Source organism: Chenopodium album, chromosome 12 (genome assembly GCF_948465745.1).
Source record: "Chenopodium album chromosome 12, dcCheAlbu1.1, whole genome shotgun sequence".
NCBI classification, from domain to species: Eukaryota; Viridiplantae; Streptophyta; class Magnoliopsida; order Caryophyllales; family Amaranthaceae; genus Chenopodium; species Chenopodium album.
This window is the reverse complement of record NC_137845.1, coordinates 53810795-53882883: the sequence shown is the minus strand read 5'-3', so window position 1 is coordinate 53882883 and position 72089 is coordinate 53810795. Positions and strand designations below refer to the sequence as shown.

The following is a 72089-nucleotide window of genomic DNA, read 5'->3' as shown; positions in this document are numbered from 1 at the left end:
GAAGACCTCTTCACTAAAGCCCCACAAATCTTCATCATTTTCATCATGTTCCACATTAATTAGTGGATTTTCTACTGTTTTGATTCTCATAGATGAAGCATCAATGGTAATTGGAATGCCTCCAACTATGGCCTTTACTTGTTGATGAAGAGATGAAGGGACGGCCTTTAAATCATGAAGCCAAGGGCGTCCCAATAGTAAGTTAAAAGATGCCTTGATATCTACTACTTGAAATGTAGTGGCATGCTCAATTGCACCCGCCGTTATATTCATGGTAATTGTCCCTAGTGCTTGACGACGTGAGTTATCATAAGCTCTTATGCCCTGGGTTGATGGGGATAAATCCTCATCTCTTATTCCCAACATTCTTGCGGTTCTAAGTGGGCACACATTAATTGCTGAACCGTTATCCACAAGAGTCATGGGGACATTCATTCTTTTGCATATGACTGTGAGGTTTAGAGCTTTATTGTGTTTGTCACCTTCCGGTGGTAGATCTTTATCCGAAAAAATGACTAAATTGATTGGACTTGGAAGGTCACTCGTGAGGAAGTTAGCAAGTCCCTCAGGAGTAGTGTCCGAATCTATGCCTACTTTAGCCAACGCATCCATGACTGCAACTCTATGTTCTCGAGATGTGGCTAAAAGTTTCCATATATTCATTTCCACTTTAGTCTTTTTTAACTGTTTGACAACATCGTTGTCTTCTATAATAGGCACGAGAATTTGCTGAATAGAAGGTATAGGTTGTGTTGAAATGGGAGGTTGTATTCTCCCGGACCTAGTGAGGACATCTATGGGCGAATCCTCCTCGTCCCAAATGTCACTTATTGGGTATATTGTTGATAGAGGAGTTTCTTCAATGTCTTTAAGGTAAACATCCTCATCGTCACTGTCCCATACTCCATTAATCATGGCATCTTGTGGAAGTTGAACTAATTTCTTCTCATCAATCAAACGTTGAACCAAATCCTTAAACTTGAAGCATTGCTCTATTGTATGTCCCCCTGATTGATGATATGAACAATAGTACTTGTCTATTCTTTTCAGTGATTCAAATGGTCTTGGTTCGAGAGGTTGAATTTTTCCATTCTCGAAGAGCATTTTGAACATGTTTGTGTATGACGTCCCAATTGGAGTATATTTTCTATTATCCTTTTTGGGAGTGTCAATTACTTGGAGAGAAAAGGGTTTCTTTTGTTTAGGTGGGGGTCTACTTCTAAGTAACTCATTTTTCTCTTTTATAGCCTCAAAGGTTTGTGAGATCAACTTTTTCAATTCTGTCAATATTGATGTCAATGCCAATACTTCTTGCTTAGTTGCAGGTTCCTGACCAAGGAATTCGAGAGCATCTTCGAAGATTTCTTCTTCAATGGTCTCGATAGGCTCTATGAGGCTAGATGGATCCTCTTGGTTTTCTTCGTCAGAAATGGCCAAAGAACCTGATAGCGGTGCGGTATTGATACTTGGCTTCTTACTTGCAGGAGGCAATGGGAGCTTGTTACTATCGATCAAGTCTTGAATGGTTTCCTTTAGTCTCCAACAATTTTCTGTAGAATGACCCCTACCTTGGTGATATTTGCAATGTGCATTTGGGTTCCAGCTAGCCGTTCTCCTTTCGACAGGTGGGTCCCTAAATGGTCCAATAGGAGTTATAAGACCTTTTGCATGTAAGCGATCAAATGCGGTGTCATAACTCATACCAATAGGAGTATAATTCTTCCTAAATGATTTCTTTTGTCCTTGATTATTATTCATTGCCAAAACTTCGTTTAGAGGAAAAGTGCTAACATTATTTGAGTGGGTAGATTTGGATGAAGAAGGATTGTCGTTCTTCTTATTTTTCCAGCCACTGCTTGAGTTGTTATTAGCAGCTTTTTGTTTAGCAAGGTCATCTTCAATATTAATTCCAATATCATATACAGCTTTGAAAGTGTTTAAGTTGCTTTGGTACTTAAGGTGCTTAGAGTATTTTTCTTGGAGGTTCTTAATGAACATCCTAACGGATTCTTTTTCACTAGGCACTTCAACCATTTTTGCAGTAGTTTCCCTCCATTTATTAAAGAAGGAGGTGAAACCTTCATTTTCTTTTTGTTTTAGCATTTCTAATTCTCTATGATCGGTTTCAACTTGTATATTGCATTTATACCTTTCAATGAAAGCGCTCACAATGGATTCCCAACTAGAGGTCTTTTCTTTATCAAGTGAAAAGTACCACTATTGACATACAACTTCTAAGAATAATGAAAATACAGAATGAAATGTTTTTCTATCTATCCCCTTAATACTCATTAAAGTTTCAAAAGCTCTTAAATGAAAATAAGGATTGTCCATAGCCTTGAACTTAGGGATGTCATTGAGATTGAACTTTTGTGGGAGAAGGTCCTTATCCACCGAGACCCCTTGGGAGCTAATCTCTTGAAATCTAAAGTCGTTGGACAGTTTGCCCAAGCTTTCCTGGATTAGGTCCATTTGTTTTTGTTTTACAGGATTACTTATTTGCAGCGATAGGTTTTGCAACATTTCGGCCAAGTTGGCTACCTGTCTCTTGACTTCATTAAGTTCTTCTTGACTAGCCATTGCCTTCTTAGCTTTCCTTTTTCTACCGATTGGTTTGTCAAAAAGTAAGACTTGAACAAAAGTGTTGTCATTGATTAAACGCCCTTCCTTTCTTGACCACGCGCTGTAATTTAAACCATATTTGTTTTAATACTCGACTCTAATTGACTTGACTTTATGTTCTAAAGATTAAAAGAAAAAATGGGGTATATATTTTAAGGGAATTTAAAAAATTGGAGGATTAATATCCGACTTACCCCCCTAAAAAAAATGACGGAAAACACGCATTAAAGACTCTCTAAACATGGTCATAATGTGACAAACATGTTATGTGTGTGCTTTATGTGTATGTGAGTGACATGCTTTAACTGCTAGTGTATGACCAGGGGACTTTAAGTGCCTAAACTCAATTTAAGACTTAAACATGGTTTGTACCATTAACAAACTGATTAATCTGATTAGTAGACTGTTAATTAGACTCGTCGTGGTGACTCGAGCAAGAAAACTGGACTGCTAAAACGACAGAACTGTCGCCACCGTTTAGAGCCTGTCGCCAGACGACAAAATTGTCGCCGGGCGACAGACACTAGACTGCAGCGCCACAGTCTAAATTCATGTGCCATTGCTGGAACATTAATCTGGACTGTTTCCAGTAATTTCACTCTAAATGGACATGCCTAAAGTCATACTAAGTCAAATTGATTAATTTATTAGCCTTTAATTAATTCAAAATTAATTAATTAATTAGACAAAGTCCTTTTAGTCATTAGTCAATTTATTTAGTCTTAATCACAAGTCAAACAAATGGTTAACACACATATAATAAATACAAGCAAGGGTGCACAAGTAGTTCACATAGTCACAAGATGAGTTTGCAACCTAACCATGGCTCTAGTTCTCTAAAGTTCGAGGATATGGGTTAAGTCAAAAAGGTCCATGGTTAAGAATCCATATGCATTGCACACAAGCCTACCAGGAGGGTTGGAGCGAATGGACAGGATTTCGCGAGTTCGTGATGAAATCGAACTCGACTCCATGGTTTGGTGGATTCACAAACATTACACGTACCCAAATCTGAACTTTGCACATGATAGTGGGATATTCCATTGGGCAGGTGAAGCAGGAACCCCCAGAGGGTTATATCCATATGTAGAACACATATGGGTTCAGAAAAGTGAGAAAATGACTCAATCAATAAGCAAAATCGAGCCAACAACACTAGAAATGGTCAAACCAAGAAGGCAGACCCCTGGCTCGGTATTGGAAGAACTTGGCGCCAGACTACAGGGACTGTCGCCGTAAAAAAGCTTCTGTCGCCAAGCAACAGAAACTTTTTACGGGCGACAAGCCCTGTTTTCTAGACGCTAGTTCCTACATGCCTTGGCAAGTTTCTGTGTTCTTCGAATTTTCCAGATTTCGCATCATCTTTTCGATTCTAGTCATGAAAGATATTTCTCAAATTTCCTACGTGTAAAATTCCTATGGATTGACTCATGGGGTGCTCCCATGAGGACCTTTTAATGCATATGACAATAATGTTAATCAAATCACGCACATGAAATACTTAGAATTTTTCGAGTCTCATCCGCTCATTCTAAATAATTGCCAAAATTAAATAAATTTCAGGAATATAAATAGAAATCCTCCCCAGTGGAGTCGCCAAAAACTGTAGGGAATATTTCAAGCATTACGATAACCCCAAACTTGAACCCCACTGTGATCATACACTAAAGTACGGTGGCGTTCCGAAGGGAAAGACAAAGAGCAAAAAGAGTCGCCAACAAGTTTTAAGAACTTGTAAGCCCAAAAGACAATCCAAAAGGACCATCAACTACTCCATAAGGTCTTGAACCAAACAGGGTCCGGGGATGAGGGTGATGAGGGTACGAATCCAATCTACAAAAGAAAGGACCCGCCCTATAAAATAGGCCTCTACTTTGTTCTGCTCGTATTCATGTGCGCTTTTTGAATAACATGCAAACATTATATTAATCCTACCATGTTTATCTATGTTGGTTGAATATTAATGCACAAATAATACTATTATTGGCGATCACTTGACTTAAAATCACATTAGCCTAAACCAAATTAATAATTATCTTATTAAGCGTGATTTCAAGTACAAATTCCCTTTAACAATCATAAAAGGTGTGATCAAGCAATAACAATAAAATATAAAAATAAATATCAAGCAACATAATAATAAACAATAAATAATAATGATAATAGCATGATAAGGCATAATAAAGCTTAAATATAATAGCAAGATCCTAGGCATGATACTAACAAGATTAATAACAAATCCTAGCATGTCACTAAACAATAAAGATCAAAGCTTCAAACCTAACATGGTACTAACATGATATTAGAAATAATAAGAGGCAACCTAAACATGATACTAGAAAGCATAAAAAACATCCTAACATGATACTAGGAATCATAAAACAATAATAAGCATGCAATCTACATTGTGAAAGAAATAGGGAGAGAAAGAATAAGCTATATCGCTTAGAGGGAGAATAGAGAGAATTAAGGAAGAATTGAATGTGAATTGATGATTCTGAAATAGGGATTCGGACGCTATTCGGACGCTGTCGCCAGGAATCAACTCTGTCGCGACGCGACAACGTCTGTCGCGAGGCGACAGGGTCTGTCGCGCGGCGACAGATTTGTCGTTTGGCGACAACCTGTATTAGCTCGTTTTTCTTCACGCGGAATCCGATCTTTAATCAACTTGATCTACGGAATCCGTACAGAAGATAAAATATATATTTTTAAGATAACAAAACGACATTTTATTCCAAATAAAAATCTATTAAAGATAATTAATTATTAAATCTAATAATATTATAATTAAAAGGAACTTTCTAGAAACTTCTAGAAAACTATAATTAATCCTAATAATTTTAGGAATAATAATTAATATTGGGCCCTCCTCTAGATCATTGGGCCGTATTTAAATAATTAACCAGGCCCAGTTTAGTATTTTGGCCATAACTTCCTCAATATTCATCGGAATTGATCTTATAATATATCATTGGAAAGGTCTCTTCGAGCCCCATCCATCTACACTATTATTGGACCTTAATTATGGACCAAACTAAACTGGTTCGGCTATTTTCAAATAAATAAAGTCATTTTAAAAAACAGAGAGAAAAGAATTTAATTAAAACTAAACCGCAACACTTGACTTTCAAACCACTTTCACCTAATTCGATAATAACACAACGTGAAAGGCGTTCATCACTGGGTTTGGTTTTGGGGAGACACAAATGGGTGTCTACACCCTCCAATAGGTACTTATCGCACAAGAGGAAAGTGAAACCATCTTACCACAAACAATTGCTATCAAAAGGATTTACGCTACTTATCGAATTACTCAAGCTAATGCCAATCAATTCATGAAAAGAAAATAGAATTTTTTTTTTTTTTTTTTTTTTAGAAAATCACTTGTTTCACATTCTTGAATAAAAGTTCAAGATGACACTAAGACAACAAAGCCTAAAATGTCCAAAGCATAATAAAACTCTCCCCCACACTTAAAATTTGCAGTGTCCACAATGCAATAATAGTAGAGCATGATTAAATAAAGAGGGAAGCTAAGATACTCACAGAGTCTCAACAGAGTATGGAAGGGAGGGTGTAAAGGGTGTAACAACCCTTATGATTGCAGCCAAGCACCAATACCGACGTGTCACCATTCACCAGCCTTCAGAACAAAGTGCTTACTCAAAAGGGTCTTCAAGAATCAATGGAACACGGGAACAATGTCACATAAAAGTATCTCAATTAAGCCCAAAATCCATATAATCATATCCAGGCCATGCTTCTCGAAAATAATGTGATCTTCTTACGAGCTGTCATAATCGAGCTATTTCCAAGTGACGAGGAGTTCTTGAGTCGTCTGTAAGTTTATCTGTGCTTTGGTTCTCCCCTTTTTTATTACTTTACGAACCTTATGCCGCAATGTGGCTGCGGTGTAGCATCGTTGGCCGCGACCAGGTTGCGGACTAAACTGATTTTGATGCTCAAGAAGAATGTTGCCGCAACTAGGCTGCGTAGAAGATGAATTTGCCACAACCTGCTCGCGGACCATTCTGTCTATGTTGCTTGTGATGCTTTCTTGGTGAGTAGATGATCGTGGATGGCAACTTCAACCACCTGCAATCACATAGAAACACATACAAAAGCAAATAGATAGAGGGGGAAAGTTAAGGAAAAGCTAAAAAAAAAACAAAGAAAGAAACAAAACAAAACTACCTAACTCACTAATAAAACAAGAAATAAACAAAACTACTCTACTAATCTATTAAATTATATACCAATGCGGAACAAGTTAGAGCTCTGGGAAGCTTATCATATGTTCCTGCAAACATCTCAGAAAATAATAGATAGAAAAACATTACAGAAAGAATATATAGAATATTAAAGACTCTGTTAAAAATACAAAATGAAGAACAAGACTCAAAAGGCAAAGGAAAATTATTTACTACCTTAGACTCACTTGGAAAAACAAAAGAAATATTTCCATTAATTACATCCAAATGAGAATCCTTGTTCACAAAATTATCACGGATTGATGGAGGTGAAAAGACGAAAGAAGGGAGATGTAAAGGGGGAGAACAAGGGTAAAGACCAAGCTTTCTAGAGAAAGGAATATGAGGCTCAACAGACACCGTCTTGGATAAAGGCGCACTAATCTCTACTCTCTCAACCTTATAATCCTCGTTATCAAATTCACAAATTTCATCCCTAACTTCCTTCAAATTCTCACAATTTTCATCAAACCTCTCCTCTACATGGATTTCATTCTCATCATACCTTAAGCCATCATCATCATCATACATCAATTGACAATCAAGATATTGTTGAATAGAATTCAATTGGGCTTGTAAATTCTTTGATTGGTCAGTTAGTTGCTCCAAACTAGAGTTAACCTCGTCAATGAAATCTGCAAAAATAAACTTTAATCTTGACTCGGTTGTTTGAATTTCAATGTCCTTGTATATTTTAGCACTTTCTTCAACAAGAAGCTCTAATCTAGATTTAGATGCTTGAGGCTCATAAGAAAATTGAGAATCAAATGGAGAATATGAGTTATCACATTGATACTCGTATTGAGGAGAAGGGTCATAATAATTCTCATAAGCTTGATTATCATGGGCAAAATCATATGGGTTCCTACAAAAGTTTTAGGAATTTTGATAAGAAGCATCAAAATCAGAAACATGATAATCCCAAGCATTATAGCCATTATAATCTTGATAATAATTATTAGAATACTCACCATTGTATTGATTCCAATCCATGATCAAATGACAGAACGAACAAGGGACAAACAAACAAAAAGAAATTAAAAAAAAAAAAATTACAAACTCAAACTAATTAATTCTAAGCAAACCAAATCAATCCGTCACCTTCCCCGGCAACGGCGCCAAAAATTGGTAGGCGGTCGTACACCTACCAAAAATAATACCTAACTAAACCTCCTAATTATGTAGTAGGGTAAGTCAGGGTCGATCCCACAGAGAAGGTAGTATCAATATTGGTTCCTATGAATTAAAACTAGTCGAGTCAATCAAAATAGGGTTAAAAATATTATACTACTAAAGCAAGAAAATCAAATAATAAAAACATCTAGAATTAAGTATCACCACTAGCATAATCAATACAAGACAAATTCTTACCCCAATCAATTAATTATACGTTCACAAGGAAAGGTACGCCCTATAAAATACCAAAGATCTCTCCCGAGTTGTCAATGACTTCCCTAATCACAATCAAACCTACTTCCGTGGAATCATGTAAATTAAAGACATTAAGTTCGGCACCCTAACTTCCTAATAATCCGTTCTACCTACTTCCGTGGAGAATTTCATACCCTTAATTGATTTATTCAAATCCGTCAAAACCCAACTCCCGTTGCAATCAAAACAATGGAATAATAACAATACCAATTATCCCTAATCTAGTATTGGTATAAGCACAATCAATTAAGCATGAACAATATAAACAATTAATTGAGAATTTAAAAGAAAAAATCAAGTATCAATCATGGCTAGGGTTCAACCTAACCCTAGAAAATAAGACTAGAAATACATAATAAAAGTACAGTGAAAATAAGCAAAGAAGAAAATCATTAAAGAACAACTAACTAGTTGCTGCTCCTCGTTTTGCATCATGCGGCTACTCCCTTATTATCCCTAATAACAAGCTATATATAAGCAATGAGCCAAAGATAATATTAGAGTAGTTGAATACAATTAAAACTCCCGAGAAATCAAGCCCATACAAGCCCAATTTCGTGTACAAAGTACCAATCACGAGCAGGCCACAACCTGGTTGTGGCGCACCTCTTCTGGCCACAGGCGGGCTGTGGAATAGGCTGCCACACCACTCTTCTTCTTCTTTTTTATAATGTGCTTCCGCGGGTAGGCTGTGGAGAAAGGCATATGCCACACCTCGGTTGTGGAGTAGTTTATCCTTGTGTAATTTCCTTTTCTTTGTCATATTAAAACATCTCCAATACATAGCTCAACTCACACAATAGCTTATTCCTACAAAATAAAGAAAAAGATCCCGAGGAGAGCAATAACGAAATATATATAAATTAACGCTTAAATAATTAAATGTAGAAAGAATTCACGACAAATATCATATAAAAATGGCCTATAAAAGGTGTATTTTATCGTGTTATCACAATAATTAAGTATCACCACTAGCATAATATGAAAGTACTATATTTGATATGATAATTAACAACAAATAAGGACTGAAAAGACACTAACAAAGTATTGGTCTAGTTTTAACTATGCAACCTTTCAACCTTGAAATTAAGAGTTTAATTTCCACAAGTAGCACTTTGTCTGCAGCCTAAATCAGATTATTTTTGGTCCATCCATAGCTTCTCACCTATTAAGATTTAAAATATTCAATTGTTTCTCTTCTATCATTCATCTTTATTATTATTGTCATGTTTACTCATTCTTTGTAAAAAGATGTAACAATATTATTAGAAGTCAGTTGCTTATGTACTTATGTTAATATTCTGTTGTGTTGTCATATATCTTTGGTAAATATATGTTTAGGTTACCTTAGTTTGTACTATATAGAGGTTTTCAAATATTAATACAAAATAAGCAGCTTTAATTCTTCTTGAGTTTAACATGGTATCAGAGCTTCTTTGAAGTTTAGAAAGTTTATTTTACAATCCTTGTTTTATTTTACAAATTCATTCTATTTTCCCGCAAGTGTGAGATTGGGGATTCATCGATCCAATTCAGTTTTTTTTTAATTATAATTTTTTAACAAGATAAAATTAATGTCATACGAAGGTTTGTTATTAGTCTAGATGATCGATACCAATAAAAAAGTATAGATCAAAATTTGATCAAATTAAAAAATTCATGAACAGTAATTTAAACATGAAATTTATATCCAAAAAACAAAATTACAATTCAAAGCTCATTTCAATTCGTTGCACCAATGGCTCTCCTACAATTAGTCCTAATTTCTCCATGTGTACCCGTAAGAACTTCCATTTTACTAATTTTTACAACAGCTTTGGCATAATCATCGAAGAATGCTTGTTGATTCGAGCTATAATTTGCGACAATGGCATCGGTTGGTCCTCCTTTTCCGGTGTATAGTTGTTGATCGGAGTTAAGGAGACCTTTTTGCTTCATTAGGTTGACAAAGTATGCGTTATCAAACACAAATGGAGTTGTAGAGTCAATTGGTGCTGTGTTGTTATCCCCTCCTTGTTTAGGGCAATTTGCTTGTAGCGATGCCGCATAGGTTGGATCTATGTTTTTAGCTTCATAGACACGTTTTCTATAAAATTGGCATCTTGCTAAGCCCACCGTGTGACTACCTATATATGTTTGAGAGAAACAAAAAAAAATGACTTTAGGTTATCTGCCTAAAAAATATTTCATACAATACAAGTAAAAGTTGTTACAAACAAATGTTTAGATCAGCTGGTAAAGGGAGTTGTACGTTTCAGCTAAACTAAGGTCCCTGTTTTGAGACATGGAAATCTAACATAACTTGTTAAGAGAGTTTTTCCAGTTATTCCCAAAGTCGATCTTTATTTTGATGTGGAGCATTGTGCCAATTAGCAATGAAAAAGTGGTAATTAAGTAAGGAAAATGATTGCTACCTGCTAAAGCCACAAATTCATTCTTATTGAAGCCTTTCATTGCGAAGGCTCCAATTTGTGTACTAACATCTCCAAGAAAGACAGGAACTAAGGTGTCAGCCAAATCTTTATGTGCTTCAGTTGAATCTCTTCTTCCTAATGGCGTTGTCCAACTTGGTCCACCAAGCTAGGAAAAAAACCCAAAATAAAATCATAACAATTCAAGTACATGGAAAATAATCTTAGTCTACATACAATTCTACATTACATATATTGGTGATAATTAATATTGGTCTAATTTGCATTTTATATCTATCTTTTTCCTCAACGTGTGACAAGGGGCTTATACAGTTATACCCAATATTAGGTTATGTATTCAAATACCAAAATAAATTGTTCAAATGCAATTGTAGAATTTTTTTGAAGGGACTTATATGATGATATTATTAATCATACCATGACAACAGAGTCTCGAGCAGCCACTGCTAGGATATCTGCGCAAGACACCACTCCTGGACATGCTTTTTCTAGCTGAGCTTTGATCGCATCAATGACTTCAAATCCTATTGTTGAATTGCCATTTACGAAAGCAGTTCTTTCCCCGATTGCACTTTGAGTGTCGTCAAGCAAAATAGAACCATCACATCCCTAATTTTTTATCAAAGATATAGAACATATTACACAAAGTGCAAGCTTAAATTAAAATTAAAGTAATAATGAACTCTTTTAAAATTTGATGATCACATGCATTATCCCCCTTCCCCATATGCCCTGAAAACAATGTGGAATAACATATGGATGTGCATAGACACTTGACCTACATTTTTCTTCAATTTTAAAGATAATTCTTTACCTCATAAATTTTAGCTAGTAGAAGTAATTTGTTTTTCCAATATTTTTTCTAGGATCAATAATTAGGAGCCACCAAAAAGTTCATGATACAAACAAGTTCATTATTATTATTATCATGCAACTCCTAAGATCCAAAATCTTACACCAATAAGGCAATCAATGAAATGAAGTCTCAACAATGCTGCACCCATACGAGCCTCCTTCGCAATCGCCGATTTAACTTGGGATTGTATTATGGTGTTTGCCTGAGGACATGATGTTACATAGAAGTTCTCAGACAATTGAGCGAACGCAGACCCGAAAAGGATAGAGATCAAGAAACATTGAAGAGACAAGGAGGAAGCCATGGTCAAGATCAAAGCAAGCTAAAGAAAAAACATAGAAAATAATTCAAGTAAATCACGTAAGATATTTTAAGTTCATATTAATATACAGCTATACTTTAGTAATAGGCATGGTTCCAAATCTAAAGTCTAAAATCTATTTTAAGGTGCTGTGTCATTGCCTATGGTAATGCATGCAAAGTGCAAGGCAAATCCCCTTATTTAGACAAAGAGTAAATAACAATAAAATATAAAAATAAATATCAAGCAACATAATAATAAACAATAAATAATAATGATAATAGCATGATAAGGCATAATAAAGCTTAAATATAATAGCAAGATCCTAGGCATGATACTAACAAGATTAATAACAAATCCTAGCATGTCACTAAACAATAAAGATCAAAGCTTCAAACCTAACATGGTACTAACATGATATTAGAAATAATAAGAGGCAACCTAAACATGATACTAGAAAGCATAAAAAACATCCTAACATGATACTAGGAATCATAAAACAATAATAAGCATGCAATCTACATTGTGAAAGAAATAGGGAGAGAAAGAATAAGCTATATCGCTTAGAGGGAGAATAGAGAGAATTAAGGAAGAATTGAATGTGAATTGATGATTCTGAAATAGGGATTCGGACGCTATTCGGACGCTGTCGCCAGGAATCAACTCTGTCGCGACGCGACAACGTCTGTCGCGAGGCGACAGGGTCTGTCGCGCGGCGACAGATTTGTCGTTTGGCGACAACCTGTATTAGCTCGTTTTTCTTCACGCGGAATCCGATCTTTAATCAACTTGATCTACGGAATCCGTACAGAAGATAAAATATATATTTTTAAGATAACAAAACGACATTTTATTCCAAATAAAAATCTATTAAAGATAATTAATTATTAAATCTAATAATATTATAATTAAAAGGAACTTTCTAGAAACTTCTAGAAAACTATAATTAATCCTAATAATTTTAGGAATAATAATTAATATTGGGCCCTCCTCTAGATCATTGGGCCGTATTTAAATAATTAACCAGGCCCAGTTTAGTATTTTGGCCATAACTTCCTCAATATTCATCGGAATTGATCTTATAATATATCATTGGAAAGGTCTCTTCGAGCCCCATCCATCTACACTATTATTGGACCTTAATTATGGACCAAACTAAACTGGTTCGGCTATTTTCAAATAAATAAAGTCATTTTAAAAAACAGAGAGAAAAGAATTTAATTAAAACTAAACCGCAACACTTGACTTTCAAACCACTTTCACCTAATTCGATAATAACACAACGTGAAAGGCGTTCATCACTGGGTTTGGTTTTGGGGAGACACAAATGGGTGTCTACACCCTCCAATAGGTACTTATCGCACAAGAGGAAAGTGAAACCATCTTACCACAAACAATTGCTATCAAAAGGATTTACGCTACTTATCGAATTACTCAAGCTAATGCCAATCAATTCATGAAAAGAAAATAGAATTTTTTTTTTTTTTTTTTTTTAGAAAATCACTTGTTTCACATTCTTGAATAAAAGTTCAAGATGACACTAAGACAACAAAGCCTAAAATGTCCAAAGCATAATAAAACTCTCCCCCACACTTAAAATTTGCAGTGTCCACAATGCAATAATAGTAGAGCATGATTAAATAAAGAGGGAAGCTAAGATACTCACAGAGTCTCAACAGAGTATGGAAGGGAGGGTGTAAAGGGTGTAACAACCCTTATGATTGCAGCCAAGCACCAATACCGACGTGTCACCATTCACCAGCCTTCAGAACAAAGTGCTTACTCAAAAGGGTCTTCAAGAATCAATGGAACACGGGAACAATGTCACATAAAAGTATCTCAATTAAGCCCAAAATCCATATAATCATATCCAGGCCATGCTTCTCGAAAATAATGTGATCTTCTTACGAGCTGTCATAATCGAGCTATTTCCAAGTGACGAGGAGTTCTTGAGTCGTCTGTAAGTTTATCTGTGCTTTGGTTCTCCCCTTTTTTATTACTTTACGAACCTTATGCCGCAATGTGGCTGCGGTGTAGCATCGTTGGCCGCGACCAGGTTGCGGACTAAACTGATTTTGATGCTCAAGAAGAATGTTGCCGCAACTAGGCTGCGTAGAAGATGAATTTGCCACAACCTGCTCGCGGACCATTCTGTCTATGTTGCTTGTGATGCTTTCTTGGTGAGTAGATGATCGTGGATGGCAACTTCAACCACCTGCAATCACATAGAAACACATACAAAAGCAAATAGATAGAGGGGGAAAGTTAAGGAAAAGCTAAAAAAAAAACAAAGAAAGAAACAAAACAAAACTACCTAACTCACTAATAAAACAAGAAATAAACAAAACTACTCTACTAATCTATTAAATTATATACCAATGCGGAACAAGTTAGAGCTCTGGGAAGCTTATCATATGTTCCTGCAAACATCTCAGAAAATAATAGATAGAAAAACATTACAGAAAGAATATATAGAATATTAAAGACTCTGTTAAAAATACAAAATGAAGAACAAGACTCAAAAGGCAAAGGAAAATTATTTACTACCTTAGACTCACTTGGAAAAACAAAAGAAATATTTCCATTAATTACATCCAAATGAGAATCCTTGTTCACAAAATTATCACGGATTGATGGAGGTGAAAAGACGAAAGAAGGGAGATGTAAAGGGGGAGAACAAGGGTAAAGACCAAGCTTTCTAGAGAAAGGAATATGAGGCTCAACAGACACCGTCTTGGATAAAGGCGCACTAATCTCTACTCTCTCAACCTTATAATCCTCGTTATCAAATTCACAAATTTCATCCCTAACTTCCTTCAAATTCTCACAATTTTCATCAAACCTCTCCTCTACATGGATTTCATTCTCATCATACCTTAAGCCATCATCATCATCATACATCAATTGACAATCAAGATATTGTTGAATAGAATTCAATTGGGCTTGTAAATTCTTTGATTGGTCAGTTAGTTGCTCCAAACTAGAGTTAACCTCGTCAATGAAATCTGCAAAAATAAACTTTAATCTTGACTCGGTTGTTTGAATTTCAATGTCCTTGTATATTTTAGCACTTTCTTCAACAAGAAGCTCTAATCTAGATTTAGATGCTTGAGGCTCATAAGAAAATTGAGAATCAAATGGAGAATATGAGTTATCACATTGATACTCGTATTGAGGAGAAGGGTCATAATAATTCTCATAAGCTTGATTATCATGGGCAAAATCATATGGGTTCCTACAAAAGTTTTAGGAATTTTGATAAGAAGCATCAAAATCAGAAACATGATAATCCCAAGCATTATAGCCATTATAATCTTGATAATAATTATTAGAATACTCACCATTGTATTGATTCCAATCCATGATCAAATGACAGAACGAACAAGGGACAAACAAACAAAAAGAAATTAAAAAAAAAAAAATTACAAACTCAAACTAATTAATTCTAAGCAAACCAAATCAATCCGTCACCTTCCCCGGCAACGGCGCCAAAAATTGGTAGGCGGTCGTACACCTACCAAAAATAATACCTAACTAAACCTCCTAATTATGTAGTAGGGTAAGTCAGGGTCGATCCCACAGAGAAGGTAGTATCAATATTGGTTCCTATGAATTAAAACTAGTCGAGTCAATCAAAATAGGGTTAAAAATATTATACTACTAAAGCAAGAAAATCAAATAATAAAAACATCTAGAATTAAGTATCACCACTAGCATAATCAATACAAGACAAATTCTTACCCCAATCAATTAATTATACGTTCACAAGGAAAGGTACGCCCTATAAAATACCAAAGATCTCTCCCGAGTTGTCAATGACTTCCCTAATCACAATCAAACCTACTTCCGTGGAATCATGTAAATTAAAGACATTAAGTTCGGCACCCTAACTTCCTAATAATCCGTTCTACCTACTTCCGTGGAGAATTTCATACCCTTAATTGATTTATTCAAATCCGTCAAAACCCAACTCCCGTTGCAATCAAAACAATGGAATAATAACAATACCAATTATCCCTAATCTAGTATTGGTATAAGCACAATCAATTAAGCATGAACAATATAAACAATTAATTGAGAATTTAAAAGAAAAAATCAAGTATCAATCATGGCTAGGGTTCAACCTAACCCTAGAAAATAAGACTAGAAATACATAATAAAAGTACAGTGAAAATAAGCAAAGAAGAAAATCATTAAAGAACAACTAACTAGTTGCTGCTCCTCGTTTTGCATCATGCGGCTACTCCCTTATTATCCCTAATAACAAGCTATATATAAGCAATGAGCCAAAGATAATATTAGAGTAGTTGAATACAATTAAAACTCCCGAGAAATCAAGCCCATACAAGCCCAATTTCGTGTACAAAGTACCAATCACGAGCAGGCCACAACCTGGTTGTGGCGCACCTCTTCTGGCCACAGGCGGGCTGTGGAATAGGCTGCCACACCACTCTTCTTCTTCTTTTTTATAATGTGCTTCCGCGGGTAGGCTGTGGAGAAAGGCATATGCCACACCTCGGTTGTGGAGTAGTTTATCCTTGTGTAATTTCCTTTTCTTTGTCATATTAAAACATCTCCAATACATAGCTCAACTCACACAATAGCTTATTCCTACAAAATAAAGAAAAAGATCCCGAGGAGAGCAATAACGAAATATATATAAATTAACGCTTAAATAATTAAATGTAGAAAGAATTCACGACAAATATCATATAAAAATGGCCTATAAAAGGTGTATTTTATCGTGTTATCACAATAATTAAGTATCACCACTAGCATAATATGAAAGTACTATATTTGATATGATAATTAACAACAAATAAGGACTGAAAAGACACTAACAAAGTATTGGTCTAGTTTTAACTATGCAACCTTTCAACCTTGAAATTAAGAGTTTAATTTCCACAAGTAGCACTTTGTCTGCAGCCTAAATCAGATTATTTTTGGTCCATCCATAGCTTCTCACCTATTAAGATTTAAAATATTCAATTGTTTCTCTTCTATCATTCATCTTTATTATTATTGTCATGTTTACTCATTCTTTGTAAAAAGATGTAACAATATTATTAGAAGTCAGTTGCTTATGTACTTATGTTAATATTCTGTTGTGTTGTCATATATCTTTGGTAAATATATGTTTAGGTTACCTTAGTTTGTACTATATAGAGGTTTTCAAATATTAATACAAAATAAGCAGCTTTAATTCTTCTTGAGTTTAACATGGTATCAGAGCTTCTTTGAAGTTTAGAAAGTTTATTTTACAATCCTTGTTTTATTTTACAAATTCATTCTATTTTCCCGCAAGTGTGAGATTGGGGATTCATCGATCCAATTCAGTTTTTTTTTAATTATAATTTTTTAACAAGATAAAATTAATGTCATACGAAGGTTTGTTATTAGTCTAGATGATCGATACCAATAAAAAAGTATAGATCAAAATTTGATCAAATTAAAAAATTCATGAACAGTAATTTAAACATGAAATTTATATCCAAAAAACAAAATTACAATTCAAAGCTCATTTCAATTCGTTGCACCAATGGCTCTCCTACAATTAGTCCTAATTTCTCCATGTGTACCCGTAAGAACTTCCATTTTACTAATTTTTACAACAGCTTTGGCATAATCATCGAAGAATGCTTGTTGATTCGAGCTATAATTTGCGACAATGGCATCGGTTGGTCCTCCTTTTCCGGTGTATAGTTGTTGATCGGAGTTAAGGAGACCTTTTTGCTTCATTAGGTTGACAAAGTATGCGTTATCAAACACAAATGGAGTTGTAGAGTCAATTGGTGCTGTGTTGTTATCCCCTCCTTCTTTAGGGCAATTTGCTTGTAGCGATGCCGCATAGGTTGGATCTATGTTTTTAGCTTCATAGACACGTTTTCTATAAAATTGGCATCTTGCTAAGCCCACCGTGTGACTACCTATATATGTTTGAGAGAAACAAAAAAAAATGACTTTAGGTTATCTGCCTAAAAAATATTTCATACAATACAAGTAAAAGTTGTTACAAACAAATGTTTAGATCAGCTGGTAAAGGGAGTTGTACGTTTCAGCTAAACTAAGGTCCCTGTTTTGAGACATGGAAATCTAACATAACTTGTTAAGAGAGTTTTTCCAGTTATTCCCAAAGTCGATCTTTATTTTGATGTGGAGCATTGTGCCAATTAGCAATGAAAAAGTGGTAATTAAGTAAGGAAAATGATTGCTACCTGCTAAAGCCACAAATTCATTCTTATTGAAGCCTTTCATTGCGAAGGCTCCAATTTGTGTACTAACATCTCCAAGAAAGACAGGAACTAAGGTGTCAGCCAAATCTTTATGTGCTTCAGTTGAATCTCTTCTTCCTAATGGCGTTGTCCAACTTGGTCCACCAAGCTAGGAAAAAAACCCAAAATAAAATCATAACAATTCAAGTACATGGAAAATAATCTTAGTCTACATACAATTCTACATTACATATATTGGTGATAATTAATATTGGTCTAATTTGCATTTTATATCTATCTTTTTCCTCAACGTGTGACAAGGGGCTTATACAGTTATACCCAATATTAGGTTATGTATTCAAATACCAAAATAAATTGTTCAAATGCAATTGTAGAATTTTTTTGAAGGGACTTATATGATGATATTATTAATCATACCATGACAACAGAGTCTCGAGCAGCCACTGCTAGGATATCTGCGCAAGACACCACTCCTGGACATGCTTTTTCTAGCTGAGCTTTGATCGCATCAATGACTTCAAATCCTATTGTTGAATTGCCATTTACGAAAGCAGTTCTTTCCCCGATTGCACTTTGAGTGTCGTCAAGCAAAATAGAACCATCACATCCCTAATTTTTTATCAAAGATATAGAACATATTACACAAAGTGCAAGCTTAAATTTAAAGTAAAGTAATAATGAACTCTTTTAAAATTTGATGATCACATGCATTATCCCCCTTCCCCATATGCCCTGAAAACAATGTGGAATAACATATGGATGTGCATAGACACTTGACCTACATTTTTCTTCAATTTTAAAGATAATTCTTTACCTCATAAATTTTAGCTAGTAGAAGTAATTTGTTTTTCCAATATTTTTTCTAGGATCAATAATTAGGAGCCACCAAAAAGTTCATGATACAAACAAGTTCATTATTATTATTATCATGCAACTCCTAAGATCCAAAATCTTACACCAATAAGGCAATCAATGAAATGAAGTCTCAACAATGCTGCACCCATACGAGCCTCCTTCGCAATCGCCGATTTAACTTGGGATTGTATTATGGTGTTTGCCTGAGGACATGATGTTACATAGAAGTTCTCAGACAATTGAGCGAACGCAGACCCGAAAAGGATAGAGATCAAGAAACATTGAAGAGACAAGGAGGAAGCCATGGTCAAGATCAAAGCAAGCTAAAGAAAAAACATAGAAAATAATTCAAGTAAATCACGTAAGATATTTTAAGTTCATATTAATATACAGCTATACTTTAGTAATAGGCATGGTTCCAAATCTAAAGTCTAAAATCTATTTTAAGGTGCTGTGTCATTGCCTATGGTAATGCATGCAAAGTGCAAGGCAAATCCCCTTATTTAGACAAAGAGTAAATAAAGTTATTTTTGTTTTCTTGGGCTTACAAAACATCTTTCATTTAAAGTTATCTACTACCTTCGTTAATTGTTATGTGCAACTTTAGGGTATTATTTGTGAGATATAAAATATTCTAAAATTGCACATAACATTTAACAAAGGTAGTAATACCGTACGTATACAAAATAATTAACCTAATCAATTCAGTATTATGTATAATATGTGCGTGGTATACTAAGTTAAGCTTGACATAGTTAATTATATTGTAAGAAATATACCTTTTAATTCAACTTTGAGACTAGCACTTTAATTTCCATACCTCTAAATCTCATCTCAAAACGTCTAGTCCACTAATTCAAGGTTAATTTCTACGCTTCATAAAATTAACATTGTTAAAAACTATTGTATGTGTTGAAAATTTGATAAATCTCATCCAATATCTTATGTTATCAGTATATTATATAAAATGGTATTAATATATGGATCTTGCTAACGGGCGCCCCGCGGCGTTAGATAAGGAGTAATTATATTGGTTGAAATGGTATTAAGTTAGAAATGCATAACAAAATCACACGTCGTTCGGTGTAATTAATGTTAATTTTACTCTAATATTTGTACTTTAATTCTCTTATCTAACGCCCTGAGGACGCTCATTAGCTTTTGCCTTAATATATTGGTTTTTCTTAATAATCTAAGTTAAACTTTAGTAGTTTGACTCGTCAAAAAGCAAAAAAATCGAGTGATAGAGTAGTTAACCTCTCTTTTTTCATGATTCAATATTGTCATTAAATCTTCACATCCCATGATGTCACATCTTGACAAACTACAAAATCACCGGAAATTTTCGGTACTTCAATGAAATGTCACGACCAGATTCGGAGAATTATCAAGTAATCGTGCTTTTATTGAGGGAATAACCCACGTGTTAGCCCATAAGTAAATTACCATGTTCCCTCAACATTGACAAAAAAGAAGAAGAAAAAAAAGGGTGGTCCAAAATTCTAAAATGCTACTTTCACTCACTCTACTGTTTCAGATTAAAGACTTATGGTATTTAATATTTATGATAGTATCCAATAGTTCCTCTGTTTTTAATTATTTGTATGAGTTGCATCACATTAAATAATATATTTTGAGGCAAATGTTTGATGGTGGGCATGTCGAATCGAGCCAGACCATTCTCAAATTATGGCATAATGGTTAAATATTACTCGTATTATTTATATTTATGGTTAAAAGGTTAGTAGCCCAACTTTTGAACCCAAAATCTGTCACTGGACATATTGCTCAAAACAAAACTTTAAAATCATATTGTATTGAATAATGCATAAGATAAAGTAATTCGTATTTAGTCATGATAAATCTAGAGTAAAGATTTAATAGGTTAGCATATTGTATTATTGATTTTATCAATAACAATTTATTTATTTAAGAGATAATGTAATAGATCTCGGCTATTAGGTAGGAAACAATCCTTACATCACTTTAAGACTTTTTACAAGATAATATTACGGAACTATTTTAAATGTGCTACATAGTATTAAGTGACTCATATTTATAATAATATTATAAAGTATTTTAAAGATATTACTTTTATATCAATATGAAAAATATATGTTTAATTTAAAGCAAGAACAGAAAGAAACAATGCTACTATGGGAAATCTAAACTGGAGATAAACACACCCTATCTAATCTTTTGGTCGTCCCTTTCTAGAAGGAATACTCAAAGTCTCTAACAAATGTACTGACTTTTCGCAGGATTCATCTCTCATGAATTATTAGCTGGCTAAATTTCGTAAAATGTTGATTTTGGATTTGAAATTTAATTTGAAAGCTGAAAAGTATTCAATCAAGTGGAAACATGCTCAATCTACAAATGCTTACTTTTGAAGATGTATATGTCCAATAAGGCACATGCTTACATAACAGTTCCAAGTAGGAATTATATGGCGATTGATTTGATGGATTCGGCTTACAATATTTGTTTTAGGTTAAATACAATACTTTAATTAATATATTTATTAATATATAATTCTGATTGTTAATATTTATAATTATTTTTAGTAAAATTATGTAAATTGAATTTGTTGAAAATATACGCTAAAAAAAATCTAAAACATCTTATTCTTTAACATTTATTCTTATATGCCAGTTGTTAATAAGTATGATCAAAATAAAACATATGAATATTGTAAAAGTCAAATTGTTGTATCTAAATAAAATAGAGATTGTAGCTTAGCTAATTAAAGTCTTAGCATAGCTCAAAAGATATACTCCCATCCTATGTACTAATACAAGTAGTATTATATTTCTTTTTAGCTATTTCAAATTAAGACACCTTAATGATATATTATAGGGCCTAAGTTTAAAGTTGAAATATAATTAAGAAAAAGAAAATCTAACTACTCCCTATTAATTAATGATTTTATCCATGAAAGTACATTTCATTTTGTCCACTTCTACAAATATGTTCTGCTTGGAATTTGGGGCCAACCTAACATTCTTCTTAGAATATTTAATTTACTCAAATTGTTCACACTTTAATTTGGACAAGATGCTATAAATTAAGTCCTTAGCTTTCTTTACATTTCTCCACCTCCCTCTTATTCAAAAACGGTGTCTAGGCTCATTAAGCCATAGCAGAAATGACTTCCTTTTTATCAACATCTAGTTCAAAGTTCTTCAATTCAAAACTACAATATTGCTTGTTTTGGCTATTAATTGGTGTAGCTTCAGCTCAATTATCACCAAATTTCTATTCAAGCTCGTGCCCAAATGCGCTTTCCACAATCCAATCTGCAGTTCAATCTGCTATAAATAATGAGACTCGCATGGGAGCATCCTTACTCCGGCTTCATTTCCATGATTGCTTTGTAAATGTAAGTCACACTAGCTTGAATGCTTTGATCATATTATTTTCTAGCATGTATGCTTGTAATACCCTTTAATAATGTTCTTGAATTAGTTGATCATTTCATGCAAGTTTAGTTAATTTAGAGGAATGTTCAACAAGTTTGCGTTTGATCATCTTTGTCGGTCCAATTTCATCATGACCGATTTTGAGGTCAATGGTTTGATTAAAGATTTGAATTGGTTAAGGGTATGTATTGGTTTATACCATTATTATTAACATTATTGATCGAAAAAGTTGAAAAATATCTACATATTCTATATGCTTATAGCAACCTAATCTACTTGTCGCATCGAATATGTTTATATAGGTAGTAAAAACAAAAAAGAATTGTTGCATATGAACGTGAAGTGGTCCATTATAATCATTTTTACCTTTACCAAATTACCAATAAATAGTCATCTCAATGCGCGTAACATGTCACCCCTAAATACAACTGTATATAGAGGTTACTTTAACATAGCATAGATTGTCACCCCCATACCATTTTCACCGTTTTGTACTTCAAATTCAAATTTAGTGAATGTATTGATGAAATTTTATTCTATCCCTAACATTTAAAATTTTAAAGATAAATCTTATGAGTAATGTTTGGATATATATATATATATATATATATATATATATATATATATATATATATATATATATATATATATATATATATATTTTCTCTCATTAATATTAATCAACTACTTGTATTTTTTGAAATATTTAAAAAGTGTGTGGACATTTATATTTCTAGAAATATTTGTTTATATATTTTCTCTTGTTAATAATACTAACAACTAAATTTGTGTCAACACACCAAACTAAAAAGTATTCTTGATATGACTAGCTATTGTTCGTGCATTAATCGTCCAAATTTTTATTTTTAATTGGAAGAGAATTACTTATTATTAATTTGGATTAAGCTTAATTGCATATATCAAACTATTTGACAAATTATACTTTATGTGGACAAACAGGGATGTGATGGTTCCATTTTACTCGATGACACAGCGAATTTCACTGGTGAAAAAACAGCGGTTCCAAATCTAAATTCAGTTAGGGGTTTTGAAGTGATCGATACCATTAAATCACAAGTTGAGAATTTATGTGCCGGTGTTGTATCTTGTGCTGATATATTAGCGGTTGCTGCTAGAGATTCTGTGGTTGCGGTAACAATGCTACTCCCTCCGTTTTTTTTAAATGCATCACTTTGATTTTTGCACTATTCGCATGTTATGGTTGACTTGATTTTTTCAAGTCTATAAAATAAATAAATGTTATTATATAATATATCATTAGATACGTCATAATGTCAAGTTTCATAATATAATTTTGTTATAATTTTTACTAATTAACAATTAAAGATATTAATGATTAAAGTTACGTCTCGATAAATGTGTTGGTTTAACTAATGTAAATAAAACAAACAAAGGGAGTAATTTTTAAGTCTTCTGGGGATTAAATTAAATTTCCTTACTTTTCATATCAATCAATTAATATGACACATGAACCTATGGACATCCACCAAACTTGTCAAATCTCATGTATAGAACAGTAGTAAGATATAAAGTTAATAAGCACGAGAAGTCATCTATTCACATGGTTACACATTTTACAGTAATTAATCATCTAATATAAAGTTTTAAAAATCTTTTGGAGTAGGTGTTTATGTAGGTGACTTCATAATGGAAAAACACATGTAATTTCCGTGTGTTATGTTTTTTTTTCTTTAATTATTTTTGTGTTAAAAGAAGGGCAGAAGAGTAATATTTAGTAATAGCTAGGGCGTGAATAGTAAAAATTAAGTTTACGTTACAAGTAGTTCTCTTGAAGAGTATTATATAAAATGAAAGGAATGAATACATTATTATAGCTAAATAGTTGTAAAAAGATGGCTTAACGAGTAATATATTGACATATCATTAAACAAACAACACTAAAAAGCTAGAATTCGAACTCTGTTTATCTTGTGATAAAGTGATAAAAAAAAATAAAAAAAAAATAAAGATAATGTAGTAAAAAAAAAAAAAATACTTCCCCCATAATATACTAATAATTATTTTAGCTTTTTTCAATTTGACCATGTATACTCAAGCAATACTCCTGTTTAATACTCCACTTTAATCATACACTTTGATTTATATACTTCCTCAATTACATTTTACCTGCAAATTGCATAGTACATTTGATTGTCATGCATGTTTTTAATGATTTATAACTTTAACTATTATATACTTTAATTATGATTATATAAAAATAAAAATTAATAATATAAAAATATATATCAAGATAAATCTAGTAAAATTTCACTTGCTTACAGTTTGAACTTAATAGTAATAAATGTTAAAGTGTTGTGAGTAAATAAAATAAAACAAAAAAAGTATATAGATTTGTATAGATAGGAGCAATATCAATTTTTAAATATCATAATTGATGAAATTTAAGGTTTAGATTATGTTTTTGCTTTTTTACTTTTACTTTCTAAGACTTACATTAGAAGGAATGCATGTGCACTTATAATAATTTTTCAATTTTTGTTACATAATTTAGCTTGGTGGACAAAATTATACCGTGTTACTTGGAAGAAGAGATTCCACAACAGCAAATATGAGTGCAGCTAATTCCAATCTTCCTGCTCCTTCTTTCAATCTTTCCCAACTTATTACTTTGTTTTCCAACCATGGCTTTAATGCCCAAGAGTTGGTTGCTTTGTCAGGTATGTACTTACTCAATAGTTTGGCTCGGCCACGGACACATTAATAATAGTTTATTGTAAGGTCAAAATGACATTTAAAATCTCACAACGTTTAATAAACATATATATGGTACTGAAATAAACTTTTTATATGCATAATGATATTTTGTTGCGTATGATATATATCAGCTGTTGTCAAATAAAATAAATAAATAAAACTTTTTATATGCATAGTGACATATTGTTACGTATGATATATTAAGACATTGTACGTTCATGTATTGCAGGTGCACATACTATAGGTCAAGCAAGATGCACTACATTCCGATCACGTATCTATAATGAAACCAACATAAATTCCACGTTCGCCTCATCTTTACAATCAAATTGTCCTCGTACCGGAGGTGACAACAACACTTCACCACTCGATACGACCACCCCAAACACGTTCGACACTGCCTACTTCACCAACTTGTTAAGCCTAAAGGGTCTTCTTCACTCGGACCAACAATTGTGGAGTGGTAATACTACTGGAACCACGGACAATCAAGTCTCGGCTTATAGTTCGAATTCGACGGCATTCTTTAGGGATTTCTCCAATGCTATGATAAAGATGGGTAACATGAGTGTTCTTACGGGTACAAGTGGAGAAATAAGAACAAATTGTAGGAAGCCAAACTCAGCTGGTTTGAACTTGATTGATAGTAAGATTATCGAGCTAATAACAACTATATTTAATATGTAATGTATTGTATGCTAAGGAAAAATAAATGCATTGTGTGTTTCGTGATTTAGTATGTCTTAATATATTAATGACCTAAGGAATATATGAAAAATCTTGTACCGGCTTTGAGTTTTATGTATGGATAACTTACTTTGTTGTATTTAGGAAATTTTGTAAAAAACTACCTATTATTGTCCAGAATTTGCGAGAAACTACCTATTAAAAGAAATGTTGTAATTGACTACCTAACTTTTGAAAAATGTTGTAATTTACTACCTTACACCGGATTATGAAGTTTGACCAAAATTTTACGGCGTTGACTTGGTCACGTGACACTTAGTGACCACCACGTGGGAAAATTGTGAGAAAACTTGGGAAAGAAAAGGGTCATTAAGTGTCACGTGATGGTCACGTGACCAAGTCAACGCCGGAGAATTTTGTTTAAATTCCTTCATAATCCGGCATAAGGTAGTAAATTACAACATTTTTCAAAAATTAGGTAGTCAATTACAACATTTTTTTTAATAGTTAGTTTCTCGCAAATTCTGGACTATAATAGGTAGTTTTTCACAAAATTTCCTTGTATTTACAAACTATAGTTTGATTAGCTTTTGTAATACGACACACATATATGAAAAACTTTGACCAATAATATCTTTATGTCTTTAACTATCAATAAGTATAAATTATAATAATATACTAATCGCTAAAATTGTATGTTGGCAAATGTGATAATAGAAACATATTTCATAGAATCATAGTAACCACAAAAAGGGAGAAAGTATGAAATAAGTTTTAAATGTCATCATTTTGTTGATCTGTTTGTCTTAAATATAGCCTATGTACAACCTAATAACCTATGTAGATACTACAATGTGTAAGCTTGTAACCAACGTAACTAATTAATCGTATAAAAAATTAGTAAAAGTAAATGCAAGATCAAGAACCTAGTTTAAATGAGCATAGATGATATATAAATTTAATATTAATAAAAAATAATCCACATATATACCTCGAGTTTAAATTAAATTCCAAAACTAATGGTGCGACGCCATAAGTACAAGTTCATATATACTTCATACATACAGAGATACTTTGTAGTGAGCAATACTCTTCTGTTCTTGAACTATTGTAACTTTTGACTATATGATTTTTTCAGTTATGTTCATTCTCTAACATTGACCATTTTGTTTACATATATAAATATATAATGAACTAAAGTTAATTCAATAAGACAATAATTAAACAAATTTTACTTTACTTAAAAAAAAAAAAAAAAAAAAAAAAAGTTCAAAGAATAGTATCAAATACAAGGCATACAAAAAAAAGTTTGGAGCAATTGTAATAAGAAAAAAAATCCAATATTATTCACTTGAACAATTAATATTTTGAAATGACTTGATGCTATATTGTTATATATGCACATCAAAATCAAATAAACAATGTATCTAAACTATTGTTTGGATTCCTTGATTAACATAGTATACAAAGTATCTAAGTGTCGTATGATTTGACCCGTGAATTTTGGGTACCTACCTAAATTTATAAAGCCCATCCTTAACAACAAACAACTTTGATGTAATATAATTCTAGCATAACAATGTGAACAAGAGCAAACGTCTGAATGACTGAGCAAACTACCAATCAGATATTTTAAATAGGACAATCAATCAAAATACTCGAAATTGTACGTGTATTATCATATTGTGATCGAATTGTCCACATACTTGAAAAGGTTTTCTTGGTTTTTTGTCAACCAATTCTTCTCGTGCTATTGATGTTGACTAGAACTATTCATACTTTATACTTCTTTTGTAGTTTTTTCAAATATCGTTATATTTTGATCAAATACGTATGTTGAGACACCTCACCATTAATTTATCTAATTATTATATGCTAGTAAAAATATAAGAAAATTGATATATAAAAGTACACATTATCCAACAAAATACATATATATATAAAGAAAATAATTAAGTGAAAACCATTATGTGAATAGTTAAAAAAAAAGTGTAACAGTAACACTTAAAAACAAAACATGGAGGGAGTAGTAAGGGTGACCATGGGGATAGATTTTAGACCGGATATCCGAAATTTGGGATATCTTATGTTTGAATCCAATTAGGAAATTTTTCAACCAAGTAAAGCTTGGTGGAGTTGGTGGGGAACTCACCTTGTGACTTTGAGGTCACGAGTTCGAACCCCACTAACTACAAAATGCTTGAGAGTAGAGGGCGGAGGTGGCTAGCTAAACCTGTGAGAGGTGCTGGCTCAGTAGGGTGTTTTTTCTTACCTTAAAAAAATAAATTAGAAAATTTTTCGATCCGATGTACTAAATATCAGATATCCGAAAAATTACATAATAATTTTTTATTTAGAATTGTTTTAAGGAAAATATATGAACAATAACACCCAAATTTTTGCATCGGATATCCGTTATCTCATATTAGAAAGAAGGATATTTAAATTGTATATCCGTTATCGGATATCCTAAATTAAAAATATTGAGGATATTATTAGGATATCTAAAAATCCAAAAATTGGTATCTAAATATATGTCCAAAATCCAAAAATTTTGGATCGGATATCATATTTGAAATTAGTATCCTATTAGATATCCCAAAACATCAAATCGGATCTTCATATTTTTAGATTTTTGAATAGTTTTGCTCAGGCCTACTTTATACTATATATATATTCTATATATATATATATATATATATATATATATATATATATATATATATATATATATTTAAGTACATGCTACCATCCATCTATCATTGTATTCAAGCAAACAATAATCACTATTATTTCTCCTAGTTCCAATATGATGGAGTTTTTCTTATCATCTTTTGGATCCAAGTTTTTCTGTTTTAAGCTTCAATGTTACTTATTTTTAGTACTCATTGGAGCAGCTTCAGCTCAACTAACACCAAATTTCTATTCAAACTCGTGCCCAAATTTACTCTCCACAATCCAATCCGTTGTTCAATCTGCTGTGAGGAACGAGCCTCGCATGGGAGCATCCTTGCTTAGTTTTCATTTCCATGATTGCTTTGTTAATGTAAGGCAACACTTGACGAACAATTTCTACAAATATAAACGTGCATAGTATATGATGTTATGTGATTTTATAATTTTTTCACCATTTTCTTCAATTTATGGTTTAATATCACATGCATGTTCTTTGTTTATACGTCTAGTAATGCACCAAATGATTTTGACATAAGAATTGCACTCTATGTGGATGCAACAGGGTTGTGACGGTTCGATTTTACTCAATGACACTGCCGATTTTACTGGAGAACAAAGTGCAGCTCCAAATATTAATTCGGTGAGAGGCTTTGAGGTGATCGACAACATAAAAGCTCAGGTTAAGAGTATATGTGCCGGTGTTGTATCATGTGCTGATATTTTAGCAGTTGCCGCTAGAGACTCCGTTGTTGAGGTATAATAACTATTTTATGAGAAATTTGTGAAAAAAGACTTTTTAAGTGGTTGACTTTTTTTTATAAAAAGACCTTTTAAGTGAAAAGTTGTGAAAAAAAACCTTTTAAATTGTTTTATGTTTTTAGGGGTACTTGGGCGAGTTTTCTGGGTGGTCAACATCGGAGTTCTGGTGTTGACTTTCACATATTACTCACGTGAGTTATAAAAAATATTTTTTCGAGCTAGAGAAAAATATGAAAGGGGTAGTTCCAATAGGAGTTTTTTTTTTTTTTTTGTTTAATTCATGTGACTAACACGTGAAAGTCAATGCCGAAGTTTTTAACAAATTTTAAGGTCACCCAAGTACCCCCTAAAAACAAAATACAACCTTAAACGTCCCTTTTCACAAATTTTCACTTAAAATGTTCTTTTAAAAAAAGTCGAGCACTTAAAAGTTCTTACAAATTTGTCATAGCAATGAAAAAAAAAATAACATGAACAACATATCTGATCATGTGTATGTATTTAAGTAAATATTATGAATGATTTAATCTAGTTAAATAAACCAAGGTAAACATAACCTAAGAGAAAGTTATAATTTTTAATTTGTATATAGATAGGACAAATAACATTTCACAAACTATTGCGTCAGTCTGGACTGACGAAATGATATCCTTAATTAGATGGATCATATCCTCTATTGGATGGATGATATCCTCTATTAGCTAGATGATAACCTGTACTAGCTATATGATATCCTTTATTGGCTATATGATATCCTTTATTTGCTTGATGATATTTCTACTGATTAGATGATATCCTCTATTGGCTATCTGATATCATGACTAGATGATATCCTTTGATGGCTATATGATATAATTTATGATCGTGTGTATGATATCCTTTATTGGCTGGATGATATCCTCTATTGGCTATATGATATCATGGCTAGATGATATCCTCTATTGGCTATATGATATCATCTAACCATGTATATATCATATAGCCAATAGAAGATATCATCTAGCTAATAGAGGATATCATCCGACCATTAGAAGATATCACTCAGCCAATAGAAGATATCATCTAGCTAATTGAGGATATCAAAATCCGCATTTCGTCAGTTCGGACTAACGAAACATTTCGTTAGTCCGGACTGACGCAATTCCTTTCTCATAACATTTGAGTTTGAGTAAAGGAAAATTAAATCGTTAAAGGAATTTTTCAACTATGTAAAATGACTTTGATTTGGACATTTGATGAGACGAGTGGTTTGCAACTACGTAGAAGCCTATTACTAACAAATAACTAATCAAGTACGTAGAAGTACATGGCTGTCATTTGCATGTAATTATGGTGAAAGAGACTAATTGTTTCTTGATATTTGTTGTTACTTACTCCCTCTGTTTTTATTTAAGTGTCCCAATTTAACTGATACACTTATTAATACATAACTTTAATCGATGATATCTTTAATTATCAGTAAGCATTAATAATAAAAAAAGGTTAATATTTAGAATATGCTTTGAGGCAATTATAATAAGTACTTATTGATTACGTATAAAGCATAAACATTGACAAAACAGAGTATGTAAATAGTACTAAAGTCAAACTGGGACATTTCGATTAAAACGAATGAAATACGCTGTATTTCATATGTAAAAAGTGTTACCAGAGTGTTTTGCACTATTGTACTACCTGTTATACTAATAAGCAATAAAACAGAATTAACTTATCTCTTGATGCGTGAACCAAACTGACAATAGCTGCGTCGTGGAGAACCACTGACCTAAAAGACGATTCCGCGCTACCTCCCGGTGCAGTAGACAAATGCGGTCGCCCTCCAGGATAAGCACGGCGCCGGAGTTTATGTGCACTCACAAACCCGACTGGAACTCAGAATACTTGCCCAGAAAACAGAATGTAAAGAACATGTGTTTAGATAATTTTAGAGAAGAGAGATGACTGATTGTGTTGTGTGTTTAGGCTGAGAAAACCACCGAATATATATAGGGTGAAGAGGAAAAACGGGAAGCATGAAAGGTGGGAAGAATCTGGCCAAGAAAATGACCAGATTAGTTTGGTCAGTCAACAATCGAGGAAAGAAACAAGGAATTAATTAGTCAGCTACAATCAAGGAATTAATGGCTGATTAATTCTCACAACAGTCAGAAAAGAATAATCCCAACAGACAAAAAGGAATATTCTGTTTAACAAAGAAAAGGGAAATAAAATTTCTCCAAAAAGATAACAAGGACCCACGCCCGCGCATCGCATTCCCCAAGACCCAAGTCCCGAGGCCCGAGCCCGACCCGACCCGGCTCGGCTCGGCACGCGCGCGCGCGTGTGTGTGTGGAGTAACACACACCTCCAACTCACTCAACTAAGTAGTGCTAAAGCACTACATTATAAAAATAAGGAAAAACCTTCCTCCCCAATCAATGTGGGACTTTTCCCCTTTCATTTGTTTTTTTCTCTCTCTCTTATTTTTCCCAACACTCTTGTTTTATATCAAGAACTTCCAACAATCTCCCACAGGTTCGAAGATATGAAAAAGAAAGAAAGGAAAAATGAATTATGGGCAAAACAAAACAATTGCATAAGTGTCAATGTCTCGCGACTTGAATTAACACATAGTGGACATCAAGCTATGATCCCTCACCTACCAAGTGACCTTCGTCTTGAACTCAATAGGGAGTTAGGGACCCGTCACTTTGAGCCACACAATTGAACATGTATAATATTCTGAAATTCCGCGAATAAAGATGACGCATTATACTGGCCATACGTCCAGCCTGGATGCTCATAGGTGCTCTAGAGTATAAGCCCACGAAATACTCATAGGAAGCGGCCACACTTCCACACCTAAGTAGGTGAACTCCATCAAGTGTGAGCTACAACACACCTCCAAAAATATGGATATGGGTTCATTAAGAGCCGTATGCTCAACCTCCTTCTCATATGTAGCTAAGCACAAAACAAACATCTAGAGATGGACAAATAAAATAAAAATGTGCTTCCGAATTATTACATAATGTTCCCCTTTGAACTCATAGTGAGTAGGAGTTCATTATTTCACAATTCATACAACGGGCTTTAGCCCCATCTCTTCCGATGTTTCCAAAACTAGTTTTTTACATAGGCCTTTAGTTAACGGATCTGCAATGTTCTTTTCGGACTTAACATAGTCCAGTGATATCACCCCTTCAGACAACAAATTTCTGACGGCTTTATGCCTCAGACGGATGTGTCTCTTCTTCCCATTATAGGCATGGTTGTGTGCAACAGCAATAGCAGCTTGCGAATCACAATGAAGTGCAACTGAAGGAGCTGGCTTCCCCCACAGTGGAATATCTGCAAGCATGTTCCTCAACCATTCTGCCTCATGACCTGCCAATTCAAGAGCAATAAACTCAGATTCCATAGTAGACATAGCAGTACAAGATTGCTTACAAGATTTCCAGGATACGGCTCCACCCCCAAGGGTGAAGACATAGCCACTAGTGGAGTTAACTTCATCATTATCGGATACCCAGTTGGCATCACAAAAACCCTCCAAAACTCCAGGAAATTTGGAGTAGTGCAAACCCCAATCCATAGTACCCTTAAGGTACCTAAGCAACCTCCTTAGAGCAATCCAATGATCACTGCTTGGATTATGAGTGTACCTGCTCAACCTACTAACAGAATAAGCAATGTCAGGTTTAGTGTAGTTCATAAGAAACATAACACTACCAATAATTCTAGCATATTCAGACTGATTAACTGGATTACCATTATTTTTCTTTAAGTGGAAACTTGGGTCATAGGGAGTCTTAACTGGATCGACATTAAATGAGTCAAACTTTTTAAGAAGTTTTTCAACATAGTGTGACTGATTAAGACAGATGCCATTTGGAGTCCTCTTGATTTTTACTCCCAAAATCACATCTGCCTCACCCATGTCTTTCATTTCAAAATTCGAACTCAAAAACTGTTTTGTCTCATTTACACGATCCAAGTCAGTCCCAAAAATCAACATATCATCCACATAAAGACAAATAATTACACATCCATGACTATCATGCTTAAAATAAACACAAGAGTCACCTTCATTAACATGAAAACCATTACCAGTCATAGTCTTATCGAATTTGTCATGCCATTGCTTTGGAGCTTGTTTAAGCCCATACAATGACTTGACTAACTTACAAACCTTCTCCTCTTGTCCTGGAACAACGAACCCTTCAGGTTGGACCATGTAAATCTCCTCATCCAAGTCACCATTCAAAAATGCAGTTTTGACATCCATTTGATGAACAACAAGACCAAAAATGCAAGCAAGAGCAATTAAAGTCCTAATGGTTGCAATTTTAGTAACAGGGGAGTAAGTATCAAAATAATCAATGCCAAACTTTTGAGTAAAACCCCTTACCACTATCCTTGCCTTATACTTGTCTATGGATCCATCGGCCTTTAATTTTTTCCGAAAGATCCATTTACAAGTAATGGGCTTACAACCTCTAGGAAGTTCAACCAATTCCCAAGTGTTATTATTGAGAATTGATTGTAATTCACTATCAATTGCTTCTTTCCAAAAAACAGCATCAACTGACCTCATTGCCTCATCATAGGTTCTTGGATCATCTTCCAAAATAAAAATATGCACAAAATCATCATCAATTAAGGAAGATTCAGATAAATAAGAAGTAATAAAATCAGGACCAAAACTATTTTCCTTTCTTGCCCTTTTGCTTCTCCTTGGCTCCAAAACAGAATCATCGTTAGTAATAGGAGCATTAGCAATAGGTAAACTAACATAACTACTAGCATGAAATTCACTATCATTAGAAGGAGACATTTTCAAAGGAAAAATGTTCTCAAAGAAATATGACCACCTGCATAAGAATTGTTAGCACCTTTAACAAAGAAACGATAAGCTGCACTTTGATAAGCATAGCCAATAAAAATAGCATCAACAGTTTTGGGACCAATCTTATCCCTCTTGAAGCTAGGTATGCCTACTTTTGCTAGGCACCCCCACACTTTCAAGTATTTCAGGTTTGGCGCTCGACCTTTCCATATTTCGTATGGAGTCTTGTCAAGCTTCTTGTGAGGAACCTTGTTCAAAACATGACAAGCAGAAAGAATAGCCTCCCCCCACATGTTATTAGGAAGCCCAGAACTAATAAGCATAGAATTCATCATATTCTTTAAAGTTCTATTTTTCCTTTCAGCTATACCGTTTTGTTCGGGTGAATAGGGAGCCGTCGTCTCATGAACAATGCCAAGTCGCTCACAAAATGCCTTAAGAGTGTCAGGGCTGTACTCACCACCCCTGTCACTCCTAACCCTCTTGATCTTTTTGTCCAACTGGTTTTCTACCTCAGCTTTATATTTGAGGAACATTTCCTCAGCTTCGTCCTTAGACCTGAGAAGATAAACCATGCAAAAACGTGAACAATCATCAACAAAAGTAATATAATACTTTTTACCCCCTCTACTTTCGTGATTGTTAAAGTCACCTAAGTCACTATGAACAAGTTCTAGTACTTCAGTCTGTCTATCTACTGATTTAAATGGATTCTTAGTAAATTTGGCCTCAACACAAACTTGACATTTCGAAAAATCAGTTTTAGAAAAACTTGAAATCAAATTTAAGTGTTTAAGCCTTTTAACAGAATCAAAATTAACGTGACCTAATCTAGCATGCCATAAATCAATAGACTCAGCAATATAAGCAGAAGAAGTACTAGCATTCTTATTCATAGTGTCAATTTTAACATCAAGAGTAAAAAGCCCCCCATTACAAAAGCCCTTCCCCACAAATTCCTCATTGCGAGTAAGAACTAGTCTATCAGAATCAAAGGAGAGCTTCAGTCCAGCTTTCATGAGCAAACTGCCAGAAATTAAATTCCTGCGCATTTCTGGAACATGCAAAACATTAGTGAGAGTAAGCAATTTTCCAGAAGTGAGAGTGAGAACGATCTTCCCTTTGCCTTGGATAGAAGCAGAAGCTGAGTTACCCATGAAGACATTTTACCTTCAACCTTGTCATAGGTAGTGAACATGTCTTTGTTGGCGCAGATGTGCCTGGTAGCTCCAGTGTCAACAATCCACTCAGCAGCATTACCTGTAAAGTTAGCTTCTAAAACAACAGCAACAATAACGTCAGAATCCTCAATAAGATTTGCTTGACTTTGCCCATTCTTCTTCTTGACTTTGCAATCTCTAGCCCTGTGACCAGTCAAACCACACTCATAACAGATCCCCTTAAACTTGTACTTCTGAATTTTCCCATTAGGCTTAAGGTTACTGTTTTTGGCTTTGGACTGGTTGTTTGATTTGGGTTCAATAAGGTTGGCTTTGGCAGAAGAAGAGGAAGGAAAAACAGAAGGGGTTTTGTCTTTGATACGGTTTTCCTCCTCAATTTTGAGGTGGGCAGCAAGTTCCTCTAAGGTTAGGTCTTTCTTTTTGTGCATGAGTTGGTTACGAAAATCCTTCCAAGAGGGAGGGAGTTTCTCAATCAGAACAATAGCAAGGGTAGTATCACAAATAGACAGACCTTCAGCAGCCATATTAATACAAATACTCTCATAAGCATGAATCTGATCAATAATAGGCTTATCATCAACAACTTGAAAACCTAACCACTTACTAACACAATAACGTTTAGTACCAGCATCATCAGTTCCATATTTTTTCTCTAAAGCATCCCAAATATCCTTAGCATGATAAAAACCCATATAAATATCCAACAGACTATTCGACATATAATGCAACAACATGCCCTTACAAGTTCTATCATCCTTAGAAAACTTAATCTCAGATTCAGACAAATCATCTTTATCAACAGGTTCAACAATATCATCAAGAACATATGCAACATCAATCTGCTCCAAATAAAAATGCATCCTAACAGCCCAACGTTTATAATTCTTTCCATCAAGAGGTTCTAGTTTAGACATATCAGGAACAAGGAATTTGGAAGCCATAATCGTCTTTTAGATTGTTATACTAATAAGCAATAAAACAGAATTAACTTATCTCTTGATGCGTGAACCAAACTGACAATAGCCGCGTCGTGGAGAACCACTGACCTAAAAGACGATTCCGCGCTACCTCCCGGTGCAGTAGACAAATGCGGTCGCCCTCCAGGATAAGCACGGCGCCGGAGTTTATGTGCACTCACAAACCCGACTGGAACTCAGAATACTTGCCCAGAAAACAGAATGTAAAGAACATGTGTTTAGATAATTTTAGAGAAGAGAGATGACTGATTGTGTTGTGTGTTTAGGCTGAGAAAACCACCGAATATATATAGGGTGAAGAGGAAAAACGGGAAGCATGAAAGGTGGGAAGAATCTGGCCAAGAAAATGACCAGATTAATTTGGTCAGTCAACAACCGAGGAAAGAAACAAGGAATTAATTAGTCAACTACAATCAAGGAATTAATGGCTGATTAATTCTCACAACAGTCAGAAAAGAATAATCCCAACAGACAAAAAGGAATATTCTGTTTAACAAAGAAAAGGGAAATAAAATTTCTCCAAAACAATAACAAGGACCCACGCCCGCACATCGTATTCCCCAAGACCCAAGACCCGAGGCCCGAGCCCGACCCGACCCGGCACGGCTCGGCGCGCGCGCGCGTGTGTGGAGTAACACACACCTCCAACTCACTCAACTAAGTAGTGCTAAAGCACTACATTATAAAAATAAGGAAAAACCTTCCTCCCCAATCAATGTGGGACTTTTCCCCTTTCATTTGTTTTTCTCTCTCTCTCTCTTATTTTTCCCAACACTCTTGTTTTATATCAAGAACTTCCAACACTACCTCCGCTTTAGATTTTGCAAGTTGATAAATATGTTAAAAACCTACATTAAGTAGCGGTGATTTGTTTTGTGAGTTGGTAATTTAAAAAAAATATGGTTAAAAAGATAACATATGAACAATACAAAAGTCAGATTATGTGAGGTTGTTTTTATTATTTCATTGTTTCGTTATTTTTCAGCTTGGTGGACCAAGTTGGACTGTGCTACTAGGAAGAAGAGATTCAACCACAACAAATTTAACTGCAGCTAATGTCAATCTCCCTGCTCCAACTATGAATATAAGCAAGCTCACTAAAATGTTCTCTGACAAAGGACTTAATCCACAAGATTTGGTTGCTTTATCAGGTTTTTATTGACTAATTCAACATCTCTACTTTACTCCGTATTTAACACTTTTTCTGCATGTAAATTATCAAATGCAGGATATATATTAATAATCAAAGTTCTGCGTTTATTTTGATATAACGTGAAAGTCAATATGAAACAATTGTAATAAGTAAATGAAGTATCTTCATTCGATTAATCTTTTTTATTGATGATCTATTGTAGGAGCTCACACTATTGGTGTTGCAAAATGCTCCAATTTCCAAAATCGCCTCTCACAAGACTCCAACATAAACCCCACATTTGCTTCATCTTTACAAGGAACTTGCCCTAGTGATGGGTCAAGGGCTAACAACACCGTGCCACTCGACACAACCCCAATGACGTTTGATAATGTCTACTTCAATAACTTGTTGAGTTCACAAGGTCTTCTTCACTCCGACCAGGAATTGTTCAATGGTACTGGATCAACAGACTCTATAGTCTCGTCTTATAGTTCAAATTCTTCAACGTTCTTTAGAGACTTTGCCAATGCAATGATAAAGATGGGCAACATAGATGTTCTTACGGGCACAAATGGAGAAATTAGAACTAGTTGTTGGAAGACCAACACTGATGCTTCAACCTTGATTAAAGAGAAGATTTTCGATATAATCACAACTCTCTTTGATGTCTAAGGATATATGGGATTACCAAAAGAAATTAAACTTAAACGAACCTTCCTTATATAATTAGGATTCTATGTTAAAGTTAGTGCTTCAAAGTTAGTAATTATTATTATTTAGTTTCTAATATTTTTACTAAGTCAAATTAGGAAGTTTAGTAGAGTCATAGTGGGCTAAAATCATGGGGCACTCACTATAAGCAACTACCAATGTAAATAGGCAGTTGATCCCCACGTAAATTAGCTATGCATGCTTTTTAGTTTCCTATTTTTTAGTAAATTCCTTTCCATTGTATGCCTATATAATAGGTTGCTATTAATTGTTTTATTTGAATGAGAAAAGTAGTAGCATTTATCAACGTTTTCTTCTTTGTTGCTTTCTTATTTCCAACAAATTGGTATCGGAGCCATTTGATTCTTAGGGCTTGTGAGGTTAAAAAATCGTGAGAGTTCTAATGTCTATCCCAAACAACTTTTCACTTTTCATTCCCACATTCAAAGGGGATAATTATAGTACATGGGCTATCAAAATGAAATCATATTTGAAAGCCATGAGTTTATGGGAAGCAATTGAGAGTGATGTGTATCCAATTCCTCTTTCACAAAATCCAACCGTAGCCCAAACCAAAAAATATGATAAGGATATGGCAAAATTTGCAAAGGCACTTTCGTGTCTACATTCGGCAGTGTCGGAAGAAATATTCACAACTATTATGGGTTGTGATACTCCTAAAGAAGCATGGGAAAAAAAATTAAGGAGTATGAAGGAAACCATCAAACCAAACTCATGCAAATTTTGAACCTTAAAAGAGAGTTTGAAATGATGGGGATGAAAGGTAGTGAAGGTGTCAAGGAATACGGGAGTCGGCTAATGTCCATTGCAAATCAAATCAAATTACTTGGTGGAGAATTTGACAATCAAAGAGTAGTGGACAAACTTCTTGTTAGTCTTTCGGAAAGGTATGAAACTAAACTTTCTTCAATGTATGAAGGAAACCATCAAACCAAACTCATGCAAATTTTGAACCTTAAAAGAGAGTTTGAAATGATGGGGATGAAAGGTAGTGAAGGTGTCAAGGAATACGGGAGTCGGCTAATATCCATTGCAAGTCAAATCAAATTACTTAGTGGAGAATTTGACAATCAAAGAGTAGTGGACAAACTTCTTGTTAGTCTTCCGGAAAGGTATGAAACTAAACTTTCTTCAATTGAAGATACTAAAGATTTTTCAAAGTTGACAGTTTCGGAATTGATCAATTCACTACATGCGGTGGATCAAAGGAGGTCCATGAGAAACGAAGATGATGAAAACAAGAGCGAAAAGACATTTCTAACAAGGTCTCCTTATCAAAAGGGGAAAGGCAAGTCCCTCCAATGCAACATTTGTCACAAAATTGGTCACGAAGAAAAAGATTGTTGGCATAAGGGGAAACCTAAGTGTTTTAATTGTCAAAAATTTGGGCACATGACAAGAAATTGTAAGTCCAAAAATGAAGAGCAAGAGACCATGGCACAAGTGGCCATGGAAGAGAACCTATTTTAGAGTTGTGGGTGAGAAGTACACCATGGAGGGAAGTACTCCAAAATTTGAAGAGTGTATTGGTGAGATGTGCATCAACAAGTAAACATTGATGGTTGGTGATAATGTGCATCAACAACATTTGTGTAGGTGATGAGAAGTGCATCATGGATGAAGAGAAGTGCTTCATTTATTTTGTAAACTTTGAAGCAAAGGGGAGTGTTAAAGTTAGTGCTTCAAAGTTAGTAATTATTATTATTTAGTTTCTAATATTTTTACTAAGTCAAATTAGGAAGTTTAGTAGAGTCATAGTGGGCTAAAATCATGGGGCACTCACTATAAGCAACTACCCATGTAAATAGGCAGTTGATCCCCACGTAAATTAGCTATGCATGCTTTTTAGTTTCCTATTTTTTAGTAAATTCCTTTCCATTGTATGCCTATATAATAGGTTGCTATTAGTTGTTTTATTTGAATGAGAAAAGCAGTAGCATTTATCAACGTTTTCTTCTTTTTTGCTTTCTTATTTCAAACATTCTACTCGTACTAAATGTGTATTGTAGTAAACTAAGGAAGACTATGTATTCTAGTAAACTAAGACAATATGAAATACTATGTATCAATGTATGTGAAATACTTATTAGCTACTACGGAGTAAGAAATAGGAATAACCTACCAATGGTATTATCCAAGATATCATCCGTATATACCAAGATGCATGGTACATGATTTGTATTAAACACTTGGTAAATACTCATTGTAAAGCAAGATAGTATTATCATAAATATTATGGACAAAGACACAAAGTATGATTTTATATATTAACGTTGTGCAAGTTTTTTCAATTCAGGGGACCGATCAATTTTATAAATAGCTTAGTACAAGGCCTTTGATTATAAGACGATCTTTTATGTAGCGTGTTCTTTAATTAAAAATGTAAATAGCTAAATGAGACTATTACACTTAGATGTTTGTCGTAACTTTGGAACAAATAATTGCGTCAAAAAAAAAAAAAAAAAAAAAAAAAAAAAAAAAAAAAAAAAACCTTGAAACAAATAATTCCAAAAAATATCATTCAAGATCACACTAATTAATATATTTCATTAATACATAGCAACAATTCACAATTCATTGAGGCGAAAAAAAAAAAAAAAGAAATCAATATCACAATACATAACTTTAAAAAAAAATAGAACAAAAAAAAAAAAAAAAAAAAAAGTCCTCTTTCCTTACAATTCAAATGCAATAGTTGTAATAAGTACTCAAAAATATTCATAGTGTCAACCATATGTACGTAGTAAAATCAATTGGTTTTGCTGCAAATAGTTCTAATTTCTCCGTTTGTTCCAGTAAGTACACTCAAGTTACCCATCTTCACCATTGCATCCGAGAAATCAGTGAGGAATGTTGAAGAACTCGAGCTATAAGACGAGACTTGAGAGTCCGTGGTTCCGGTACCATTTCCATTATACAATTGTTGGTCGGAGTGAAGAAGACCTTGTTGGCTCATTAAGTTGGTGTAGTAGGCATTGTCGAACGTTGTTGCACTTGTTTTGTCAAGGGGCGAAAGGTTGTTTTCTCCTCCACTTTGAGGACAATTTGCTTGCAAAGACGTCGCAAATGTGGAGTCTATATTAGTTTCGTTATAGATACGTGTTTTGAATGTGGTGCATCTTGCTTGCCCTATAGTATGAGCTCCTACAATGAAAAAAAAAAACAACAACTTTAGTTGAAATGTAACACAATATCTCTAGTAATAATGATACATTGAAATCATTTCATGATAGGATATAATGCATGCATGCCCATTGTTGGCTTATTGCATATTTTGATTCAATTCAATATTAAATTTATGCATGCATGTACGTTTGTTTAAATTTTATTTTTTTTCTCCACAGAGTTGATTCGTGCCCTTATTTACATTATTTATTTTGAAATGCAAAAAAAAAAAAAAAAAATAATAATAATGAATAAAATACCAGATAAGGCCACCATTTCTTGGGTAGTAAAGCCTTTGTCTGAAAAAGACTTGATGAGCTCGTTTATATTCAAAGTTGGGGCTGGAATATCGGAATTAGCCGAGCTAAGACTTGCTGTAGTTGAATCTCTTCTTCCTAACAATACTGTCCAACTTGGTCCACCAAGCTGAAAAATGAGAAAAAAAAAATTAGAAATTGGAGAGATATGAGATATCTCTAACAATATTAGAGTGTCACACAAAAACAACAATTGGAAATTCATGTTTAATAAGATTGATGATGAATTTATAATTGTGATTCGAAAAAGAAATAAATTAAATCAAGTTGCTAAATCAAACTATTGTTAAAACTTCTTTATGATTGATGAAAACAGTTGAAATAGATACTTACCGCAACCACAGAGTCTCTAGCAGCAACCGCTACAATATCAGCACAAGATACAATTCCGGGACATAAATTCTCAACTTGAGATTTAATAGTGTCTATTACTTCATAACCCCTCACCGAACCAGCATTTGGCCTTGCTGTTTTTTCTCCGGTGAAGTTTGAAGTGTCGTTGAGCAAAATTGAACCATCACATCCCTGTCAATCACAGAGAGAAGATAAATCAAACTTCTTAACTTGATTAATTAAAAAGTTAAGCGTGTATGACGATATGGGCTCGCTTCCAACGTACTACTCTACTATATGTACATACATTTAAAATTTATAGTTGGATCGGACGATCTTTGATTGAGGGTGTATATATTGGAATGCAATTATGCAAGAAACTTAAACGTTTCCATAAAAAGGAAAATTACTTTTCTTTACTCTTTGTCAAGTCTTGTTTAACTTGTGTCGCTAATTACGGCAACCAATCCAATTAAAAACTTACTAAAAACATTCATGAGTATTACCCTAGCTTTTATGTATTATGCGAGTAGTGATTTGTGCCTTCTATCTTTTATCTTATTGTGTTACTTCATTTTTTAATTAGTTGCAACTTTTTTTTGCACTATATATTCACTAGATTGTAATCACGAAACCATCTTTTGTGATTTATACTAAAGTGAAAATATAGTGAGATACAAATATGTGGAATCTTGGTATATTTGTCTCAAATATTAACATTTTATAAATTTTATTTATTGATAATTAAGTAAATTATCGATTGAAAATATTCATTGACAAAAGTGAAAGTCAAATCATTGCATAGAAGAAACAAATAAAAAGTATAAACAAAGCACAGTAGTGTTACTAAATCCAAGTAAATAATTATAACTAAGGAGTATAATATAGTACGTGTGCATGTCAAAACCAATTAACAATTCGAAATTTTTTACAAATGTTACTGATACTCAAAACTTTAATTAATCACTTGTATAAGCTTAAAAAGAAAACATGCATGTAGATTTAATTATTTATTTTATTAAGAAAAGAGTTATTTCAAGCTCAAAAGTTGAACTAATCAAATAGTAGTATAAACTCAACTAGATGAAAGGAAATCTTATGCATGATTTGAACATCAACTATTGATTCTTGTAACACAAATATGAACTTTGCTACTTACATTAACAAAGCAGTCATGGAAATGAAGCCGAAGCAAGGATGCTCCCATGCGAGCCTCACTCCCCACAGCAGATTTAACTGCAGATTGAATTGTGGAGAGAGCATTTGGGCACGAGCTTGAATAGAAGTTCGATGATAATTGAGCCGTAACAGCTCCTATTAGTGTCAAAAGCAACCAAAATTGAAGCTTAAAGCCGGAAGGTTTTGATGCGGAAGACAATAGTGAAGCCATTTGTGTTATGGATAAGTGTATAAGAGAAAACAAGTGTATAGATTATGATTATGATTATTATTATTGTATGTAGGTTGGCTTGATTTCGAAGGAAGAATATAATGCATACATATATAAGTGTTTGATAATACCAAGAGGAATTATTCAAGTCAATATTTCATCGCTCACTAAATTAGGTTTGTAATAAATACCATGCAAATTGTGTTACAAACTTACAATAATAATTCATGACAAACTCTTTCAAATCAAATTATATGTTAATATTCGTTTTATGTTGTTTATAAATTAGACCATATTCTGTTCACTTTATTTTACCAAACTGAAGTTATTTTTACTTAACATGATATCTCTATTTTATTTAATTTCTTCTATTTTTAAGGGTAAGATTATGATGCATGAAGGCTTGATCAATACCACAAACATTTTTTTAATACTTGTAACTAACAGAACCAAAAATTACGTGACATACAAAAAATATTACTGCAGTTATACTTTAATGAGTTAAAAATTACTGTAGAATCTTTAGCATATATAATTTTTTTTATAATTTACACTAAAGAATTCGCAAGCAAACAATATGCAAACTAGGAATAGCTCAATGATTTACAGTACTTACTTCTAAGAGGATTCCACGAGTGGACTTATTGTATACACGTAGCATTCTTTCTACTCATCAAAGAATGATATGTTGTTACAACAAAGTCAAACACATCCTTTATGCAAGTGTATAAAATTAAAGATGAAAAGAGAATGGGAAAATAAAAGGCAAAGTATAATTTTGAAATATTTGATTAGTTATCTATAGACCATTATCGTATAATTATTCTTTATGGTCGCTCAGTTTTCAACTGTGGCCCCATTTGGTTTAATGTAAAACATTTTCAATGAAAAATTAGTTTTCATGGAGAACATATTTTCAAAGAAAAGCACAATTGCAAATTTGTTTTCCTTTGTTTGGTTGCATACAAGAAAAGTTCAAGAAAAATAGAAAATAAATAAATAAATAAAAATAGGAGTGTAAATGTAATGATGAATGAGAGGGAAGTAAAAAAGGAGGTAAGGAGGAGAGAGGAAAATGGGGCCTCCCTTGTTTTGTGAAAGAAAACGTTTTCCATCATTAAGGATGAAATTTTCCACCCTTGGAAAAATTGTTTTCCACCCCTTAACAAACCAAATAAAGGAAAATGGAAAAAAAATAGAAAAATCATTTTTCATGAAAATATTTTACATCAACCAAACCAAACGGACCCTGTTATAAGTACAATTTTTTCATGTTTTTAGTCAACACAATCTCATGGTACGCAATCATCTTACCACTCATAATCTAGTGTCTGCTGGTTCGTGGAGGCTTATGTACTAAGCATGGTACATACGTTTCATTAAATAAAAAAAAAAAAAAAAAAAAAAAAGAATATATTATAGAAATGTGATCAACATAAAGCTAGAGTATAAAGAACATACTGTTAAATAATGTTTTTTATCTTCATGTTCTTTGATTATCAGTGTAATGTACTTTTATTTATGACATAATATTCACTGTTTATTGTGAAATGTTCTTTGAATTTTGTCTATAGATTATGGTGGGTGGATATAAATAATGGTCATTAACTAATATTAACATGTTCTTTATTAATATTACGGATGCTCTTTAGATATATAAAATTAAAAGAACATAAAGCTGGATGTTCTTTATAAAACAGCTATATGGTCTTTACAAAACAAGTATATGTTCATTCTACTTTTTTAAAAATAAAAATAAAAAAAAAAAAAACTAAAATGTTGGATGTACCATGCTTGGTACATTCGCCTCCACCAAGAAAATTTTTCTCCTAATCAACACCATCTCATAGTATGCATTCAAAATAGCTTCTGAAATTATATTAGGAAATTTTAGATTTTAACACCACACAAAAACCCAAAATTGATTTTTAACACCCCGTAAAAAATTTTATTTTAACACCAGACAAAATTCCAAAAAATGGATTTTACCACCACTTAACTGATTCCGTTTAGGAATCCATTAAATGGGGCCATAAAGACACGTGTCGCTTTATTATTAGCCAAAAAAAGAAAAAAAAAACCTAAAACTACCCTAGCCACCCCAGCCCCACCACCACGCCACCACCGTCCATCGCCCTTCCCCGACCTACCCCCTGTCGGCATCTGACGTCCCAGAGAAACACCCGGTGCCAACGACCCCATCCCAACCACCCTTTCCCCCACCTACGCACACCACTCTCTCCCTTTCCCCATTTTCATTTCCCGACCCCCACCCCAAAACCACCCCCTTAAACGCCCCCTCCCCCGAAAACACCCGTTCCCCCTACATCGGAAATTAAACATACTTCTCCCTTTTCCTCTTCCCTTAATCGACCCCCTAACCCAAAACCACCACCCCAAAACCATCCTAAACGAGTTTTTGGGTTTTGTTTGGGGCAGTGGTTTAAGGTTTGGGAATCGATTAAAGGAGAGGGAGGGCGTTTTCCGGGGGAGGATGAAGGGGTGGAGGGGCGTTTCTGGGGGAGGGGGGCGTTTAGGGGGTGGTTTCGGGGTGGGGGGTCTGGAAACAAAAGTGAGGAAAGGGAGGGGGTGGGGTGCGTAGGTGGGGGAAAGAGTGGTGGGGGTGGGGTGCGTAGGTGGGGGAAAGAGTGGTGGGGGTGGGGTCGCCGGCATGGGCCGATTCTCTTAGCCGCCTGACACCAACAGGGGGAGTGTTGGGATAGGGCGGTGGTGGCTGTGGTAGTTTTAGGTTTTTTTTTAATTTTTTTTAAAACAAATAAAATAGTGACACGTGTCACTGTGGACCACATTTAACGGAATTTTTAGACGGAAACCGTTAAGCGGTGGTAATACCCATTTTTCTGAAAATTTGTGTGGTGTTAAAATAATTTTTTTTTATGGGGGTGTTAAAAACCATTTTCAAATTTTTTTTAGGTGTTAAAAATCTAAAATTTCCATTATATTATGGAGTATATAATCCTTCATTCATATTGTTTCGTTGTCTACTCTATTTTAATTTTCCGTGGTCTTTAAGATACAATTCAAAACATGATTAAATAAATATCTCCAATTTTGTGCATGTACAAAAAAAAAAAAAAAAAAAAAAAAAAAAAAAAAAAATTGTAAATAAAAAAATAAAGTGCTTAAAATAAATATTGCAATAATTTTAACAAAATTTCACATGGCTACGTTATCTTTTATCAACGTTGTAATAAAATACAAAGCAAAAGAGATAGGAAGCTAGGAACAAAGGGAGTACAAATTATGAGTGCACTATTGCACTCTATTGTTTGGTTGCAACAATTTTATGTATGCACTCAAAATTCCTAGGAAATGCATTATTGATTTGTTGTTTGGTTAACCAAAAAAGTGCAAAATGGAGGAAATAGAAATTCCTAGGAATTTCAGTTTCCCACATAATGTGGGAATCCACTTGCCCACTTCCCCCTAGGTCATTCAAATTTCCTAGGAATCGTAATTTCCTTAATGCCAACCAAACAAAGTAAAACAATTTCCTAGGAATTTGAGGAAGGAAATAATTTCTCATGAATTGTAAATTACTATGGAAAGTTAATTCCCACAGAAAATCTTGCGTGGACCTGGTCTATAATAATATTATTAGGACCTAAGGTTTATACACATGTAACTGGCATTATATTCAACATAGTGACCCCTAATTTTAATATAGTAACCTTATTTTTTAACATAGTACTCCGTAACCTTTTTTAAAACTTGTATGATTTTTAATGTTATTATGAATTTAAAGTACGACATTATGTTGAATAGTGACCTAATTTTAATATAGTGATTATTATTATTATTATTATTATTATTGACCATTATATTAAATATTTCATTAAAAAAAATTAACCTCTTATACCTTTTATAATGTCACACTAAGGCCCCGTTCTCTTCACCTTATTTTTGCTAAACTGAAATTATTTTTACTGAAACAAAATTATATTACCTGAACTTAAATTAATTTTACTGAACTTAAATTAATTTTACTGAACTGAAATTATTTTTGCTGAACTGAAATTATTTTTACTGATTTTCTATTATAATTCTTCTCTAAGAAAACTGAATTTTACTGAACTGAAATTATTTTTACTGAACTGAAATTATTTTTACTTAATATTATTTTTTTTAAGGTGAAGAAAACAGGGTCTAACTTTAATTTCAACATAATAACTTTTATTTTAATATAGTAACCTTTTTTTTATTAATAAAACAATCATATTATATCTAATGTTGGTGGTCCACAATAAATTAGTGTGAACCAGGTCTATTAAAGAATTTTCCCATTGCAACCAAATGAGTCCATATATAGTTGTATGAATGCATGCAGTTTCTTACCAAATTTGGCGATTTAGATTAACCGCATCGACTACAAAAAATGGTTGAGCAGGGGAAAAATCAGTGCTTTGATACTACGTCAAAACTCTTCCTATAATTAGCAATTGCATTGATTAATTACTAAAAGTAGTTAAACAAAAGAAAAATAAGTGCTTTGATTAGAGACTAAGTCACTAGTCTTCCTAAAATTGGAAATTTAGAATATTTAATTGATGTAGTAGGAGTAGATTTTTCAACAAATCAAACACATGTCATGTAGTCACTTGTGGTGTTCTTCCACGTACATGTTTTGACTAACTTAATTTCTTGATGCATTGGCCCTATAGGCCCATATAATTATCTCCTTTCAATTTATACGCGTTGTTTTGAATTTTAATTTATCAGATTAGATATTTCACATCAATCTCAAGATATGTAAATATGTAAAAAATTATTAACCTATTGATATTAATAAATTATAAATCGACACGAATCTAACGAGATTTCTGACAAAATTAGTGAGGAAATAGAATTGAATGACTTGTATTGCTTTTTTATCATTCATCAATAGGTTGAGTATTTATACAAAACCTAAGTTCATAAGATAGGAAACAATCTTCCTAAAAGATATACTACCAAATTAAAACTATACATCCTAAAGATATATTCACTAAATAATATCTTAACATAACATAAACCTAATATAATATTTTCTTAATAATATCGATATGGAAAATATCACACATATATTTTTCGATATCTCTAACAATTCCACATGATTATAATTTTCCTAAAGTATAAATTAACAAACTAGTCAAAGTATGTAGAGTATGAAAGTTATAGTGTTACTCCCTACGTTCTGCAATAATCACAACACTATGTGTTGCACAATGGTTTAGGAAAATTATAAAGTGGGGACCAAAAAGAAAATTTTGCGAAGCATAATATAAAATATACTACCTCTGGATTGTATTATATGCAACTTTGGGGTATTATTGTGAAATATAAAAAATTCCAAAGTTACATATTATATTATCCGGAGGTAGTAATTGGTGGGGATATATGTAATTGTTAGTAGGAGACAAATAATAGAAAAAGTGAAATCTTGCCAAATAAGAAAGTATTGCTATTATTATGAAAAGGACTTACAAGAAAAGTATTGCGATTACTCTGTATTACAAAGCGAAAGGAGTACATTTTAAAAAGGAAAATTTGCTAATTGCAGCTATTTAAAGTTTGTAATTTTTAAATTACAACCATCTAAAAGTATTAATAAATTATAAATTATATCCCAATTCAATTTTTCATCGATTTGCGTGTCGAAAAATATTCTGTTAACATTTTACGGGTCATTTTAGCCCTTAAGAACCCAAATTGAGCTCGAAATTTGCAAAAAAAGAATAACGTAAGTGCTTCGTTTTGCGTATAAAAAATGTATTGATTTGTGTGCAACTATTTTTTGCCGTTAAAAGGAGGTTCTTTCATTATTTTTTTTTTTGCCAATTCCGAGATCATATTAGATCCTTAAGGCCTAAGGTGGCCCCTAACATCTTAACGGAACATTTTTACACGTAAATCGATGAAATAATTGAATTAGATTGCAATTTATAATTTATTAGTACTTTTGGACTGTAATTTACAATTTTTTTTTTAAATGTTTGCAATTTATTTGTAAAATAAAAACTTTAAATGATTGCAATTGGCAAATTTTCCCTGTAAACAAAAAGGGAGAGTATTACTCCCTTTGTTTTTTTAATTTGCATCAGTTTGACCGTCATATTTGACGAGACACAACTTTGACCATTAATATCTTTAATTGCTAATTAGTAAAAATTATAACAAAATTATATTATGAAACTAGATATTATGACGAATCTAATGATATATTATATAATAATATTTATTTATTTTATAGAGGCGAAAAAATTAAGTCAACATGGTATGTAAATAGTATAAAAAAATCAAAGTGACACATTTAAAAAAAATGGAGGGAAATAGTTAATTTCTGCAAACTTTCAACTTTTGAAGAGTATTTGATTGGGCCCTTCATTATAAATAAAAAATAATAAAAAAAAAAATACACTTGGTTTTGCGTTTGTAGTGTCCAACTTTTCAAGATGATGCATTAGCCTTTATCATTGAGCCCAATAAAAAAGTGCTATAAATGGGCCTTTGTATGTAGTTAGCTACAATAGTAACATACCAAACTAGTTAGTCCACAATCAATTTATAGTACCAAGAGTTAACATGCAAAATAATCTTCACAAAAATTAACCAACCATTACTAAAATGAAGCTTTGACAAATAATTACATTAAAATTATATCACAATTCAGTAATCCATACAAAGATTGTAAATCCCCCCAATATTTTCTATTTTCTTAATATATATATATATATATATATATATATATATATGTATATATATATATATATATGTATATATATATATATATATGTATATATATATATATATATATATACTATATATATACATATATATATATATATATATATATATATATATATATATATATATACATATATATATGTATATATATATATATATATATGTATATAGTATATATATATATATATATATATATATATATATATATCAAGCACAACATTAAAACTCTTAGCTCTTTCCTTACATTTTTTTTTTTTTGAGCTTAAACTTAAATTTTAAATCAGTTAGTCTTCCTACAATTAGTTCTAATTTCTCCACTTGTGCCCGTAAGAACACTCATGTTACCCATCTTCACCATTGCATTGGCGAAATCCGTGAAGAATGTCGAAGAACTCGAACTATAAGATGAGACTTGAGAGTCAGTTGTTCCACCGTTCCCACTAAACAATTGTTGGTCGGAGTGAAGAAGACCTTGTTGGCTCAACAAGAGGGTGAAGTATGCATTGTCGAATATTGTAGGGCTTGTTGTATCGAGAGGTGATAGGTTGTTGTCGCCTCCATTACTAGGGCAATTTGCTTGTAGAGATGTTGCAAGTGTGGAGTTTATGTTAGTCTCATTGTAGATTCTTGTTCGGAAACTAGTGCATCTTGCTTGGCCTAGAGTGTGAGCACCTACAATATGATGCAAAAATAAAGCACATTAGTCAAAAGAAAAAAAAAAGACCTATTCATGATATATGTTTATACATTAAGAAGTAATATTATTTCACTCATTACCCATGCATGTTGGATAAGATTAATACCATAGAGTTGCATGCGTGCTAGTATTATAAGCCACGCAAAGAAACTTCCTAATATAAATTTTTACTTACATACTATTATAATAGTGTGGCGGTCTACTATTTATGCCTTAAACCTTTAGCATTTTATTAAATTACTTTGTTATAAGTACAGTTGTATAGGTTATGGGTTCATGCAAAAATATTATTTATAAAAAAGAATCTAAAATATGTGACTAATATATATTGTACTAGACCAATTACAAAGAATGTAAGAAAGTAATGTGTTTAAAAAAAAAAAAATGAATAAATACCGGATAAAGCCACTAATTCTTGGGTGGTAAAGCCTTTGTTGGAGAAGAATGTAATGAGTTGGGAAAGATTCAAAGTTGGGGCTGGAACATTTGCATTTGCTGCACTTTGACTTGCTGTTGTCGAATCTCTTCTTCCTAATTGTACAGTCCAACTTTGTCCACCTAGCTGAAATTAGGGAACAAAAGTTGAAAATATAATTAGATCAAGTATGTCATCACTTTCCTTTTTAACATACATTTATAAAAGTCTTACCGCAACCACGGAGTCTCTAGCAGCAACAGCTAATATATCAGCACAAGATACAACACCGGCACATACACTCTCAACTTGTGATTTTATCGTGTCAATTACTTCATAACCTCTCACTGAGTTTGCATTTGGCCCGGCTGTTTTTTCTCCAGTGAAATTAGCAGTATCATCGAGTAGAATTGATGCATCACATCCCTATTGTTCATCCAAAAGTAGAAAAAGTAAATATATATTTTGTTTCAAGAAAAGATGGCCGTCAAATTAAAGAGAAAGTATAATTCTCTTTTAATGAACATTATCCTACCACACATGCATGTATATAAAACACTTAAATGACAACATATTAACTATTTAAAAATATGTAAGTATAGACTGAATTGGAGTAACAAAAAACAGAAGTGAAATTCTTGATTCTTTGAACATACATTTTATGGGATTTCAGTTGGCTAACAATAATTAATTCTTCAGGGTCATAGTTTTTCCAATAATTCATTTCAAGGTGTCATGTACAAACAATATACTTTAACCATATATGTCTTAATCAAATTTAATAACTTCTGTATTGTAATACTGAATTTGTATTAAGTATATAATCTAGTAGTATATAAACCATTTGTGTCTTAATCAATCTTAATACTTCTTTGAAGTACTGAATTTTAATAATAATGATTCTTTGAATTATTGTTATCAATTTATATAATATTGATATGATTGTATCATCAGACCAAAAGGAAAATTTAGCGTTTAGAATTGCATGAAAAATGATCATTGATCAACTATAGACTTAATTAGAAGAATGAAACTAATATTGCATGTACGAAAAAAAAAAAAAAAAAAACCCTTGTGTAAATGGAATAAGTGTTGAATATAGACTTACGTTAACAAAGCAATCATGGAAATGAAGTCGAAGCAAGGATGCTCCCATACGAGACTCATTCTTCACAGCAGCTTGAACCGCGGATTGGATTGTGGAGAGCGCATTTGGGCACGAGCTTGAATAAAAATTTGATGATAATTGAGCCGTAGCTGCACCAATTAGTACTAAAAACATGCAACACCGAAGCTTAAAACTAGAAGTTTTTGATTTGGAAGCCATAATATTATTATTAAGATATGAGGTGGTCTATATAAAGTTTGATATAGGAAGTAAGAAAGCTGGCTTAAGAAAGTTTAATATGCTTGCTATCTTAAGTGATTGTGAATTGTGATAACAGTGGTTGGTTTGAGGCGTGTATATATATAAATATTTTTATTTATATTGTTTTTATTTGAACAATATTTATTAATATATATATTTATATGTAGGTGACAACATAAAGATGTGAACAACTCTAGTCAACAAACGACGAAATTATTTGGTTGGCTAAATAATAAGTAACTTTGTGTTATATTATATAGTTGTAGGGCCTGTTCACATTTACTTAATTTCAGTTCAGTTCAGTTCAGTTCAGCTCCAATCAGTTCAGTTCAGTTCAGTTCCAATCAGTTCAGTTCAGTTCAGCTCTTAATTTCCCTCTCACATAAAATATTCATTTCAGCTCAATTCAGTTCAGTTCAGTTCAGTTCAGTTCCAATCAGTTCAGTTCAGTTCAGTTCAGTTCCAATCAGTTCAGTTCAGTTCAGCTCCAATCAGTTCAGTTCAGTTCAGTTCAGCTCAATTCAGTAAATATAAACAGGCCCGTAGTCTTATAGAAGAGGAGTTACGGACTGATTAGCCCAACTTAGACTGAAATTGATATATAGGGAGTAATTTGTGGTCGTATACTTCGTATATATTTGTCGTGTATGAATGAATTAATAAAAAAATTTATCCCATATCGAATGATTGGTTAGAAGGTGACTTGCATTAAAGGTTTATATTCTACGGTCATTGTGATGTAAACTCTCTTCATAAAGCGAAATAAGAAGTAATTGCTTAACAATTCTTAAAGATATATGGAATTATATTTGACGCAATTTGAATTGCACCACCAAATATTAAGGCTTTGTTAACTTCACCTTATTTTTACGGAAGTGAAATTATTTTTACTTAATATATTATTTTTTTAAGGTGAAGTGAACAGTGCCTAAGTCAATAGATGTGATTCGAACTCATATAATATACATACATGGACAAATGTAGTTTTTATCCCCATTGAATTGCAATTCTACTTGGCCTAGCTAATTTGTGTACCTTTGGAAGTGTATATTTTAGTGACGAAATAAAATTTATTTATTTAATCAGTGGATAGATTACCTATTAATAATTAATAGGGTAATGATATATATTCAATGTATAAACATTAAATATACATAGGTCTAAGGGCTACATATATCACGCACAGATCGGTGTAATGAATGTTAATCTATTCTTATTATTTTCTTTTTTAGCTTCTTATACATTAACCTTAGGACTATGTTGGTGATTAAATTTAAAGAGGTCAATAACTTGAAAATTCTTTTTAACTAATCTTCAACAGATAAAGTTGCAATATAATGCATTTTTGCTTCCTATCAAAGGCATTGATTCTTTATTCCCCTGCCGCCTGCCAATACTCATACACGTACGCACACCAATGATTTAATGAAGAATGTAAAAAAGCAAAGAGGATTTTTTTTTATTTAAACAGAGAAAAAATAAAAAATTCAGTGTTAACCACCGTTTAAGTCGTTATCAAAATCATAATTACGTGGGTTCGTGGTCGGTCCACTATATAACTCTGAGCAATTTTCAAGGTTTTTCTCCAATAAACAAGCTCCAACGTCTAAACTAATTTTATTTAACCAAAATAATTGTATAAAATAAAGATAAACTTCGTATGTATAAGATTAGGGTTACCCAATTACAATAAGAAACCATAATTTCAGAGGAGTAATCTATATTTCTATATCATTCATGTTGTTATTTCACTTATTTCCCCAAGTCCTTCTTTAATTAATAAAATGATATTGTTAAAATAACTACTTTTTTTTTTTTTTTGAAAAAAAATAACTATGACTTTTAATTCTAAACAATTGATGTATTATATAAATTAGTTGCTCCACTTGTTTTATTATAAACTCCATTACATATATTTGATCATTAATTTGATAAATTCAATAATGTATTCTAGGACGTTACGTGGTTTAAGATATATTTAAAGAGTTGATGAGCTTTGACATTAATAAGTAAAATAGAATACCTAGTTTGAAATGGAGGGAGTGCCTATTTTTATCGAGCTTGAGTGAAATCTCTATTTAATGATATGATGGAGGCAAAAGCAATTGTACATCAACTCATCAACCAGAAATGTGGGTTTTTGCAAATTATTAGTATCAAATTCTAAAGATGAGATAATATATTACAAAGTAATTATATAAATAAAGCAAACGGAAATTGGAAAATCTATACTAACATGAAAATTAATATGGACATTAATGATAAATAGTGTGAAATAGAGACCATGCAAAATGTTAACAACAAACAAAAAATGGACTAGCGGAAGGATTATATTTAGTACTTCGTATAAAGTAAACTAGTACGTAGAATTATGCTCGAAATCAATTAGTTAAGTGACTCATTAATATTTAGGGGCATAAGAAAAGCTTTTTCATGTTCTAATTAATTAGGGATATATTTAATTGTCGGTTTAATTTAATAGACCTATAGCTAGCATTTCATTAAAAAGTTAGTTAGCTACACGTATCAATTTGTGAGAAAAAGAATGTGGCCAAAGAATCCTACTCGTTGTAACTTAGCTGTATTTGTACTGTCTCCAAGCAAAACATCTTTGCTAAAGGATAGTGACAATTGACATACGAATATAATAGGAGTATAACATTGTATTTCATTTTTTTGGACACGTTTGTCAATATATAGTTTTAAATATAAATATCTTTTCTCATTAATAAAAATTTATATAGACACACTATTTTAAAACACTTAAAATAAAATATGAGCATTATATTTTGAAACAGATGGAGTATAGATATCGATATGATATGAATTTTACGAACATGTAATCGCTAACATGAAACAGGGAAAATAATGTTACATATTTAGGAAAATGGATTAATGAAAGCTTAACCGCGTCAGATTACTATAAATAATTGAGCATGCAGAAAGAAATAAAGTCAATGACTTTAACTAGAGACTAAGTACACTGTCTAAGAAAAGAAAGACCGAAAGAAAGGGTAGTTAGTTGAGACAATTAATTAATGAAGTATCCCTACAAAATATGATATAAGATGATAATTACAGTACTTAATTAGTGTAATAGGAGATTGCTTTATCTAATGCAACATGTAATCCTAGTCACTTGGTGGGGTACTTACGCCTGTGTATTGCCACCTTAATAATCTTGATCTTAATCATTGGACCTTTCTTAATTATCTCCTTAATCAACGTACGCGTTATTTTGTTCCATAACTTGCTCGGATTATGCCAAAGATTAAAGTTTGATGTTACATTATTAGCGCGTGGCTGATTGGAGAAAGAAAGCTATAACTTTAGGCACTAATTTGGATCAAATATATATCTGAAGTGAACTAAAACTGTACCTGACTGATAATATCCAGAACCTAGTTAAACCGATAAAAATATTATTGATCCAACCGAATAGAATTTGGTATAAACATGAGGTTTGTCTCATCCGAACTAGACCTGAACTTAAAGGTCAACTGGTTTAGATTAGACCCATCCATGAGAATAGTCTGATCTAAACTTGACCAATATTTAAGAATTATACAGTATGAACTTGACATAGACCAACAGTAATTTGGTCAAAAGTTCATCCGAACCCGATATATATTATACAAACTCGTTCCAATCCAATATTAGCTCACAAGCCATACCATGAGTATCCCGAACTAAATACAACCGGTACCAAAATTGAATAGAACTTAAAACTATTACTTAACCATTTTCACCCAAATTTAAAGTGACCCAAACCGAGCTATTTTGAACCAAATGAAAATTCTGGCCAAACATTATCCAAAAAAAAAAATGACCCAACTCGTCCATAAGACCATAACGTATTTGAACCTGAATCACTGACCCAATTTTTAATCCCACTGCGTCAGCAAAATCTTGGACTGGGTTATTATAGTTCCAACATAATCTTCTGAAATTGGGCAATACTTTTCAATCTAATACGCTAGATATTATGGCCCGTTACAAATGACCCATATTTGGCTTTTAAGTTGGGCTCCATAACATTTTATCCAACTTGTGTTTGTCTGCTTATGAAGAAATTACCACTTTTTTTTATTCTATTCCCTCAGTTCCTATACGGAGTACTCCCTCCGTTTTATAATTAGAAGTATGTTTTTCTATTTTGGGTGTTTAAAATTAGAAGCCTATTTCTATTTATATTTCTATTTATAGATAATACTTTTTTACAATCATACCCTATTTTTTTTATTATTTGTCATTTTTTTCTGTTTCTTTTTTGTACTTTTGACATTAATTCTCAATACTTTCTCTCTTCATCTCTTTAATAATTCTCAACCACTTTTTCTTTCTCTTTATCTCTCTCTAAGCCCACATGCATATTTGTACTCCCAATCAACTTCTTAATTTCCGTAAAAAATGGGAAATAGGCTTCAAATTATGAAACAGAGGGAGTATTATTTAATGCATCATTTGATTTATTCGGCCTAAAAAAAATTAATGCACCGCATAAAATTATGCCGATGAGCCAAACTTGCAAAGCAATGAGCTTGAGCAACCATAGACCTAGAAACCTTCTGAACATGACACACAACAAAAGACCTAATAAATTCTAGAAGCTTCTGTTGAATCCAAAGGACAGAAATATCCTTGGGATGCTAAGACCGAAGCAGAGCCACGACCGAAATACAATCACTATTAATCTGTAAAGAGGAATACCCACGCTCCCTGGCATGGCATAAGCCAAATAGACAAGGCATCAGTTCAGACTGGAACGTAGAATTAGAGCTACAGGCCTGTGCCCCACCCCCGAGCTGAACACCAGAAGACAAATCAAAGAAAACCCATCCTATACCTTCATTACGACTACCAGATCCACGCTCAATCAAAAATTAAGACTGACGTTACAAACAGCCGAAGCATCCCCTCGAAGAACTACAGAAGACATAGTACAAGAAAATCCGGGAAGAAACAAAGGACGACTAACCTCATATTTGAACAAGCTAGCCTCAGAACATCGTTCCACCCAACTAGAAGCTAGATCCATAATAGATTGAGGAGAATAAACCGCCAAAACAAAATCTTAGAGAATTCCAAGTAAGCCAGAGGGCCCATAACAAACTAAAGAAACGATCTAGTAAGGGGTGTCCATTATTCATATTAAAACCAAAATCAAATCCAATCCAAACCGAATTATTAATTTGGATTGGATCCGAACTTTAAATTAGATTGGATCGGATTAAAATTTTTTGATAATTTGGATTTTCGGATCGGATCGGATTAACCTTGTTTGGATAAAAAAAAATATGAAATCATGCTTTTACAAACAAGGATTGTTAGTATTAATTATGTTAAAATATGTTCATAATTACATTAATATTAATCATATAAAATTATGTTTTTAATACTTGTATTAATCATGTACAACTATCCTTCCAAAAATTAATTTTTTAAAAAATATATTTATTTTTATATTGGACTAGGATTAAAAAACTTGCAACATATTTTAATTCGGATTTTTGGATCCAAATAAACGAATTTTAATTCGGATTTGATCAGATTAGATTTGGTAAGGAATTCGGATTGGATTGGATATTGAAAATCGAATTTTATTTCGGATCGGATTGGATTTGGCCCAAATCCAAACCGAAAACCGAATGGACACCCCTAGATCTAGTAACAACCAATCCTTATCATGAAGAAACCAAGAAAGAACCTCAGGAAACCAATCATCAAAAGACTGATCCTAGGACACGTCCAAAGACGACCCACAAGGCTGGTCCTCCCATAAATTCCAAGTAAAAGGACAATCTCTAAATAAATGGGAAAAAGTCTCCACATCTTGATGACAAAATCCACATCTGGAATCCATAGGCAAACCCTTCCTAACAAGTAATAATGCAAAAGGCAAAGCATTATGAATAATCTTCCAAGCAAACTTTTTCCACTTTAGAAGTAAAGGCGAAGCCTAGAAATGCCTCCACCAACCTGAATCAAGAACCAAAGGGGACCACTGATCACCATTCTCACAACCCAAGGAGCACACATACGCAATTTTCGTGGAAAACATCCCATCCCTTGTAAATTTCCAGTAAACAATATCATTCATTTGTTCCTCTAGCAATTCAAGACCTAGAACTCCTATGATAAGATAGTTTCAGACAAATCAGTTAAACAACTTTATATCATGAAAATGAAATACTAGAAGTCTTGTTAAAAAAAGGTGGAGTAACAAATCGAAGGAGAAAAGAAAGAACCTACATCGATAGAGAGACTATTAGTAAATAACAATTTCATTAAAAAAAAAAATTTTAAAAAAAAATCAATAATTTTTTACATCTAATTTCTATATGGTTGTTGATTATTAAATTACCGATCGATTTTAAGCTAAGTCAATTGTGGGTGTTTATGCTTATTATATATCACATAATTTCATTCCAAAACATAAAACTTCATCTATTGATTTAAAGATAGAAAATCAAACAACAAAAGCATAAGAAGCAAAAACGAAGAAATAATGCAATATAATAATGAATCAAACTTTAAATTTTGTTACCGATCAGTATGAAATGATTTTGATTTAAATCTTTGGGGATGATAATGAGGTTGCTCTTGTTGAATAATTTTTCAACACCCATTTCTTCTAGTAGTATTCCTTCTCTAGAGAAATGCTCTTTAGCCTTTTTATTTTATTTATTTATTTATTTATTTTTGTTGTGTAGGTTTGTATGAATGAGATTCCAAGAATTGAAGGGCAATTATAAGAAGATGGGGATTTTTTTTTTAGACCTAAACTATCCCATCCTAAGTGCAAGGAGATGGGGGGTACGGTTTTTGAGACCTAAACTATCCTATCTTAAGCGTGACGCGTATAACCCAATGTAATTATTTCTTATATTTTCATAATTAGATTTTGGGAAGAAGAAAAAGTAATATATGTATTTTTATTAAAAAAAATGCATTTGCCTTAAACGCAATAATTATTTAAAGTTGGAAATTTTTTATTTAAAAATTCTAGCATAATCGTCGACTACGGACGACTATAGACAACTACGCTAAGGGATTAAATATGAACCGTTGATTTATTAGTTGTCTAATCCTAGCCATCCAATCCAAAACCTAAGCTACACAGTCATCCCAGGATTGTTTGGTTACTTTTTTTTTGTTTTACACGTATGAATACTATTTTTTTCATTAAAATCGAAAAAAAATTAGCAAATTTTAAATATTTCATCTTCAACCTAAATCATCTTTAACATTATTAACCTTTTATGTCATCTTCATCCTAAAACCTTCATCTTCAACCAAAAACATTCATTCTCCAAAAAATCTAACAATTATAATTTAAAAATTCATTAAAGCGTTGTTTGGTTAAATAATTAAGGATTAAAAAATAAATTAGTTACACGTAATTAGTTTCATCTTCAATTTTCATCATCAATAATTTTCAACTCAACCCTTATCAATGGATTATTAAAAAAAAAAAATCTCCATTGCCAACCTTAACCTTTATCATCAATTTCAAACTTAGCATCATCATCAAACTTAGCATCATCATCATCAATATATGTGAAATTCGTAATAAAAAAATTGACAATCATTACATTAATATCTATGTTTTTTTAGTCAATATAAATTGTAATATGACATCAGTTACATGTTTTATGTCTAAGTCACTATTGATGAACATCAAAAATTAGTAGTTATTTCCTCAAAAAAAAAAAAAAAATCTTTTAGTATTCAATTCTCCACCATCTTTGCCTTAGATAAGATCATGATATTTTTATTAAAATAAGATTTTTTAAAAAAAATATTTTCAAAGGGTAATTTTCTTTATATTTTAAAATTACTTAACGTATGTTATTTAAAAATGGAATTTTTTTTTTTTTTTACTATTTTGCATACATTGAAATACTTAATTAAATTTGTTAAAAAAAAAACTTAATTATATGTATTGAAATATTCAAATTTAAATTTTTACATAATAAATTCTAACTATGTTTAATTATTAATAACTATGTTTAGTAAATTCTAATAATAAATGAGCAGAATATTTTTGCTCATTTATTAAATAAGCAAAAATTAATGAGCAAATTACCCGGATGAACCATACACCCGGGTATATATAACAAATTCTAGACATTGTTTAGTGACATAGGAATATCTTAAAAAAATTTCATCTTTGCCTATAATTAATCACTGATCGTATTCAAGTTAATAAGATCTTTTTTTTATTTTTATTTTTTTTTTATTTTACCATTTTTCTAAAACAAAAATCCCCAAAAAGAATCCCAATAAAAATTGAAACCTTGATGAAGAGTGATTTAAGGTGGAATATCCCAATATCTTTTCATCTTTGCCTTTAATAAGTATATTACCCATTAAATTTTTTATTTAAAAAACTAGAAAATTATTTAAAACACCAGAATTTTTTTTATATTTTTTTATTATTTTTTTGAGGAAAAGCGAGGGAGGATTATGATAAGGTTAATCTATTTAAATTAAAAATAATAAGTTTAATCTATTTAATTAAAAATAATAAAAAATTACTATCATTGGTTGTGATGTATAGTCAAATTAAAATTGGGGGGGGGGGGGGGGAGGGATTTATCTTTTGGTAATTTGGTATATTATGCTGTTAATAACACTAAAAAAAATGTTTAACTTAGATTTTTTTTAAGAAAAAAATTAAAAAAAAATCTAAGTTGTAAGTTAGATCATTATAATCAGAATTACGCTTTTAGATATCCCTAATTTCGTTTTGGGCGTATGCAAAATTTGAATGTTATTAGTCAATTAGAACGATTGACAAATATAAGACTTAATTAATTCAAATATAAATCACGTTCGATGTATACAATGTTTTCCGTTTTGGGTATACCTAAGTAATATGTGGGCGTACCTAAAATGAAATTGTTCAATTTTTATTTATTTTACAAAATACAAAAATATAAGGTTATTTCGGATAATCACATCCATTTTTAGAACTCCTGGCTAGATTTATTGTCACTCTATCTAACCGAGGTCTCATCAGCATAATCACAGTTATTATTAAAGTAGAAAGCCTGAATTTAAATGGTGAAATTAACTTCTCGGCCAAAACATTACCTGTTACATAACAATCCTTGTTTAGATTTAGATAGCCTTTATCATGAACTAATGGAGGGATACATGAAAACACATATATACTTGAATGTACGTAGTACGTAGCACAAAATACAACTAGGCGATCCTAAAAGACTACTTTTTAGTCCAAAAATAAAATGCTAAAGATATGTTTTCTTTTAATCAAAGGAGAATTATCATAATTTATACACACAAGAATTCTCGCAATTTCAATTATTAGTCATATTGTTTGCAACAAATTAACTTTGCGTAGAAATAAACTCACAAACCCTAGAGTATACATAAATTTCACTTCTAGATGTACCAAAATTAATTTTAGCATACCCAAAATTAGGGTCTGTTCACATTTACTTAATTTCAGTTCAGTTCAGCTCCAATCAGTTCAATTCAGTTCAGTTCAGTTCAGCTCCTAATTTCCTTCTCTCATAAAATATTCATTTCAGCTCAGCTCAGTTCAGTTCAGTTCAGTTCACTTCAACTCCAATCAGTTCAGTTCAGTTCAGTTCAGCTCCAATCAGTTCAGTTCAGTTCAGTAAATGTGAACAAACCCTTAGTCAGTCAGGATGATTGACAAGGAAATGACTTGATTAAATATTGTAGAGTCCTAATATAGTATATAAGTGATGATTATTATAATCAAATTCGGATGTCCCAATAATAAGTAATATGTACTTATGTAGTACCAATCAAGAATATCTTAAGTTATTACAGCCAAATTAGGCAATCCAAATAAAGTAATTGAGTCCTAATAAATAATATTTGAAGGTTATCGCAATCAAATTAGGGAGTCCAATTAAGTATTATACAATGATTAAGAATACTTAAAGATAAATTAAATTAGGCAGTTCCATTAAGTATTATGTATTAATCAAGAATATTTGAAGGTTATTGCAATTAAATTAGGCAATCCCAATTAAGTATTATAGAGTCCCAATAAAGAATATTCAAAAATTATTACAATCAAATTATTTGGTCCCAACAAAGCATTATAGAGTCCCAATAAAGAATATTTAAAGGTGTTACAATCAAAATAGGAAGTCTCAATTAAGTATTGTATTATACTATCTTAATAAAGAATATTTGAAGGTTTTACAATCAAATTAGGTCGTTCTAATTAAGTACGGAGTACTTCATCTGTTTTAATTTTATTTATTTTTATCTTATCATTTATTGTTCATAAAAAATGAAGTAGTAAGTGGAAAGTGGGTCCTTATTTTTATTTTTTAGATATATATATGAAGAGAAATTTATTTATAGACATTGGTAATTTGGTATTACTATATAGTTTTATGAGGGTTATGTGGTGAGATAAGATGTGATGAAAAAGTAGATTTTTTTTTTTTTTTACCATTAAGACAATAATATAATTTATTATCAATAAAAGGGTTGAAGAAATAAAGAGAAATTTAATATCAGAATAGCGTTGGACAGTACCGAGGTTAATTCTGATAATCAGAATCATTTTTTATACATATAAATGTGTTACATAAATGAATTAGGTAAACCCAATCATATATTAGGTACTCCCAAATAAAAAAATATAGAATGAAACATGTAAGACTTTATTTTTTTCATCTTGTTTTACTAAACTAAAGTTATTTTACATAGCAAAAAAAAAAAAAAAAAAAAAGAAAAGAGAAGTGTCGTATGTAAAACAAAAAAACAAAAAAGAGAGTATGTTCTGATTTACTGAGCTGAGCTGAACTGAATAGAGCTGAAATGAATTGTTTATGAGAGAAGGAAATTAAGAGCTGAGCTGAACTGAATTGATTGAAAGTGAACTGAACTGGACTAAAATTTAGCTGAAAAGAACAAGCCCTAAGTATTTCACTAACTAATCAAATAGAGAGTATTCATAAAAAAAAAAGAAAAAAAAAAGTAATTAGGATATCCCAAACAATTATTTTTAATTTTTAATTAATAAAAATGAACAAATATTTGTCTTTTACTAAAATAAAGTGGAAGATATTTATAAATATATTTTCTTTAATTACGTATTACCTCAATAATTTTTATTATCTTACATTACTTGTATAAATAAATTATGCTTCACATACATACTTATTACTATGTATATATTCAAATAGTTTAGTTAGTTAAAGTCTCAAAAGCTGGTACTCAAAATCTAAGATCAAATCAATCTCATCTACATCTTTGTCATTGTGGCTCTCTTTACACACGCAAAAAAAGGTTTATAATGTGCAAATTATGTCATTTTTTTCGTGGCACGCAACTATATTACAAGTGCTCCCAATTAAGTATTATAGAGTCCCTATAAAGAATATTTCAAGGTTATTATAATCAAATTAGGCAATCTCAATTAAGTATTATAGAGTCCCAATAAAGAATATTTGGAGGTATATATTATAATCGATTTAGGCAATCTCTATTAAGTATTATAGAGTCCTAATAAAGAATATTTGAAGATTATTATGATCAAATTAGGTAGTAATTAAGTAATATAGAGTCCCAATAAAGATATTTTGGGGTTAATATAATCAAATTAGGCAGTCCCAATTAATTATTATAGAGTACCAATTAAAATATTTGGAGGTTGTTATAATCAAATTTAGGCAATCCCAATCAAGTGTTATAGAGTCCTAATAAATGTATGTGGAGGTTATTATAATCAAGATTGTGTGTGTATGTGCATGTGTATGCGTGCGTGCGCACTATAAACTCATAATCTAATGGAATAATCCAAAAACTCCAAAGAACAATAAAAAATATCAATCAATCACGCGTACAAATGTACTCCCTTTGTTTCTTAGCTCATCATCAATATCTTCGAAAAATTTAAGAAATGGAATATTAACATCAAAAACATAATCTTTTATTTCATTTTTCTTAAAAATTTAATTTATAGTTTTGTTGTGTTGTATATCCAATTTAATTAAACACTATTCATTTGAGGTTACCTATATATTAATTGGGAAGTCCCATTTGAATATTACAAAATACATATTCAACATGAAAATAATTAATACTTTGTTTGGTTTAACATTAGTAAAGAATAGAAAAAAAAAAAAAAAAAAAAAAAAAAAAAAAAAAAAACTAAATTCATCCAATGTTTGGGTTGAATTTTTATTTATTTATTTATTTGTTTTTTTGACACATATGTTTGGGTTGATAATAATAAAGGAATTAAGAAAAATGAGAGTTATTTATTATTTGATATGATATTATTAAAGGAAGGAAAGAGAAGAGAAAACCACTTTTAAGCTTGGTATGTTTAATTTCTTTCTTTTCTCTCAATTATTACAATTGTAAACGGAGGTAGTATAATCTTTTTTGGATTTGCCTCGATTTATAGCTTTAAAACATCAACTTTGAAATGTGAAATGAGAAATTGTTACAATTGTAAACGGGGGTAGTATAATCTTTTTTGGCTTAATCATCATACTTTACAAATCTGTGGTTTTGATTTTGATTGTAAAAGTTATGTTATTTTATTTAGATCTGTGGTTTACAAATCTTTATTATAATTTTAGATGTCGTTTGACTATTTATTAATAATAACATTCTTCTTTCAAAAAAAGAAAAAAAAAAGAACTAATGACACACTAGAAGATGACACGTGTTATTGCTAATATGTCTTTTAGTATGTAGTTATTGATTAATTAATGATTTATTTGGAATTATCTAATATTTATTTAGGACGGTCTAAGCCATTTTACGTATAACATTTCGTGTTGTTTTTATTATTATTATTATTATTATTATTATTATTACTACTACTTGGTGGACATATCATTTTTTTTATTAACTTACACATTGTAGTACAGTTATTCAAATACTTATGATTGTCTAAAATGAACCTAAAATTGATAAAAATTTGGTAGACCTAAAATTTCATCTGTTGGGTACTCTTAAATATTAATATCATATAAAAAGTGTAATGTTGTGTAATTTACATTTTAGTAATGCTTAACAATTATTTAGCATTTGGGAATGGTAATTCCATTTATTCAGCAATAAAAATTAGGGAACCTAACATTTATTTGGGCACTCTTAAATATTAATATCATAATTAAAATGTAATGTCAAGTGATTTATATATTTGTTGTCAATTTAGTAATGCCATTAATTAGTAGAAACGCTTAATCCATCTAATCATTCCTTAAAAACTAAATCGGCAAACCTAAATATAAAATAAGGGATTTTTGAATCAGTTATTTGTTCATTTACTTCTCTTAGACCTTCAAAAGTGTTAAAAAGTGAACTTATACAAATTAAATTCTTGTTGGGTGATCCCAAATCATGTGTGGATGTTCCCACCTTGTTAGGGTACGATGAAGAGGGGTTGATATTAAATTACATTCTTAACAACTTACTAACAATGACACTTTTATGAACTTCATCATATGTGGCAGGCCACATTCTATAGTCGGGGTTATTCGATTGCTCAGGGTTAATAGGCCAGGGGTTACTCAAGGGGTTATTACACGGTTAGTCAAGGATTACTTGATTGGTCTCTGGTTACACGGTTAGGGGTTACTCAAAGGCGAGGGGCTACTCGGTCAGCCAGGGGTTACTTGAGAGGTTAGTCAGTCGGTCAGGGGTAACATGTGTGTCAGTCAGCCACATGGCTTAGTGTGACCAACCACATAAAAAACATGTTTTTTTTTTTTTTTTTTTTTTTTTTTTTTTTTTTGTATAACCTTATTAAATATCTATACTTTAGGTAAATCCTATACATAATTTTTATTGGTGTGTCCTTTATCGCACTCTATATGTTACTTTTGGGACAACCTATATTACAGTTTGGAGTAACGAAATAATGCTTTGATTTGCACATTATATTAAGTATTTTATGTAAGGAAATTTTTTTTGCCAAAGGGTAGAACTATTAGAAAAATAATTAAAAACAAAATATAATTAGGTTAAGTGAAATAAGATCATTTTTTATCTTTTAATTTGTTTTAATTATAGGCAATTCTTTTATACCTCTCTATTTGGGACTACACCATAATTATTTGGGACGACATCCTAATTATATTTTAAAGGAAAATTGGCTCTAAATAATCTCAACTATTGTTTTGATGCAATAATGCCAACTATTGTGTGTAAAATATAATATGACTTGAGGTATTTACTTTTAGCATCACCCCTATTCAAGTATTTGAGCAAAATAGTATGTCAGTGACCCAGACCAAGTGAGAATTGTTGGGAATATTCTAATTACATTTATTATTTTAATTTTTATCTTAAAAATGTCAAGTTTTAAATACGTGTACCTAAAAAAATTATAAATATTTCGGCAGAAAATTATTTAACCATGGGATGACATGTGTCACCCGCTCTCCCTTTTGCAAACATATTTCGCACGTAAAATTTTAAAAAGTAATTAAATATATTTTTTATTTTTTTTGGCAATTCTTGAGCATAGATTGACTGTAGCTAAGATAGTGAATTGCATTATCACTTTGATTAGTGGGTTAAGGATCAAATCTTTGTGCTCACCATGTATATTTTTTTTCCTTCTCATATTTTACAATTTTTTGATTTTATTTCACATCATACAACTTATTTAGATAACTCATAGAATTACTTTATATATATATTAAAAATACTTATCATTTTGAATCCTTCTCAATTTATTAGATCCACAAAACCCAAAATCCTAATAATATATAACTTGAATTTGTTATCACACAAAACCCAAACTCTTTTTTTTTTTTAAAAAAAGGATCAAAACCCTAAACCCTAAAAATATAGAAATAAGAAAAATATAAAAATATCCCGTGAAAAAAAAGGAATATGAAAAAATATCTACCCAACTAAATTTTCAAGTAAACAAAATATTTTTTTTTCTAAAAATTGCGCTCAACAGTTATAAGCAAGGGATATATATATATATATATATTTTAAATATAGTTTAAAAGGAAAAGAAAAAAAAAACAAAAAGGTAAATTTTTAAAAAAAAATGTGAAAAACTTCTTTTTATTTTTTTAAAAAAAAAATTAAAGGTTAAAAAAATGATTTTTCATTTCAACGATTTTTTCATTAAACAAGATTTTTTCTTAAACTAAAAAAAGAAACGATAAAAAAAAAAAGTGAAATTCAATCAAAAATAAATAATGAAAAAGACGATATTGAAAATTATACATCCTTCCTCTAAAACCCTACCTTCCAAAAAAATAAAATATTATTGATTACCATATTTCATAAAATAAATATCTTGCAAAATTCATACGTTTGAAGATTTTGGAATTGTTCTACTTATTATAAAATTTATTCGTTGAATAATGTTGAATCTTCAAATTAAGAATACTGCTGTCCCCAAATTAAATTACAATTTGCTTTAAGCTTTAATTGTGATGAATGAAAATAAGCGAATTGAAGGAGATAGGCAGAACCACAGAATGAGATAGTAGATAACAATAGAAAGTAGAAAAAAAATAAAAACGTGACAAAAATAAAAGGGGTAAAGTTTTTTTTTTTTTAATTATCTATCTATTTATATAATTTAATAGTACATAGCGGTACATATCATTTACAGTACATAAGCGGTATTTGTCATGTACTGTAGACTCTCCCATAAATTACGCTAATTGGTCAAAACCTTAAATTGAATATTTACATTATGTTAAATATTTTTAATTAATTGGCTGGCTAACAAATCTAAATATGAATATAATCATAAATTTGTAATTATATATATACAATATTTTTTAAAAAAAAATTAAATGTAAACACACAAATTTGGTATAAAAACCAATTTTTAAATAAATTGTAATATTGTAACAAATCATTTGTTGGTAAAGTATATTAGGATAAATTTAGTCAAAGCTATCCCCCAAATCCCCATTTCACGACAACAGTGGCGTAATTTTTTTTTTATTATTATTTTTATTATTATTTTTTTTATCTATTTTCATTATTTCTAAAACCAATATTATTATTTTTTTTTATCAAAAATCACATGACCACCTTCCTATTTTACGGTTATTATCTTTGAGATCTTCAACCTTCAACAATGACATGTTGTTTATATTGTGAGCTTCAATATTCAACAATGGTGGATAAATAAAAAATTATAATTAAAATTAAATAAACAAGAAATCATAAGATATAATATAATACCGAGTACAAGATTCTTTAAATGAAAATATGCATGAAGATAATCATATTGATTATAATCTACTATAAATTAGTTTGACATGTTTTAAATTGAAGAATAATCATGATAATTATACATTAAATTTATTAATTTTATATAATTTGGTAAATTTTGGATGCGTTTTGGATGAATAATGAAGATTGGAGGTTGAATATGAAGTGTCCCATTAAAATATGTTAAAGATGAATTGCACCATTGAACAGGGATCAATTTTATAATTTATTTAGATCGTACTTTATAATATTATAATTTGGGAAAAAAAATTACCCTCTAAAAGTAAGAAAACAAACATCACTTTGCTGACTGGTCATTATTTAAATGATGTGTAAATTAGATTTTTTAATTTTATAAAAATGTAATATTCAAAGGCTAAGATTAAGCAACAAACATAATAAACGGTTCAGATTTAATCTCTTAGTGTAGTCGACCATAGTCGTCTGTAGTCGTCTGTAGTCGACGACTACACTAGAACCATCCTTTTTTATTCATCTATTAATACGGTTTACATTTGTATATTATTTTTCTTCTAAAATTTTATTAATAATATTATCTATAATAGTAAATTGGTAATAAATCTCCAACGATAAAAAAATCGCATTATTTTCTTCTCATGTTATGATTTCTTTCTGTTTGCAAACTTAAGTAATGAGAATTAGTTCTCTTTAAATAAAAGAAATAAACATTATGTTCATTTTATTGCCATTCAAGATTTGATATTAATAAGGTTTAAGTGTTTAACATACTTTATTATCTGTTACAGCCTGAATTGGTTATTAGATTAGTTATGTATTAAAGTCTTTTTGTTTATCACGTACTCCTTTTATTTCATTATAATTGCAACACTTGTGTTTGACTGTTTTCACATAATTTTTATGGAAAATGTGGATAATACAAGAAACTGAATACACTAATTATGAGCAAGTATAGTTAAATAATGGGTCGAGAGCTTATTTTTATTTGTTTGTGGGAAGAAAAAAAGAATTTTCAAACCATTAATCTCTATTATATAAGGGAAGAAGTGAGAGATTGAAGTTTACATGATATGTGAAAACACTTTTTTAATTCTATTATATTTTGTGAATTAATATATTTATTTGGTTCTCATTTTTTAATATTTATCATTTTTTTCATTGTATGTATCACCAAATAGTTATTAATAATTTATTAAATTATTACAATACATTTATTAAAATGAACTTAATTTAATACTACCTCTATTTTTCAGTTGATACGTACTCTCTCCGTCCCAAATTACTTGCTAACCTTTGACTTTTTGCACTATTCACACATCTCACTTTGCCCTTTTTTTTATAGTTATTATATGAAAACCAATGTAATCATATAAGATATTTATGGATCTATTTTAATGTATATTTTCTTAATATAAACTTTTTAAAGCTTGTATAAGTATATAATAAAAGATATTAACGGTCAATCTTGTGCATCGACAAATGTGTTCAGTCAAAATGTTGCAAGAAAACTAGGATAGAGGAAGTATTTCTTTTTAGTTTATACGTTGCCTTTATGGGTAAGTTTTATACTTTGCATTTATTAGTTTATCCTACTTGCTTTATCATTATCTCTCACACTCTATCCTCTCCTTAATATGTATGCCTAAAATGAACAGGCCAACTAAATAGAGACGGAGGAAGTAATAGATAAAGACTATCCTAATCTATAACTATATACTAAAGGTGAAACTAAAGATAACATGTGTCATCTTTTAGTTAAAAATTTTCCCGCCAAAAGTTTTATTTTTTTTTTTTTTTTTTTTTTTTTTTTTTTGCTTTTTTGTTTTTGTCAAAAAAATCTTCTTAGAGAATATTTAATATACGTAATATAATATTTTCATTCCTTTTTTTTTTGAACGGAATATTTTCATTTCTTTCTTACAAAAATAAAATACTTTTTCCTTCCAAATTAAAATGATTATTATGTTTCTTCCTTATACATTATACTAAAATATTAATTATTTCATTATATGATATGTTAAGTATCTTTAATTATTTTATATATGTATAATTTTGGTTTCCTATATTTATCTAATAATTACATACTACATAGAAAAAAGTAAAAGTTACTACATATATGAAAATATGTAACATTATGATGCAACCAATGATTGATAGTACAAGAGGAGAGAGAAAGTAATAATGAGTATTGGAAAAGTACAATAACACATGCAAAAGTAAGGATTTTTTAGTATTAAAACTGCAAAATAAGGGTAATTTTGTCCAAATTTTATGACTAAAAAAAGAAAGATACTAAATGTAAAGAATAAAAAAGGAACACCTAAATTGGAAACGTAAAAAACAAATGGGAACGGAGGGAGTATTAAGCATACAATACATTTTTTTTTAATTTAAAAATTAAATTAATAAATCTGTCAGATTTATATATATATTTCTGATCTTTAGATAAAATAAAAAAAAAAAATACTCCGCATTTAGGTAATTTTAAACATATTATTATAACTTTTTAAGTATTTAAAGTTATTACTGTAATATTTTTGTATCAATAGTCCACGGGTTTTATGTTACACCACATGCCCAAATTATACTATGACCCTTTTTATAATTATATTTTGAAATTTTAAAAGTTGTCAATTTTATATGGAAGAAGAAGCTAGAAAAAATGTTGTATGTATAGATATGGTAGGTACAAGGCTAGCTATATACATATTTATAATATTATTATTTGTTTGTCAAAAAGAAAAACAGTATGGAGTATCACTTTGTTGTGAATGTTAAAACACTCATAGTCAAAGGAGTATTTTTACAAAACTTATTTTGTTAATCAACTCTTTATATTTCGTTGGATTTTTCATGTTTTATTTTAGTAAATATTAGAAATAATAAGAAAATAAATATGTCGTAGTTAAATTTTTCATGTGGTTTATATTACTGTTTGACATTTGAAGTCAAATACGAATTATTATGTTACACGCACTAACGATAAATATAATTATAGTGTTACATCAATAATAAATTGAAAATTACCGTGCATGGCACGGAAACTAACCTAGTTCTATTAAAAGGCAAATAAAATAATAAAAACAAGGGTTTTTCGGACCAAAGGAAAGAGAAGAAACTATTATTTTTTGAGGAAAGAAAGAGAAGGAAATATAATGAAAACTTGACAAATTTAAATAGATGTTTTTTTTTTTTTTTTTTTTTTTTTTTTTTTTTTTTTTTTTATTTAAATTCTGCATAACTTCATGCAAGGTTGCCAAATCTGTATAGGCCATATTCTACATGCATGGACAACAATAAACTAATTAATTGGAATAGAAAATACGTAAAT

At 31.5% G+C, this 72089-nt stretch overlaps 6 protein-coding genes across 6 annotated transcripts; 2 read left to right on the top strand and 4 right to left on the bottom strand.

The window, feature by feature from the left end:
- Window positions 1-10028: 10028 nt before the first annotated feature.
- LOC145571367 (cationic peroxidase 1-like) lies at window positions 10029-14045 on the bottom strand. The gene is made up of 5 exons (XM_081630413.1): window positions 13905-14045; window positions 11695-11916; window positions 11156-11347; window positions 10721-10886; window positions 10029-10432 (listed from the first exon to the last, which is right to left on the bottom strand). The coding sequence occupies exons 1-5, from the start codon at window positions 14043-14045 to the stop codon at window positions 10029-10031; spliced, it is 1125 nt and encodes a 374-aa protein (XP_081486539.1).
- A 3373-nt stretch (window positions 14046-17418) lies between these two features.
- On the bottom strand, window positions 17419-19288 carry LOC145571366 (cationic peroxidase 1-like). Its single transcript, XM_081630412.1, has 4 exons — window positions 19085-19288; window positions 18546-18737; window positions 18111-18276; window positions 17419-17822 (listed from the first exon to the last, which is right to left on the bottom strand). Exons 1-4 carry the CDS (start codon window positions 19286-19288, stop codon window positions 17419-17421), a joined length of 966 nt encoding a protein of 321 aa, XP_081486538.1.
- Window positions 19289-22054: 2766 nt separating this feature from the next.
- LOC145572637 (cationic peroxidase 1-like) lies at window positions 22055-25839 on the top strand. Its single transcript, XM_081631598.1, has 4 exons — window positions 22055-22365; window positions 23366-23557; window positions 24939-25104; window positions 25371-25839. The coding sequence occupies exons 1-4, from the start codon at window positions 22132-22134 to the stop codon at window positions 25826-25828; spliced, it is 1050 nt and encodes a 349-aa protein (XP_081487724.1). The 5' UTR covers window positions 22055-22131; the 3' UTR covers window positions 25829-25839.
- A 2801-nt stretch (window positions 25840-28640) lies between these two features.
- LOC145572636 (cationic peroxidase 1-like) lies at window positions 28641-38252 on the top strand. The gene is made up of 4 exons (XM_081631597.1): window positions 28641-28874; window positions 29067-29258; window positions 37235-37400; window positions 37605-38252. Exons 1-4 carry the CDS (start codon window positions 28641-28643, stop codon window positions 38054-38056), a joined length of 1044 nt encoding a protein of 347 aa, XP_081487723.1. The 3' UTR covers window positions 38057-38252.
- A 2534-nt stretch (window positions 38253-40786) lies between these two features.
- On the bottom strand, window positions 40787-43321 carry LOC145571365 (cationic peroxidase 1-like). The gene is made up of 4 exons (XM_081630411.1): window positions 43091-43321; window positions 41932-42123; window positions 41542-41707; window positions 40787-41260 (listed from the first exon to the last, which is right to left on the bottom strand). The coding sequence occupies exons 1-4, from the start codon at window positions 43319-43321 to the stop codon at window positions 40866-40868; spliced, it is 984 nt and encodes a 327-aa protein (XP_081486537.1). The 3' UTR covers window positions 40787-40865.
- A 6987-nt stretch (window positions 43322-50308) lies between these two features.
- On the bottom strand, window positions 50309-52611 carry LOC145572635 (cationic peroxidase 1-like). The gene is made up of 4 exons (XM_081631596.1): window positions 52286-52611; window positions 51412-51603; window positions 51159-51324; window positions 50309-50737 (listed from the first exon to the last, which is right to left on the bottom strand). Exons 1-4 carry the CDS (start codon window positions 52502-52504, stop codon window positions 50346-50348), a joined length of 969 nt encoding a protein of 322 aa, XP_081487722.1. The 5' UTR covers window positions 52505-52611; the 3' UTR covers window positions 50309-50345.
- Window positions 52612-72089: the final 19478 nt, after the last annotated feature.

Excerpts from the sequence above, each read along its gene's own strand:
- LOC145572637 (XM_081631598.1), top strand. The coding sequence starts at position 22,132 with ATGACTTCCTTTTTATCAACATCTAGTTCAAAGTTCTTCAATTCAAAA. Across the intron at positions 22,366-23,365 it reads TCCATGATTGCTTTGTAAAT|GGATGTGATGGTTCCATTTT; the intron begins GTAAGTCACACT and ends GTGGACAAACAG. Across the intron at positions 23,558-24,938 it reads CTAGAGATTCTGTGGTTGCG|CTTGGTGGACAAAATTATAC; the intron begins GTAACAATGCTA and ends TACATAATTTAG.
- LOC145571367 (XM_081630413.1), bottom strand. The coding sequence starts at position 14,045 with ATGGTCCGCGAGCAGGTTGTGGCAAATTCATCTTCTACGCAGCCTAGT. Across the intron at positions 11,348-11,694 it reads TCATTGATTGCCTTATTGGT|GGATGTGATGGTTCTATTTT; the intron begins GTAAGATTTTGG and ends ATAAAAAATTAG. Across the intron at positions 10,433-10,720 it reads TGAATTTGTGGCTTTAGCAG|GTAGTCACACGGTGGGCTTA; the intron begins GTAGCAATCATT and ends AAACATATATAG.
- LOC145571366 (XM_081630412.1), bottom strand. The coding sequence starts at position 19,288 with ATGGCTTCCTCCTTGTCTCTTCAATGTTTCTTGATCTCTATCCTTTTC. Across the intron at positions 18,738-19,084 it reads TCATTGATTGCCTTATTGGT|GGATGTGATGGTTCTATTTT; the intron begins GTAAGATTTTGG and ends ATAAAAAATTAG. Across the intron at positions 17,823-18,110 it reads TGAATTTGTGGCTTTAGCAG|GTAGTCACACGGTGGGCTTA; the intron begins GTAGCAATCATT and ends AAACATATATAG.
- LOC145572635 (XM_081631596.1), bottom strand. The coding sequence starts at position 52,504 with ATGGCTTCCAAATCAAAAACTTCTAGTTTTAAGCTTCGGTGTTGCATG. Across the intron at positions 51,604-52,285 it reads TCCATGATTGCTTTGTTAAC|GGATGTGATGCATCAATTCT; the intron begins GTAAGTCTATAT and ends GATGAACAATAG. Across the intron at positions 51,325-51,411 it reads CTAGAGACTCCGTGGTTGCG|CTAGGTGGACAAAGTTGGAC; the intron begins GTAAGACTTTTA and ends CCCTAATTTCAG.
- LOC145571365 (XM_081630411.1), bottom strand. The coding sequence starts at position 43,321 with ATGGCTTCACTATTGTCTTCCGCATCAAAACCTTCCGGCTTTAAGCTT. Across the intron at positions 42,124-43,090 it reads TCCATGACTGCTTTGTTAAT|GGATGTGATGGTTCAATTTT; the intron begins GTAAGTAGCAAA and ends TGTGATTGACAG. Across the intron at positions 41,708-41,931 it reads CTAGAGACTCTGTGGTTGCG|CTTGGTGGACCAAGTTGGAC; the intron begins GTAAGTATCTAT and ends CTCATTTTTCAG.
- LOC145572636 (XM_081631597.1), top strand. The coding sequence starts at position 28,641 with ATGGAGTTTTTCTTATCATCTTTTGGATCCAAGTTTTTCTGTTTTAAG. Across the intron at positions 28,875-29,066 it reads TCCATGATTGCTTTGTTAAT|GGTTGTGACGGTTCGATTTT; the intron begins GTAAGGCAACAC and ends TGGATGCAACAG. Across the intron at positions 37,401-37,604 it reads AGATTTGGTTGCTTTATCAG|GAGCTCACACTATTGGTGTT; the intron begins GTTTTTATTGAC and ends GATCTATTGTAG.